The sequence below is a fragment of the Conger conger genome, chromosome 8 (assembly GCF_963514075.1).
Source record: "Conger conger chromosome 8, fConCon1.1, whole genome shotgun sequence".
NCBI classification, from domain to species: Eukaryota; Metazoa; Chordata; class Actinopteri; order Anguilliformes; family Congridae; genus Conger; species Conger conger.
The window spans coordinates 60,826,326-60,898,414 of record NC_083767.1 but is presented as its reverse complement, the minus strand read 5'-3'; the positions used below and the strand labels follow the sequence as shown (position 1 = coordinate 60,898,414).

At 43.6% G+C, this 72,089-nt stretch overlaps 3 protein-coding genes across 3 annotated transcripts; 2 read left to right on the top strand and 1 right to left on the bottom strand.

Annotated features, from left to right (window-relative positions):
* The first annotated feature begins 11,620 nt into the window (after positions 1-11,620).
* On the top strand, positions 11,621-14,802 carry LOC133134549 (zinc-binding protein A33-like). Its single transcript, XM_061250749.1, has 6 exons — positions 11,621-12,028; positions 12,575-12,670; positions 12,810-13,040; positions 13,235-13,257; positions 13,343-13,461; positions 14,246-14,802. Exons 1-6 carry the CDS (start codon positions 11,621-11,623, stop codon positions 14,800-14,802), a joined length of 1,434 nt encoding a protein of 477 aa, XP_061106733.1.
* Positions 14,803-16,763: 1,961 nt separating this feature from the next.
* Positions 16,764-20,282, bottom strand: LOC133134548 (GTPase IMAP family member 3-like). The gene is made up of 3 exons (XM_061250748.1): positions 19,988-20,282; positions 18,417-19,061; positions 16,764-16,768 (listed from the first exon to the last, which is right to left on the bottom strand). The coding sequence occupies exons 1-3, from the start codon at positions 20,280-20,282 to the stop codon at positions 16,764-16,766; spliced, it is 945 nt and encodes a 314-aa protein (XP_061106732.1).
* Positions 20,283-29,358: 9,076 nt separating this feature from the next.
* On the top strand, positions 29,359-58,480 carry LOC133134547 (E3 ubiquitin-protein ligase TRIM39-like; the record flags this gene model as incomplete). The annotated part of the gene is made up of 9 exons (XM_061250747.1): positions 29,359-29,766; positions 38,542-38,637; positions 38,777-39,007; positions 54,259-54,690; positions 55,774-55,869; positions 56,008-56,238; positions 56,432-56,454; positions 56,540-56,658; positions 57,936-58,480. Coding segments are annotated over exons 1-9 (2,181 nt in total), but the record flags the coding sequence as incomplete, so codon positions are not given.
* Positions 58,481-72,089: the final 13,609 nt, after the last annotated feature.

Here is a 72,089-nt window from a genome sequence, read left to right as displayed (position 1 = left end):
TTTCACCCCTAAACCTCCATCTCGGCCCCCCATACAGACGGATTTCACATCTCAACCTCAGTCCTTGTGTCCCATAAATGGGAAAGTTGTTTCATGGAACATGTGAGCCATCAACTCTCCGGCAAAAAGAAGAAAGGTTCTTCACTCTGAGCGTATATAGGTATAAAATGACGACAGGAGACACACCACACAGAGGCAGAGCATCACAAACTTTAATCAAAATGGATTACCCAGGCTTTACGTACGTTTTCATCTTGTCACTCAGAGGAAAGTGGGGTGGCCTTTATTATAAATAAGAGTGCTCCCTGTAAAGAGAAAACGCTCAGATCCAGGTTTAGAGTGAGCATATCTCAGTAGGTTTCCTCCGGGTACTCCGGTTTCCTCCCACAGTCCAAAGACATGCAGGTTAGGCTGATTGGAGAGTCTAAATTGCCCGTAGGTATGAGTGTGTGTGTGAGTGAATGGTGTGTGTGCCCTGCGATGGACTGGTGACCTGTCCAGGGTGTATTCCTGCCTTTCGCCCAATGTATGCTGGGATAGGCTCCAGCCCCCCTGCGACCCTGTTCAGGATAAGCGGGTTCAGATAATGGATGTATGGATGGATGGATATCTCAGTAGGAGCTGAGGCGATCCAGATTGTGAATTTGCACCGATTCTCCCTCTTTTTGTATTCCTCGCTGTAATAAATAGATTCCTCGGCTTCTCTATAATTATTGATGGCGACGTCAACGCAGTGTTGAAGTCCTACCTCGATTGGTCACACACGTGCAAAAAAAACAAGGTCAACATTTTCTTCCATGGCCATAATGCAATCCATTAATAATTTTGGGAGTAATTGATGTTTGGCGCACGCATAATCTCGACATTATTGAACACTCCTGCGTATGACACCCCTCACCACAAACCTTTCCCCTCCTTCGACTTCATTTTCACCAAATTCGGCCCAGAATATCGGAACACAGTACAAACTCAACTCAATTTATTCTCTCTTCTTTCTAATTTCAGCCCCTTCTCCCTAACCTCTTAGAGATTTTTACTTTATAAGCATGCCTGCATTCATTCATTTTAAGCTGTTTTCATTTCATGGAGAAACACTCTCACACACACACACGCGCGCGCACACACAGTCACATACATTTATACACACACACACACACACACACGCACAGTCACACACATACATACAGTTAGAGGTACTACAAGATCACTGTTAGCCTGGTAGAGCAGGCATCAGTCACAATTATGGCTAACATAAGTGCAGGCATAGCGATAACAGTGGCATTAAATGTCAAATATTATTTAATGATAGTGCGGGGTGCATAAATCTGCTCAAAGAAATGCCAATGAAGCCGGACGGTGAGAACGCGGCTCTAACTAGGCCTGCTTGTCTTAATTCCCCCTCCTGGCCCCTTCTGGCAGGGCGGCACAGAGGTGTGACTCACCGTGCACAGGAGAGGAGCTGGGCGTGCACAGGAGGGTGGAGGGGAGCTGGGCGTGCACAGGAGGGTGGAGGGGAGGTGGGCGTGCACAGGAGGGTGGAGGGGAGCTAGGCGTGCACAGGAGGGTGGAGGGGAGGTGGGCGTGCACAGGAGGGTGGAGGGGAGCTGGGCGTGCACAGGAGGGTGGAGGGGAGCTGGGCGTGCACAGGAGGGTGGAGGGGAGGTGGGCGTGCACAGGAGGGTGGAGGGGAGCTAGGCGTGCACAGGAGGGTGGAGGGGAGGTGGGCGTGCACAGGAGGGTGGAGAGGAGCTGGGCGTGCACAGGAGGGTGGAGGGGAGCTGGGCGTGCACAGGAGGGTGGAGGGGAGCTGGGCATGCACAGGAGGGTGGAGGGGAGCTGGGCGTGCACAGGAGGGTGGAGGGGAGCTAGGCGTGCACAGGAGGGGAGCTGGGCGTGCACAGGAGGGTGGAGGGGAGCTGGGCGTGCACAGGAGGGTGGAGGGGAGCTGGGCGTGCACAGGAGGGTGGAGGGGAGCTGGGCGTGCACAGGAGGGGAGCTGGGCGTGCACAGGAGGGTGGAGGGGAGCTGGGCGTGCACAGGAGGGTGGAGGGGAGCTGGGCGTGCACAGGAGGGTTGAGGGGAGCTGGGCGTGCACAGGAGGGTGGAGGGGAGCTGGGCGTGCACAGGAGGGGAGCTGGGAGTGCACAGGAGGGTGGAGGGGAGCTGGGCGTGCACAGGAGGGTGGAGGGGAGCTGGGCGTGCACAGGAGGGTGGAGGGGAGCTGGGCGTGCACAGGAGGGTGGAGGGGAGCTGGGCGTGCACAGGAGGGTGGAGGGGAGCTGGGCGTGCACAGGAGGGGAGCTGGGCTGGCTTTGCACTCATCTGGGCAGTGCCCAGGCCAAAGCTACCTGATGTCTGTTGTGTAAGTAAATAAATGGATTGTTTGTAAAAAGGTTTGTACATTACTCTGGGTAAGAGTGTTTGGTAAATGAAAATGAAAATGAATAATTAAAATGTAAACGATGTAGGTGCTGACACATCATTTTTGCGCCAGGACGTTTGATGACACTGCCATTTCAGTTTGTCGTATAAACGATTATCGATGTGTGTATGGCGGGCAGGTCTGTAACAACATAATCTGCAATTCATGGACTATTTTAAAACACATTATCATACAGATGAGAGATTTATCCATTAGCCTTGTTCTACATTTGTGTATTTGGCCTGTGTGCATACACTTCTCTCAAGAAAAAAAGCTTTCATCTTTATTGCTGATTGAAATCTCTGAATAAACAAAAGAAAATCTCTTAGTGAATGAAGATCTAAGGTTAATGATAGCTAGCCAACAACGTATTTACAGAATTTCCTTAATTTTCAGCAATGGGCCACTTGAAAATGGATGGCTGACATGAAATGAAATGAAATAAGGTTTGGTGCGTCTTGAGATGTGGAATGTTGGTGGGTCGATCCCCGGTGTGGCCACAATGAGATCCGCACAGCCGTCGGGCCCTTGAGCAAGGCCCTCAACCCTGCTTAGTCTAATCAACTGTCAGCCGCTTTGGATGAAAGTGTCAGCTAAAAGGCGTGTAATGTACTAGCCATGCTGCAGCTGTGTGCATACGGAGCTGAGGGCAGGTTGGAGGGAGTTTCTCCAGCCCTCTGCTCTAGGTATAATATATATGCTGTTCATTTAACTGTAATTTTCTCAAACCTGGACCACTTTACACCAAAGTAACGGAATGGCAGCGTTCATGAATTGTATACTGATGTCTAGCACTGGAATGTGTGAGGTTAAACCCACATACCAGGAGTTTGAGCCGTCAGGACATATTGTTTGGGGTAACGCCTGTCTTCTCTTTGAATGTCTATGCAAATATAAACGCAGTAGTGATGTATTCAGATGGTTCGGTTTAAAGTCCATTCAGTTCCCTGACAGGATACACTTTCAAAACTGTTTCGGTACTACACCTCCACGGCTAGTTAAGGGCAATGCATTTTCTCTCACTTTCAATAAAGTGTGTGCAAACAAACAGCTCCACAGAGTTTAGTATGATGTCATCAGTTGAAATTAATTGAAGACACGTCACACTCCTAAAGAGAATGCTGTACGTAATGTCTGCATTTCCTGTTCATGTGTTACAAATGCTAGTACTCCAGTGACTTTATTAGGCTGGTCATTTTTATTATGGGAGGGGGGATTTTATTGACTATATTTATTAACAGGTTGTCATACATTTCATTGTGCATCGCAACATCATCTTTTATTGCAAATAACTCATAATTATGTCTTTTCATGTTCCATTTGCAGCAAACAAAATGAGCAGTTCTACTAATGCATTTACCCTCCAGTGATCTCCAAGGCCATCTCCTGCACACCAGCCATGTGTCTATGAAATCATAAAATACAGTAATGGATGCAATAATGGTGGTTTGTTGATTCACAGGTAACTCAATCAAGAGCGAAAAAGCTTTTTTTTTCTTTTTTAATTGCTGTATTTTCCCTACAGGAAATTGCAGGTGACTCATCAAAAGTATTTTAAAAAAACATATCTAAAAATAGTGTCGATAGTAGTGTTGGCTGTTTCTATTTCTTTCAAAAAAAGAAAAATCAAAAAATAGTTTAACCCATTGTGTTTGCGGGAACACCGCATAAGATAAGCGATTTCAAAAACATTTATGCTTGTGCATTTGGACTTATGTTGGGGGTTATGTGATCATACGTGTATTCAGGTTTACCGAGTTTAAATGAGTCTTTCACTTTCCCCTTAACTACAACAAATGACAAACGTAGAGGGCCAAGCAGAAGTGTGACCACGCCGTCTCTCCTGTGGTGGGAGAGTGGTCAGTCCACACATCAGCTCATCCCTGTCATTACTAGTCTGATTGTTTGAAGTAGCTATAGGAAAAGGTGACAGTCGAGTCGTCCAATAACACATGACCTGGAGGCCCACAGTCGTGTACGTTTCCTATAGTGGAATGACGGACGTTAAAGTACACTCGCTGCAGTGCATGCTGGTCTGTGCAGCCATTGTGTGGAGGACCCAGTGTGTCTGGTCGGGCAGGCAGTCTTGGGCCTGTGTAGCTCTGTGTTGCTGTGTTGTTGTGTTGGATTCTTTTTGTCATCAAAGCGTTCTCCAGAAGAAGACAGAAGTTTCCGGGTCTTACTGTTTGTTTGCCCATTATTTTTAATAACCCGCTTGTTTTTCTGATTTATTCCTTAAATCACACGGCCATCAGTATGTTTGTGTGAGCGTGTTTGTTTATTCCCGTATTTATTATTCAGAGATCTGAGCTGATTCTCCGTGGCATGCTTCAGTTTGCTCATAAAGATGGGGAAGAGAGGTCTGCATATCAGGATTAACAACCTGTTATCATTTCAGAAACGCATGCTAGAACGTTCAATTCATACATAAAGAACAAATGCACCAGCAGCTTAAATACTTCTCATTGCTTGTTCGCGTACTGTCCAACAATTACAGTTGGAAAAGTTTAAAGGAGTACACCGACATATACCTATTTTCCGACTTACCCAGACTCATTTTTGTGCATTCACTGGCTCGGTTTCCATGGTAGCATAACGTGTTAGCTTAGCATAAAATCTTGCAGCCCATAGGAGTCAGTAGCCAACCGCCTTCAAAGTGAAGAAATACACCTTACCGCAACTCCGAAGCTGTCTTATTCACAGGAGGTATCATGGTCTGAACACACATGTAGCCTATCCTTCCATCTTCTGCTGGTTGAGCTAGGGTTGCCACCTCAGTCCTGTAAAAATCCTGGACACATGCGAAGCTGGCAAACTGAGTAAGCAGGACTGTCAATCGCTCTCGAGGGTGCGTGAGCCTGAAGGAATATGGTGCGCAACTACCTTGTGCTTGGCGCCAATTCCTCTTTCATTACAAAAATAAAGAGTATAATTTGTGAAGGTTAATAAAGTCTCTGTACCATTTGTTACATTACATTTATGAACTAACACTGGATACACTGTCTACATTTCATTAAGCAATACTAATGTATGCAACACTCGAAAATGCTTAGATTCTGGGACATTTCGTTTCATTATTTTTTCCAGGACAAAAATCCGGGACAGTCCCGGAGAATCCAGGACGGGTGGCAATCCTAGGTTGAGCGCAGTGAAAAAGGCAGTAGCTCCTGGATCACTCCCACATGATACCTACTCCACAGACAGATCCAGACATGAAACTAACATTGTGACAAAGCATTTCAACTTGTTAAGTTGTTAAGTTGTTAAGAGTGAATGTAGCACTGTGACACTCGAAGGGGCTCTGATAAATGAGGATGTTTGTCTGCATGTTTGAGAACGAAATGTCTTATCAAAAACATTAATTATTGTTTTACATGTTGTTTTCATAAATTCATTATTGTTTTACACGTTGTTTTCATAAATTCATTATTGTTTTACATGTTGTTTTCATACATTCATTATTGTTTTACATGTTGTTTTCATACATTCATTATTGTTTTACATGTTGTTTTCATGAATTCATTATTGGTTTACATGTCATTTTCATAAATTCTTTATTGTTTTACACGTTGTTTTCATAAATTCATTATTGTTTTACATGTTGTTTTCATACATTCATTATTGGTTTACATGTTGTTTTCATGAATTCATTATTGGTTTACATGTTGTTTTCATGAATTCATTATTGTTTTACATGTCGTTTTCATAAATTATTTATTGTTTTACATGTTGTTTTCATAAAAGCTGACCACCCTCAATCTTTACCATCTGTCATTTCCCCTCAAAATAGGTTTTGTTTGAAACATTTTACATCTGATCTGTGGGATACTTCTTATGTTGACTTCTGTCATTTCAGTGATGCTGCCGTATTGTACAGAGGACATCGAGAGTGTATTGAGTGCCTTGCTTTTTACAAACCACACAACAGTTGTTTATATTAGTTCTATTAATATTACAGATTCACAAAGCCAGAGAGGGCCTACACACCTTGGTAGAGTTTTTGTTTTGCAGGTGCAGCTTTTTTTGAGGTTAAACTTTTGAAAAAGTAAGGGAAAAGCGCAACACTGCTACTTTACAGAGTCACCACTTTATTGGCAGATGTTTCGGCACTAGGCCTTCATCAGAGTGATATCACAGATTCAACTGCTGTGCTTTTCAGTCTTCCATGAAATGCTGTACTTGAGTCTATTTGAACAAAGAATCTCACTGGAACAGCAATACAATCAGGTAAAACACCGGTAAATAGAATGCAAAATTACTTCTTTAGTTTCATTTCAAAGATGTGAATACATTCATATTGCTGATGCACTCAACATCCTTGCCACAAGAGGGCAATGTTTTTAGAAAAGTTGGTGACTAACAAGGATCATTTGAGTGCTAGGTGGCACCAAGACAAAATGGGAAAAAAAACAACTATATTTAGTGAGGTGTACAAGGTTTAACAGGCATTACAATAATTTAAGCTTTAATAAATAAATTAAAGGTACAATAGGTAAGATGGGTGTGTTAAAACATTGTTAAAAGACCATTGTAAATCTCTTCCTATCACTGCAAAAAGGCTCGCTGTCATGGTGACTCACCCTCTGCCTGTGTTTATAGTCCTTAAATCCAGGTTTGAAAATATAAGGTTGATGGACCGACACTAAAAAAGTACTGTGCTTTGATCAACAAATTCTTCTTGTTCTTCTTCAAAACTTATTTCATGCTCCACCTGAATACTTTTAAGAGCACATTCATATCCATTTTAAGTGCTATACATACAGTATGGAGGGCAGGATACAGTAGAGATTGAGATACATAAAAATGCTGGATGCTGGATATCACAATATTGTATTTCACTAACATAACATGCAGCCCAGGGAGAGGATTCTGGGTCATAGCGCTGAGGAATGGTGATGAGTACAGAGCAGCAGGAGTAGATGACCTCACACTGAAGAGGAAACCCCAGAGCATCAGGGTGCAGCTGGACTATGACAGGGGGGAGGTGTCCTTCTTCAACTCCAGTGACATGTCACTCATTTACACTTTTAAACACACATTTACTGAGAGGGTGTTCCCATTCTTCTCTCCCTGTGTGAGAGATGATGGTAAGAACGATGAGCCCCTGACAATCTGAAAGTCTCAGTAACAGTGACGTCATCCCAGTGAAGGTGTTTGTGTAAAAATGAAACTAGAAATGCTGTCAGAGATTTAGGATGTGCCTGATCTGCCTCAGCATGCCTGGCTGTTGACTTGAGCTTTGGGACACATGCTGGAGATGATCGGGGTGGGGGGGTTGATGGTGTACCAGTACCCAATGGAAGATAAACACACAGAGGTACACTGTCTCAGTGTCTAGGGACACACATCTAGCACAAAGGGGGGTGTCTGTCACAAGGGAGTAATGACTATTAGTGTGTGGTTATTTGCTTTTACCTGGTGCATTTTATGCTGTAAAGGAGACTATTGTTCCCTGTTAATGTAATTTTTTATTTATCTGAACTTTGGAAACTGCACATGTTGCTTTTCAGAGGACCAAGTGCTTTAACACTAATAGGATACTATAGATGAAATCCATTTCAATAATTTCAATTCTTTCATTTTCTTTTCATCACCAATTATTTTGTTGAGTTACTCAACTGTACATGCATTTTTGGTCATGTGCAAGCGGGCTGTATCTTTTGGGTTCTGTTTTGAAGCATTTGAACTTTATTTTATGAAGTGTTTATACACAAAACAGATGCGCTCTTGTGGGTAAATCAAATGCTTTCATACCTGATCGATGTCATTCCTGTTGAACTGGATTCATGAGAGCGTGTACAAGCTTTAATTAGAGTCTGGGCTCTTTTCAGATTGTACTTTGCAGATGCAGTGAAGAATAAATTCACCCTGTCAGTACCATGCTGTAGGATTTACATCTGAGCCTTCAGTAGCTTTACCTGCACACCTGCCATTGGTCTCAAACTCTTTTCATATATGCATGATATGTTTTTATTGAACGTAGGATGTAATGAAGATGTATGGGAAACAAGTCCACTATAGACACTAGATATTCAGTGTAAAACTATAAAAACATAAGGCTTTATGTAATTTCTTTATATTTTCATGTATATTTTGTGTACACTGTATGTACATGCTCTGACATCAATTGATTCTGTCTCAAATGGTTTGGAATGGTACAAGCCTCTTCTTTCATTTAAGTCTTCAGCCATGTGTGCAGTAAATATTTTTCGAGATGTTGACACTTTCATAGGACTAGTACAAAATATGTTGAAACTGCTACAGAGAAGTGCATTGTGCAAGCTAGCAACCACAGAACTTCTCAAGTCCTTTGAACAGACCTGATTGGCCAAAAGGGACAGTTTGTTGTCTATAATGGTGTCCAGATACTTAAACTCCTCGACTCTTTCTGTTGTTGTGGCTCTGCAGTTGGTGACCAGAGAGTAAGCATGGTGTTAATGAACACATACTGCACACCCAAAGTTTCATACCTATTATCCATTCATAACTTATTTCATGCTCCTCCTGAATACTTTTAAGAGCATATTCATATCCATTTTAAGTGGTATACATACAGTATGGAGGGCTGGATACAGTAGAGATTAAGATACATAAAAATGCTGGATGCTGGATATCACAATATTGTATTTCACTATACAGTGGGGGTATATTGTTAGTGCTTCTATATTAGTGTGAGTGCTACCATAAAGGTATAGGGGAAAGCTGGAGAACATTCAACCTACTACACCACTTTGTCCCAGGCCAAGCAGCCACTGAATGCTTCAGTATGAAACGCTCCAAAGGGAATACATCAGAGGACTTTCATTCTGAAGCATAACCATCACCCTGCACATATATTGATAGATTACATTTCTTACATTGTTGGATATGACGAGGATGTTCCCATGTGTAAATCCAGGTGCAGTCAATGTCAGCCGTGCTTCAGACATGTGACCATCTGCAGAATCTGTTCCAGTGGGGGTGCAGAGATGTCTCAGTCTCAGTGTTTTCACAGATTGAAAGTTGAGGTAACTTCGCCCGCACATCCAGCAGAGGGTGCTGTTGTGACGTGTTGAACAGGAAATGGGCACCTTTAGCGTATTCATTAAGGAGCGTGTCCATACCAGAATGCCACTCTGAATAGTGTGCCTGGCTCAAATGACAGAAACACGGTTATTCCAAAGTCCTCCCAGGGTATCAGCCCAACCACGGTGCCTCCGGCTTTCTGCATCTCGTACAGTATTTCTGCAGCGCTTGACACCAGAGCACCAGACATTTCACATCGTACAGAGAGTGTCTGTCTGAAGAGTGTAATAATCCTATGATATACATCTTCCACAAATCTGGTGTAGATTATAACAATTTAAACAATTTCCGTCCGATTTCCAACCTCTAATTTGTGTCAAAAGTACTTGAACGTGTCGTGGCAGCCCAACTTCAAACTCACTTGGATTCAAATAACCTCCTTGAACCCTTCCAATCTGGCTTCCAACCAAAACATAGTGTTTCTGTGTGTGTCTGTGTGTGTCTGTATCTGTATGTGTCTGTCTGTGTCTGTCTTTCCGTGTGTCTGTGTTTCTGTGTGTGCCTGTGTGTGTCTGTGTGTGTTTGTGTTTCTGCGCCTGTCAGTGTGTGTCTGTGTGTGTATGTGTCTGTCTGTGTCTTTCTGTGTGTGTCTGTGTGTGTATGTGTCTGTCTGTGTTCCTGTGTTTCTGTGTGTGTCTGTGTGTGTCTGTGAGTGCCTGCGTCTGTGTGTGTTTGTGTTTCTGCTTCTGTCAGTGTGTGTCTGTGTGTATGTGTCTGTCTGTGTCTTTCGGTGTCTTTCTGTGTGTGTCCGTCTGTCTGTGTGTGTCTGTGTGTGTCTGTGTCTCTGTTCCTCCGTGTGGTTACTGTGGGGCAGGGGTGCACAACTCCGGTCCTGCACGGCCAATCAGTGCACAGCGTTTTGTTCCAACCGATGGCCTTGATTTTAGTTTCCGGACATTTCTATAAACTATGCTTGCAGTCTGTGTCTGTTGCTGGTGCATATACAAATGTCAGATCAACACATGATTGGGCTACAATAGGTAAGATTCTTGTTAAAACATTGTTACGAGAGCATTGTACAAAAAGTATTGGAACATGTGACTGACAGGTGTTTCTTGTTGCCCAGATGTGTCCGGTTACATTGACTAAATAGTTCTGTATGTGTACTCTTGGTTTAAGCCTAGGCTTTTGCCTGTGAAGAAATATAAATAAACGCGTACTGAGCAACAGATATGAAACAGGTCGACCACGGAAAACAACAGCAGTTGACGACAGAGACATTGTCAGAGCTATGAAGAAAAACCCCAAAACATCAGTCAGTGACAGGAAGTGTCATGTGTTGTACCCCTGAATAGGGGGATGAAATAATAATTGTGACTCAACACAGTGTTTCTCCACTGATGACTTCATCACAAGTTCTCCTCCTACTGCACAAAGGCAGGCATGAGTAATCAATATCAGGTTTGGAGAATAAGATTGTTTTGCACACCACTGATTTTTAACTTTATCACATTACAGACAGTGAATTCAGTCTTTTTAAACTTTGCTAATGATTAGTGTATTACTGCTTTTCACTTGTCACAGCTGCAGTAAAAGCCTGGAAAGGCATCACAAAAAGATTAATACAACAGTTTGATGATGTCCATGGGTCACAGGCTTGATGCAGTTATTGCAAGCAAGGGATGTGCTACAAAATATCAAGTATTATTTACTTAAATACTCTCTGTACCAATACTTTTGCTCACCTAGAAATTGGGTGGTCTGACACCAAAGGTGCTATGTTTTAAGTAGTTTAGCACATCTAGGCGTAAATACGAGGAAATAAAAGAAGAAATTATGAGCTCTTGTCTCGTGTTCATCTTTTTATCTCAACCCCAAATGTATTCAGTGTAATAGAAAGGAATTGGCCTCGCTGTTCCAAATTATCTCATTTAATTAATTTTCATACATGATACATGAATGGATCCAGTGGTACATTACTGCATCCTGTAAATCCAATCCAGTTCAGGCACGTGACCATCTCCGTAAGAGAGAGAGAACAAACCCAGTCAAGAATCTCCCGCTGACTGAGAACTACAAGCCTGATCTGCAGTTGCTGTTCCTGCTTTTTCCTGTTTTGAAGCTTGTTGGGTGTGTTCTGTCCCAGGTTCAGCAGAAGTGAAAGTATCAGACCGAGAGACCGAGAGATGTAACATGGAGGCTAAAGCAATGATTCCTGAGAGCGATCTCTGTTGCTCTGTATGTTGTGACATTTTTAAAGAGCCTGTTGTTCTGAAATGCAGCCACAGCTTCTGTAGAGTGTGTCTGCAGCAGTGCTGGGAAGAGAAGGGCTCTCGAGAGTGTCCCATCTGCAGGAGAAAGGCCTCTATGGATGATCTTCCTCTAAACCTGACCTTAAAAAACATTGTGGAGTCTTACTTAAAGCAGAAGACTGAGAGAGAAACTACAGACAAGACTGAGGCTCGCTGTAGTCTTCATGGAGAGAAACTTGTTTTATTCTGTGAACATGACAAAGAGCTTCTCTGTTTCATCTGTCATACTTCAAGAAAACACAGAAACCACCCGGTCTGTCCAGTGGAAGAGGCCGCTCTGGAGCTGAAGGTATTCTTTTTTCAATCAAAATTAAAAATTCAAGTCAGCATTGAATCTGAAAGTCTTGTTTTAAAGCATCAAAACAGCCAGTATTTTAGAGACTACTGCCATATAAACTGTTATCTGCCTGAGGGGAGAACTGTGCAAAAACCAGGAAGTGCAGAAATCACCAGTGAATCACCAGTGGAGACAGAGCTGTATATACTCTCTCAAAATGGATGTGTTAATATCGAACACAATAAATCAAGCTGGTTCTATGAACGCTTCAACATTCCTTACAGTTGGCTGTAAATTATATGTATGTACAGCCCAGTATTATTATCCTATTTTGCTGAAATATTTTATTGGTTTAATTGTGCTGAAAATGCACAATAACATATTGTGTTATGACGCTCTATAAGAATATTTCAATGATCTTTCCTCGAGTGTAGTATTTTCCATACTACATTTCCCACGTACTTACAGTTACAAAATTATACGGACCATCACTAGTGTAGCAGGGGTAATACTGTGCTATTTGTGAGAATAAGTCTTAATTGATTCATATCACTCCAGGAGGAACTCAAGCCTGCACTTAATCTTGTAAAAGAAAAACTGAAGAAGTTTACTGAGGTTGAACACGGACGTAAGAAGACAGCAGAACACATCAGGGTGAGTAACACAATTAGTAAATATGTCATATTTTGGATGAATGTTGTGTGTGACATGGATAACAAACACACCAACTGCCATACATAAATAACAAAGCGTAATTACACTATTCAGGTTTAAAATGGTGGTTTAATCGCAGAGTCAAGCCCAGCACACTGAGAGGCAGATAAAGGTGGAGTTTGAGAAGCTCCACCAGTTCCTGCATGAGGAAGAGGAGGCCAGACTAGCTGCACTGAAAGAGGAAGAGGAGCAGAAGAGTCGGATAATGGAGGAGAAGCTAGAACACATCAGTGGAGACATCTCCACCCTTACAGACAAAATCACAGCTCTAGAGATGGCCATGGAGACCGAACACGCCTCCTTTTTAAAGGTAGGAGCTTCATTTACTCACCGAGTTTATACCGATTAACCTCAGTAAAGTAATGCCATGTGTGTGACTGTTATCATCCTCTTCACTTTCATTAACATGGCTCCTGCTGTTTCTCACCTATTGTTTCTCATAATGGAATGGACTGAATACATTTATACACTCACAATGATGCTCTTATTGTGTGTTTTTTTCAGAGCTACAACAACATCAAGGAAAGGTATGTGGACTCTCAGCTCATTTCATCTTGTGTGTTTAAGTCTCTTCAGTTCCCGATGCTGACTGACTCCTGCCTGTCGTTACAGAGCCCAGTGCACACTGCAGGACCCAGAGCTGCTCTCAGGGGCGCTGATAGACGTGGCCAAACACCTGGGCAACCTGACGTTCAGAGTCTGGGAGAAGATGCTGGGGATGGTGCAGTACAGTGAGTATCTGGGCCAGATGCTGAAATCAGGTTTTTCAAGATATAATAAAAAACAAGCTTCAATTCAAGTGCCACAGAAATAGTTCAGTGCACGGCAATCAAGGCAATACAGGCAAGGCAGTTTTGTGGTAGATTCCAAAGGGTCAAAGTCCTAACAACCAGAGCAGTGTGGAGAGGGCAGGATTGGGTGTGGGGTGTGGGGGGAGTGGACAGGTAACCAGATCAGTGTGGAGAAGGCAGGGTAGGGGTGTGGTTGGTGTGGGGGGGAGTGGACAGGTATCCAGAGCAGTGTGGAGAGGGCAGGGTGGGGGTGTGGGGGGTGTGGACAGGTAATCGGGAATAATAATAATAATAATAATCATAATAATAATACTAATAATAATAACAATAAGCTTAATTTGTAAAGCATACAGAAAATGTAGCTCAAAGGGCTTTGCATTTAGCCGGTTACAAATAATTGTAAAAACAACACATTGTAGATAAAATATTCAAATAATAAATACTGTGATTGTGGAAATTCCTTCACTCACCAAACAAGTAACAAGACAAGACAAACACTAACACGACTGCCTTAAAGGAGCGACGGTCTTAAAAGAAAGCTCCCTCAGTCTCTTTTGGTGGTGTAGTTGGCCAGGGCCCCGGCCGGGATATTTCATGCTGCCAGTTACACCTCCCCTGACAGCAACGGTAGGAGGCGCAACGCCCACTCCTCCACCAGGTGTGTGTGTTCTCTCCTGTACCTCTTCTTCCCATCGTTTAAAAATCTCTCTTCTTCATATTTCAGCTCCTGTGATGATGGACCCCAACACTGCAAAGGCCACTCTCTCTCTCTCTGATGATCTGACCACTGTGAGACACACAGATACAGCACAGAACTATCCTGACAACCCAGAGAGATTTAACCGCTTTGTAATTGTGCTGGGATCTGAGGGGTTCACCTCAGGGAAACACAGCTGGGAGGTGAAGGTTGGGAATAAACGTGAGTGGATTATAGGAGTGGTGAAAGAGTCCATCAACAGGAAGGGAGATATAATATACAGCCCAGAGGATGGATGCTGGGTCATAATGCTAAGGAATGGTGATAAGTACAGAGCAGCAGGAGTTACTGACCTCACACTGGAGAGGAAACCCCAGAGCATCAGGGTGCAGCTGGACTATGACAGGGGGGAGGTGTCCTTCTTCAACTCCAGTGACATGTCACTCATTTACACTTTTAAACACACATTTACTGAGAGGGTGTTCCCATTCTTCTCTCCCTGTTTGAGAGATGATGGCAGGAACGATGAGCCCCTGACAATCTGCCCAGTGAAAGTCTCAGTAACAGTGACGTCATCCCAGTGAAGGTGTTTGTGTAAAAATGAAACTAGAAATGCTGTCAGAGATTTAGGATGTGTCTGATCTGCCTCAGCATGCCTGGCTGTTGACTTGAGCTTTGGGACACATGCTGGAGATGATCGGGGGGGGTTGATGGTGTACCAGTACCCAATGGAAGATAAACACACAGAGGTACACTCTCAGTGTCTAGACAGGAACACACATCTAGCACAAAGGGGGGTGTCTGTCACAAGGGAGTAATGACAATGTGCTTATTTGCTTTTACCTGGTGCGTTTTATGCTGTAAAGGAGACTATTGTTCCCTGTTAATGTAATTTCTTATTCATCTAAACTTTGGAAACTGCAAAGGACCAAGTGCTTTCACACTTATAGGGTACTGTAGGTGAAATCCATTTCAATAATTTAAATTCATTCATTTTCTTTTCATCACCAATTATTTTGTTGAGTTACTCAACTGTACATGCATTTTTGGTCATGTGTGTGCAGGCTGTATGTTTTGGGTTCTGTTTTGAAGCATTAGAACTGTATTTTATGAAGTGTTTATACATAAAACAGATGCGCTCTTGTGGGTAAATCAAATGCTTTTATACCTGATCGATGTCATTCCTGTTGAACTGGATTCATGAGAGCGTGTACAAGCTTTAATTAGAGTCTGGGCTCTTTTCAGATTGTACTTTGCAGATGCAGTGAAGAATAAATTCACCCTGTCAGTACCATGCTGTAGGATTTACATCTGAGCCTTCAGTAGCTTTACCTGCACACCTGCCATTGGTCACAAACTCTTTTCATATGTGCATGATATGTTTATATTGAACGTAGGATGTAATGATGATGTATGGGAAACAAGTCCACTATAGACACTAGATATTCAGTGTAAAACTATAAAAACATAAGGCTTGATCTAATTTTTATTTTTGTTTTGTAATTTCTTCGTATTTGGGCACACTGTATGTACATGCATAAACATAAATTGATTCTGTCTCAAATCGTATGGAATGGTACAAGCCTCTTCTTTCATTTAAGTCTTCAACCGTGTGTGTGCAGTAAATAGCTTTAGAGATTGTTTGGACCAACTGCTCAACTTTCATCCTCCCAGTGATCAGACTACAAGCACTCTGCTAGGCTAGGACTGTGCACTCTATCCACTGCTATTTCTCTCAGGAATGTGTAAAACTGGCAGTTGAAACTTACATGGATAGTCAAGATATTTTTTTATCCCACTCACTGCAAAGCAATTTGAGATTGCTGAAAAGTACTCTTAAATAAGAATAAAATGCATTATTATTATGATTATTATTATTATGATTATGATTATGATTATGATTATGATTATGATTATTATTTTTATTATTATTATTATTATTATTTGTCGTATAGGAGTTGTCCTCGTATTATCCTAATTATTATTATTATTATTATTATTATTATTATTGTTGTTGTTGTTGTTATTATAAGCAACTAATATAAGAGATACACACTGAAGGTCTAATTAATTTAGTACAATAATGCTTACATCAATAGATTTACATCTGCATGTATTAAGATTTTGTTCGATACCATACTTTCATAATTCAGGCAATTTAGGCAGCGCTCCTGATATGTCTAGCTGAATTTCATCTGAAAAACTTGGGCCCATATTAAATGACAAAATTCATGTTTGATAAAGAACTATTACATTTCCATATCAAGGATAGGATAGACTTCACTTTGCCCCAAGTGAAGGAGTTCAAGTATCTCAGGGTCTTGTTCAGGAGTGAGGGTACAAGGGAGCGTGAGATCGACAGGCGGATCGGTGCAGCATCAGCAGTAATGCGGGCGTTGCACCGGACCGTTGTGGTGAAGAGGGAGCTGAGCCGATTTACTGGTCGATCTACGTCCCAACCCTCACCTATGGTCACAAGCTTTGGGTAGTGACCGAAAGAACGAGATCGCGTATACAAGCGGCTTCCTCCCTAGGGTGGCCGGGCTCAGCCTTAGAGATAGGGTGAGGAGCTCGGACATCCGGAGGGAGCTCGGATTAGAGCCGCTGCTCCTTTGGTCCAAAGGAGCCAATTGAGGTGGTTCGGGCATCTGATCAGGATGCCTCCCGGGCGCCTCCCTTTGGTCGTACAGTCCTGGGACGACGAAGAATGAAAAAAAGAGATCCAAATGCATAATAATAATAATAATAATAATAATAATAATAATAATAATAACAATAACAATAAAAATAATGATAATCATAATAATAATCACTATATCGGTTGGAATTAGCTGATATTATTATTATTATTATTATTATTATTATTATTGTTGTTATTATTATTATGAGGCATATTATTAATTAGCCTATCATCATCATCGAGTACTGACTTATCAATGCTGCATGGAACTGCAAAGATGAACACAGATGTGCATGTATAGGGCTGATCATGCATAGAAAAAATAGAAAAACTACTTTTAATGTCTCTTATATGCAAATAAAAGAACAGCAACACATTTTTTATGTTATCTCTATGCAACAATAAAGTTTTCAGCAGTTGGATTCAAGATGAGATTGTTTTACTTCATTCATGATTTACATGTTGTGGCAAACAAATTGAACATCCTTGTTGTGCTGCACCTGAGACAGACAGACTAAACATATTATTGATTTCCTTCTGTTATCTGTGCAAAATAAGTCATTTTGAGTCAAGAAGAAGGTGGAGAGAACTTGTTCACAACATTATCCAAAATATGCCATTTGGATAGATTTTGGATAAGTAAAAGGACACTTGTGCCTCATCTTGGAAAAACACTTGCAGAATGTCACTGCTTTCAGATAGCAGGGGGCCTGTAGCATAGTGGTTAAGGTAAATGACTGGGACAGGCAAGGTCAGTGGTTCAAATCCTGGTGTAGCCACAATAAGATCTGCATTGCTGTTGGGCCCTTAGCCCTGCATTGCTCCAGGGGACGATTGTCTCCTGCTGAGTCTAATGAACTGTGCATCACTCTGGATAAGAGCATCTGCCAAATGCCAATAATGTAATGTAATGTAGCCACACAAACTTTTTTCGAGTGGTGAACATTGTGGATGAACTGTATACAATAATTGTTGTCCCAAGCAGATTCTGATTTGGTGCAATGAATATTAGAGCATGTAAATGTATGTATCTTTTAGCTTTTAGCTTTTTGTGTTTACCAGACATACTTTCTCATGTATTTCTTAGGCTCTCATGCTTTGGTCTTGATGGTACACATGTGCCCGTCAAATTCAGCCAACCATGCAATGTGTTGCCACACAGTGGAACAGCTTTATTAAATAGTACTGAAAACAGGTCTGGGAAAAAGAGGTTGAAGTCAGCTGAGATCCTTTTAACTTTTAACACATTGCATGTGTCAATAACAGTTCATTATAAAGAGCAGTGTGGTCTCTGGTTCCTCACTTGTGTTTGGTTCTCCACAATCTTCCTGCATTCGTTTGTTTCTTCCTCATCTTTGTTTTTCTTTTCTCCCCCTATTCTCCTGCTCTATTCCTTCCTCTCTCTCCAGCCTGCCTCTGTGCACTTCTCTCTCTCAGCTCGTCCTTCGGCCTCCTCATCCTCCTCCTCTTCCCCCTCTTCCTCCTCTTCCTCCTCTTCCCCGCAGCTGTAGAACCTGCCCTGGTTTGACGCCACCATCTCCTCCACCTTCTCCAGCAGCTGGGAGACGTGACGGGCATTCCTCCGGCTGTGTAGGGCGTGGTACCTGTTCCCGCACCTGTGCACCAGCCTGCGGAGGCCCTGGCTCCTCAGAATGTGCCGCTCGACGCTCTCCCCCAAAGCCTCCGCCCAGGTGAAGAGCACCAGCGTGTGCCTCCACACCCGCGTGCCGAAGGCGGCCATGTTGAGCCTTACCGCCCGGCCGTAGCCGGCTGTGAAAGAGAGATACGCGGGGACGACCAGGAGGAAGGCGTGGGGCCCTGGGGGGCACAGAGCTGCCCTCTGCAGGGCGTGACCTGCGGCCCCGTCCCCAAGGTACCACTTGGGCCCTGTCACTTCCACCAGAGCGACCCGCCGCCCGGCTGCCTGCCCTCGCCTCACTGTGCCTCTCTCTGTCTGGGCCTCCTGTCCACCCAAGATGCTGTTTCCAGCCGAGCTGTTGGAGGCCCAGCTCTCTCCCAGCAGGACGAGCCTGAGCTCAGATGGACCGGGACACTCTGGGAATGGTGGGAATGCGGTACGGATTTGACTGGGAGACTGAGGAGACAGCGGGAATGTTGGGGAAACTGTACTGGGAGGCTGTGCAGGGCTCCCTTCAGCGATCACTGAAACAACAAGAAAAGGCAAATTGTGAGGTTGTGTACTTGATATAATGAGCAGCTGTCATTATTGTTGTTCCTCCTCATGGAGGGGCTTTAACTGTAACAGATGGGGCAAAATATAAACCAGAGGCTTACACAACTCAGCAACCTCAAACTAATTAATTTCATTATAGAGTTGCGCAATATCTAAACATTATACAAGCCCTGTCTGGGTTCTTTTTTACGTATTATTCTTGTTTTCACAGGTGGGTTTCTAACTGTTGAACGGAGTGCACAGGAAGCAGACTATGCCCTGTGCCCGTGCCATTGGCACAAGCGGTTCAGAGAGGGACGAGTCTCGTGGTCCTCGTCAAGCAACTTGGGCACCTCCTTTGCGAACGCCTTTCCCCATGGCCAGATTTCCCCCAAGGTGGTCCTCACAGACTCTTTAATCTTAATCCCGGTTCCTCGGCGATCGCTCCGATTGTCAGCGTGTGAAGCGTCCGCGCCAGGTCCTTGGCCCTCTGGAGGTCGGCGTCAGATCTGAGCGTCGTGCGGGTTTTCGGATCATCCTACGCGTCATCCCGCCCCTCTCTGCACCGCCCGTTCCCCTCAGAAAGGGGCACGGTGCTCCCCAGACCTTTCTTTCAGCGTGAGGGTCTCCGTTGGATTTTTCCCCAGATGAGCTTCGCAACCAGATTCATAGCGCTACAGAGTACACTTCACAAGAGTTAGAAACCCACCTGTAAAAACAAGAATGATGAAGCAAAAAGAACCAAGGCTGGGCTTATATAGGGTTCAAATGTTGTGCAACTGTACAACGTAATTCATTAGTTTGAGGCTGCTGAGACGTGTAATCAATCTCATTATAGCCACACCTCGTATTAACAATAGTTATTCACATCTGAAGCTAAAAAGTACCATACGAGCAGTGTATGAGAGAGACTAACCTGCAGCTGGTTTATGGGAGTCCAGTCTTTGACATGGTTTAGGCACATTCAGTTCCCCTCTCCCTCTCATCTCCTTCACCCGGTTCTGGAAGCTTCTGTCCATAAACTCAGGCAAAAGGTCATTGAGGCTCTCACTGTTGCTGCAAAGTTTGAGATTCTTCCTTTCTGACCATTCCCTCGCTCCGTGTCTCTCTTTCTTCTGTTTGGGCTTGTGGAGCTCTTCCTCCTGCCCTCCATTCGCCTCTTTCAGGGCATAACCTCGTCCTTCACTCACAATGGGATCATCTTCCCTCATCCCCTGCTTCTCTTTTTGCACCCCTGCTGCCCCTTCCACGCGTGTTTCTTTCCTGTCTTTTTCTCTCTCTCTGTTGTCCACCCCGTTTTCCGGATCCACTGTACAGAATTCCACTGGTCCCTTTTTTGCCTTTTTGTACATTTTTTCCAAGTCTAACAGTTTCCTTTCTTTTTCTGTGTACCTCAGTTGTAGCTCTTTGAGCTGATCCTCGGTCCCTTTGAGCTGTTTAACTCCATTTCATGGGTTTTTACCAGCTCCTTAATCTCCTGCTCTTTCTTTTCAAAAGTCCTTTTAAATTCCTGAATCACAGCCTCCCTCTCTGAAACAGTCACCATCAGCTTTTGCTCTCTGTTTCTTGTTTCTCCTTTAGAAAGTAGTTCCTTCTCTCTGGATTCTTTTTCCTTTGGCTGGGGAATGAGTTTACTCTCCATTTGCCTCTCTCTTGTTCCTTCCTCTAGAAGTTGTCTATCTCTCCCTGCCCCGTTATCGTCTTCACCCTCTGTCCATGGTATTATCCCTTCCTTGTTCTTCAACTCCTCTGGACAATTCAGATTTTTCCTGTCAACTTCCCTCTCTTTTTCAGAAATGGCCTCTTGCAGCTCTTCTAGTTCCTTCTTGTATTCCTTACAGCTCTTTCTGATCTCCTCTAACTCAGCCTCTCTTTGAGAGATCAGTCCCTTCAGTTCCTCTACTTGCTCCTGACTGTCTTCATACTTCTCTGTGATGGAAACCAATCGTTTCTCACTGCAATCGTGCTTCTTTTTCAGTTCATTAACGCATCTCTCTTTTACCTCCATCTCTGTCTCTATCGCCTTCAATTTCTCCTCATGAATCTGTTTCTTGTCCTTCGTCTCTCTCTCCATTTTTTCATATTTTTCTTTCCACGTGTCTTCGCTCAGTTTTTGTATCTCTTCATCTCTTTCCTCGATTGTCCCTCTAATTTCATCCCCCTCTCTCTTCCGTTCCCTCTTGATCTGTTCCATTGCTTTGTCTTTTTCTCTGAGCGCCCCTTCCAGCTCTCTAATCCCTGCTTCTCGCTCACTCTGTTTCCTCTCATATTCTGTCTGCATATTTCTCCTGATCTCCTCATAATGAATCCTCAGTTCTGCAATCTTTGTCTCATTCATCTCGGCCCTGGTTCTCAGTTCTTCATTTTCTTTCCTGTAGTCCTCACACTTTTCTTTTATCTCCTCAATCGCTCCATATCTCTCCATGCTCAGTGCCTCATAACTCTCTCTGAGGCAAACCAAGTTTCTCTCCAGCTCATCATACCTTTGTTTTAATTCAGAAATCACCTTTTCTTTCACCTCCAGGACTGACTCTACCTCTGCCTCTCTCATCTGCCTTTTCTCCTCATCCATCTGTTTTGTACCCTCCATCTCCTTCTGCATCTTCTCATATTTATCTCTCCATTCCTCTTCCCTCTGCTTTAGCTCTTCCTCATATTCCTGCAGAGAAGCTGATATTTTCTCTTCCCTTTCTTCAGCGTTGTCTCAGTTCATCCACTTCTCTCTCTTTCTCATATTGTTTCTTCTGTAATTCATTCAGTTCCATCTTCATGTCTTTTATCTCCTTGTCTTTTTCTCGGACCACTCCCTCCATCTCTTCCTCTCTCTGTAGTTCTTTCTCTCCACGTTGCTGTATAATCTCATCCCTCTCCTTCACAATAATGTGAATTCTCTCCACCAGTTCTGCGGTATCAGTCCTTAGCTGCTTAATCATGACCTCTAGTTTTGCTGTTTGCCTTTCACTGTGTTCATACCTCTCTCTTATCTCTTCTACCTCCTTCTCCTTCTCCCTGATTTTCTCTTCTGCCTGCTCCACTCTCTTCCTCTGTTCATCCTTCAGTCTCTTTTCTGTTGCCCCTGCATTTTCTTGTGCTTGATGCATCAGCTCTGAAATCCTTCTGTCCTTCAGCTCAAGTTGTGCTTCTCTTTCGGACAAAGCCTGTGTGTTTCTCTCTGCCTCCCTCTCTCTCTCTGCATCCTTTAGTTTCATCTCCATCTGTATCCTCCTCAGTTCCTCTTCATATTGCTCTTTCTTATATTCCATCTCTTTGTCTTTCTTCTCATTTATTTCATCTATTTCTTCAGCACCTCTCTTCTGCATGTTGTTTCTCTGCTCCATTTCTCTGATCTCCATTTCTCTTGTCTCAGCCCTCTTTCTGTGCTCTTCATTTTCTTTCCTGTAGTCCTCACACTTTTCTTTTATCTCATCTCTCTCCAGGCTCAGTGTCTCATAACTCTCTCTGAGGCAAACCAAATTTCTCTCCAGCTCATCATACCTTTGTTTTAATTCAGAAATCACCTTTTCTTTCACCTCCAGGACTGACTCTACCTCTGCCTCTCTCATCTGCCTTTTCTCCTCATCCATATATTTTGTACCCTCCATCTCCTTCTGCATCTTCTCGTGTTTATCTCTCCATTCCTCTTCCCTCTGCTTTAGCTCTTCCTCATATTCTTGCAGAGAAGCTGTTATTTCTTCCTCTTTTTCCTTGATGATGCATCTCAGTTCTCTCTCTTTCTCATCATTTTTCTTCTGTAATTCATTCAGTTCCATCTTCATGTCTTTTATCTCCTTGTCTTTTTCTCTGACCACTCCCTCCATCTCTTCCTCTCTCTGTAGTTCTTTCTCTCCATGTTGCTGTTTAATCTCGTCCCTCTCTTCCACAGCAATGTGAAATTTCTCCATCAGTTCTGCGGTATCAGTCCTTAGCTCCTTAATCATGACCTCTAGTTTTGCTCTTTGCCTTTCACTGTGTTCATACCTCTCTCTCATCTCTTCTACCTCCTTCTCCTTCTCCCTGATTTTCTCTTCTGCCTGCTCCACTCTCTTCCTCTGTTCATCCTTCAGTCTCTTTTCTGTTGCCCCTGCATTTTCTTGTGCTTGATGCATCAGCTTTGGAATCCTTCTGTCCTTCAGCTTAAGTTGTGCTTCTCTTTCTGCCAAAGCCTGTGTGCTTCTCTCTGCCTCCCTCTCTCTCTGCATCCTTTAGTTTCATCTCCATCTGTATCCTCCTCAGTTCCTCTTCATATTGCTGTTTTACGTTTTCCATCTCTCTATCTTTTTTCCTGAATGCTAACTCCATCTTTCTGATCTCTTTTTCCTGCTCTCTTAGTTTCCCCTCATTTTCTGTGTGAACGCTTTTTAATTTCTCATAGTATTCCCTCTGCTCTCCAATCTCTTTCTCTTGTCCATTTCTATTCTTCTCTATCTCTTTTATCTCCTCTATCTGCTTTTTCATCTTCTCAGTTTCCACTCTCCACACCTCTTCTCTCTGTCGCTGTTTCTTCTCAAAATCCTGCTTCAGAACTTCAGTGGTTTGCTCTGCCACCTGAATTGTGTGCTGTAGTTCTTCCACCTCCCTCTCTTTGTCCTCATACATTTGATCCAAGTCACACAATTCTGTCTTTTTTTCCAGATTCCTGCGTTTTAATTCCCCTATTTCCAGGTCACACTTCTGCATGTTTGCTTTGATCTCAGCTTCTCTTTTCATCCTCTGCTCTTCATAAAACTCTTTCATTTTATCCAACATTAAGTCTCTCTCTTTCTTCTTCTCCTCCAGGTTCTCCATCTCCTCTCCACGTTTGTGGAATTCCATCGCCAGGTCGTTGAGCTCTGTCTTTTTCTCTTCATTCAGTCGATTCAGCTCCTCCATTTCTGTAGTTTTATTTTGAATGATCTTTCTCAATTCTTCCTCTGTTTTAACAAGACTCTGGCATAACCTTCTCGACTCGTCTGCTTCTTTTTCCATCGGCGCTGTTCTTTCCATCAGCTCACTGTTCTTCTTCTTTTCTTCCTCAGCACTTTTCTCCAGCTCCTCCCTTTCTTTTGCGCTCTGTTGGTGCATCTTTTCCCACATCCTCCTGTCAAGGTGCATCTCTCTCTCTGCGGTCAGTATTCTAATTTCTCTTTCTTCATTCTTCTCCATCAGGGCTTTGATCTCCCGCTCTTTGTCTTGCATCTTTAGCTTCATATCCCCCTCTCTAAGCTTGTACTCCTGGTCAAGAATTGCTGTGATTCTGTCGTTTTTCTCTTTCATTTCCTTTACTCTTTTGTCTAGGAGCTTCCTCATCTCTGTCTGCCTTCTGTCCTCCTGTTCCTGCCTCCCCGCCTCCGGCTTCCCCTCCATTCTTTCCCTTTCCTTGGGTTTCCTCTCAAAACTCATCCTGCTTCTCTCCTTCTTTGCTTTCGTTTCCGTCTCACTCTTCCCTCTCTCCTCCTTCTGTCCCATCAGCTCTCTTATTTCCTGCGTCAGCGGCGTGAACGGCTGCCCGCCGTTTCCCGCCACGAGGTCCTCCACCTTCTCCAGCAGCTCTGTGACCTGCGTGTTCACCGGCTCCGCGCCGCTGATGACGTGGTACCTGCCCTCGCACCTCTCCACGAGCTGGTGGGCTTTGGCCGAACTGTGGACGTGCTGCTGGATGGTGGCGCCACGCCTCAGCTTGTCTCCGCCCGTAAACAGGATGAGGGCGTACCTCCAGGCCTCCTCACCCAGCACCCCCATGTGCTCCACCGCGGCCTGCACAGTGACGTCCGAGTCCACGCCCACCACCAGCAGCAGGGCGTGGGGCCCTGGCGGGCACAGTGTCACGCTCCTCCCAATCTCGTGCCGGACCCTCTCGGGGGTCCGCTTGCTCTCCCAGCCGGGCGTGTCCACCACGGTGACCCGTCTGCCCCCACCTACCCCTGCGAGCTGGTGCACTCCTCCGTAACCCTGCCGGCCAGGAACGGAGCCCCTCCCAAGATGGCGTTTCCCGCCAAGCTTTTCCCGGTCTCCCGCTCCCCCAGCAGCACCAGCCGTAGGTCCGGGAGGCCACGACCACGCCCTGTGGGCCAGCGCGCCTGTACCTCCTCTCTCCAGGTGACATGGCTCCCATCGCCTGTGAGAAAGAGACATAACCAGCGTGAATTCAGTCTATTTGGACCCATGCAAATGTGTCCCTCCAGCTCCCCAAAAGTATTATACAAATCATACGGCAGAACACACATGGATGCTGCACATATGTATGAACCCCCCCTCGCTGATGCCCAGGATGGCATTTCCCGCAGAGCTTTTCCCCGCCCCCTTCCTCCCCAGCAGCACCAATCGGAGCTCTGAGGGACACGGGGCTCCAGGAAGAGGGGTCTGCCCCTCCTCTGCCCCTGATGCTGGTCTCACGCCACCTGCAGGAGAGAGGGGGACAGCTGGTTCCCATTCTGTGATGGAGCTTCAGCGCCAGTCTGAGCTCCAAGTCATTTACCCACATGGAACACTTTAAAAAAAAAAGCTTATATTTCTATTATATTGCTATTGTATTTAAACATGAACGTGTGTGCATGTACGTATGGAGCCTTATGTTCTGTATTCATTTTTTAACTCTGCTTTCGATGCCACTTTCACAATGTAGCCCACTGACTCCAGCCCACCACCTGTATATAGCAGGTTGAATAGATATCAGTTGTACAATAACAGTATATATATCACTATTCACAAGGAAATGTCCAGAATATGCACCCAAATATGGAGTCTCACCAGGAGATGGCGCTGGTGTTGGCACACTCGTTTTCTTCTCTCGCTCCATCTCTTTTTCCCGCTCTCCCTCTCCAGTCTTTTTCCTGCTGAACATCGCTGCTGTTGTAGACTCTTCCACACAAAGCTACAGATGCTTCCTCACTTCTAATCCATGAAATAAAATAAAAAAACACATTTCACCTCATTCCTCCCAAACAATTGTCAGCCTGCATCACAGGCACAGCTGAGTCATGACACGACCACCTGTTTTACACTCATCAAACTACCAACATCAAGAAAACCTTAACCATAGTTTTTAAGACATTTGAAGGTTCTTACAGTTCAGAGGTTCTGATACTGGCTTCTATAGAAACGTTTATCTTTTGACCTTTCATTTTAAATCTCTGAAATGTTACCTATTCCAAAACACATGCCAACTGAAATCCTCTGAACAAATTGAGCATTACATTACATTACAAGGCATTTAGCAGACGCTCTTATCCAGAGCGACGTACAACAAAGAGCAGATCGAACAGCAGACAATATTATTCAGCTTGCATTTCCTCCATTTCCTTTTTCTGCAGACACCAGTGCCATTGTGAAATGCTCACGCCCATGTTGTGGACAGGTAACCAGAGCAGTGTGGAGAAGGCAGGGTGGGGTGGGGGGGTGTGGACAGGTAACCAGAGCAGTGTGGAGAAGGCAGGGTGGGGTGTGGGGTGTTGGGGGGTGTGGACAGGTAACCAGAGCAGTGTGGAGAAGGCAGGGTGGGGTGTGGGGTGTGGGGGGAGTGGACAGGTAACCAGAGCAGTGTGGAGAAGGCAGGGTGGGGTGTGGGGTGTGGGGGGAGTGGACAGGTAACCAGAGCAGTGTGAAGAAGGCAGGGTGGGGTGGGGGGGGTGTGGACAGGTAACCAGAGCAGTGTGGAGAAGGCAGGGTGGAGATATTTAAAATATATATATATATAAATATATAAAATATAAATAAAAATGCTGGATGCTGGATATCACAATATTGTATTTCACTATACAGTGGGGGTATATTTTTAGTGCTTCTATATTAGTGTGAGTGCTACCATAAAGGTATAGGGGAAAGCTGGAGAACATTCACCCTACTACAGCACTTTGTCCCAGGCCAAGCAGCCACTGAATGCTACAGTATGAAACGCTCCAAAGGGAATACATCAGAGCACTTTTATTCTGAAGCATAACCATCACCATGCACATATATTGATAGATTACATTTCTTACATTGTTGGATATGACGAGGATGTTCCCATGTGTAAATCCAGGTGCAGTCAATGTCAGCCGTGCTTCAGACATGTGACCATCTGCAGAATCTGTTCCAGTGGGGGTGCAGAGATGTCTCAGTCTCAGTGTTTTCACAGATTGAAAGTTGAGGTAACTTCGCCCGCACATCCAGCAGAGGGTGCTGTTGTGACGTGTTGAACAGGAAATGGGCACCTTTAGTGTATTCATTGAGGAGCGTGTCGATACCAGAATGCCAGTCTGAATAGCGTGCCTGACTCAAAAGACAGAAACACGGTTATTCCAAAGTCCCAGGGTATCAGCCCAACCACGGTGCCTCCGGCTTTCTGCATCTCGTACAGTATTTCTGCAGCGCTTGACACCAGAGCACCAGACATTTCACATCGTACAGAGAGTGTCCGTCTGAAGAGTGTAATAATCCTATGATATACATCTTCCACAAATCTGGTGTAGATTATAACAATTTAAACAATTTCCGTCTAATTTCCAACCTCCCATTTGTCTCAAAAGTACTTGAACGTGTGGTGGCAGCCCAACTTCAAACTCACCTGGATTCAAATAACCTCCTTGAACCCTTCCAATCTGGCTTCCGACCAAAACATAGTGTTTCTGTGTGTGTCTGTATCTGTACGTGTCTGTCTGTCTGTGTCTGTCTGTCCGAGTGTCTGTGTTTCTGTGTGTGCCTGTGTGTGTCTGTGTGTGTCTGCGTCATTCTGTGTCAGTCTGTGTGTCTGTATTTGTCTGTGTGTGTCTGTGAGTGTCTGTGTGTGTCCGTCTCTGTGTGTCTGTCTGTGTGTGTCAGTGTGTGTCTGTGTGTGTATGTGTGTGTCTGTCTGTGTGTGTCTGTGTGTGTCTGTGTCTCTGTTCCTCCGTGTAGTTACTGTGGGGCAGGGGTGCGCAACTCCGGTCCTGCACGGCCAATCAGTGCACAACGTTTCGTTCCAAATGATGGCCTTGATTTTAGTTTTCAGACATCTCTATGAACTATGCTCAGTCTGTGTCTGTAGCCGCTGCATAGACAAATATCAGATCAATATATGATTGGGCTACAATCGCTAAGATTCTTGTTAAAACATTGTTACAAGAGCATTGTACAAAAAGTATTGGAACAGCACGGTCAATTCCTGTGGTTTTGCTATACACTGAAGACAATAGAGTTTGAGGTCAAAAGATGTACATGATGATAGCACCAGTATGAATTAAGTCTACAAAGTCGACAAAAACATGCTACCGAGAAATGCATCCAAACTAATTAGGAGGAACGTCATCATGCAGCAAGACAATGACCCAAAACGCATTGAGAACACAACTTCATTCGGGGCAGGAAGTGGAAGGTTTTAGACTGGCCAAGTCAATCACCAGACCTTAACTTAATTGAGCACGCATTTCACATCCTGAAGAGGAGATTGAAAGGAAAAAACCCTCAAACAAACAGCAACTGAAAGAGGCCGTGTTGTACCCCTGAATAGGGGGATGAAATAATAATTGTGACTCAACACAGGGTTTCTCCACTGATGGCTTCATCACAAGTTCTCCCCCTACTGCACAAAGGCAGGCATGAGTAATCAATATCAGGTTAGCAGAATAAGATTGTTTTGCAGATCACTGATTTGTAACTTTATCACATTACAGACCGTTAATTCAATCTTTTTAAACGTCGCAAATTATGAGGGTATTACTGCTTTTGACTTGTCACAGCTGCAGTAAAAGCCTGGAAAGGCATCACAAAAAGATTAATACAACAGTTTGATGATGTCCATGGGTCACAGGCTTGATGTGGTTATTGCAAGCAAGGGATGTGCTACAAAATATGAAGTATTATTTACTTAAATACTCTCTGTACCAATACTTTTGCTCACCTAGAAATTGGGTGGTCTGATACCAAAGGTGCTATGTTTTAAATAGTTTAGCGCATCTAGGCGTAAAAACGAGGAAATAAAAGATGAAATTATGAGCTCTTGTCTCGTGTTCATCTTTTTATCTCAACCCCAAATGTATTCAGTGTAATAGAAAGGAATTGGCCTCGCTGTTCCAAATTATCTCATTTAATTAATTTTCATACATGGTACATGAATGGATCCAGTGGTAAATTACTGCATCCTGTAAATCCAATCCAGTTCAGGCACGTGACCATCTCCGTAAGAGAGAGAGAACAAACCCAGTCAAGAATCTCCCACTGACTGAGAACTACAAACCTGATCTGCAGTTCCTGTTCCTGCTTATTCCTGTTTTGAAGCACATCGGGTGTGTTCTGTCCCAGGTTCAGCAGAAGTGAAAGTGAAAGTATCAGCCCGAGAGACGGAGAGACTGTAACATGGAGGCTAAAGCTATGATTCCTGAGGACGATCTCTGTTGCTCCGTATGTTGTGACATTTTTAAAGATCCTGTTATTCTGAAATGCAGCCACAGCTTCTGTAGAGTGTGTCTAGAGCAGTTCTGGGAAGAGAAGAGCTCTCGAGAGTGTCCCATCTGCAGGAGAAAGGCCTCTATGGATGATCTTCCTCCAAACCTGGCCTTAAGAAGCATTGTGGAGTCTTACTTAAAGCAGAAGACTGAGAGAGAAACTGCAGACAAGACTGAGGCTCGCTGTAGTCTTCACGGAAAGAAACTTGTTTTATTCTGTGAACATGACAAAGAGCCTCTCTGTTTCATCTGTCAGACTTCAAGAAAACACAGAAACCACCCTGTCTGTCCAGTGGAAGAGGCCGCACAGGAGCTGAAGGTATTCTTTTTTTAATCATAATTTAAAATTGAAGTCAGCATTGCATCTAGAAGTCTTGATTTATAAACAAAAAAAAAACATCCAGTATTTTAGATTTCAGAACAATGTACTAGATTAGATGCTGACAGCACAAATATAACACAATACTTTTACTCTAACAAAATAAAGGTCTAGATCTGATAAAAGTACTGTCATATAAACTGTTATCTGCTTGAGGAGAGAACTGTGCAAAAACCAGGAAGTGCAGAAATCTACACTGAGTGAATAACCAGTGGAGACAGAGCTGTAAATACTCTCTCAAAATGGATGTGTTAATATCGAACACAATAAATTAAGCCGGTTCTATGAATGCTTCAACATTCCTTACAGTTGGCTGTAAATTATATGTATGTACAGCCCAATATTATTATCCTATTTTGCTGAAATATTTTATTGGTTTAATTGTGCTGTAAATGCACAATAACATATTGTGTTATGACGCCCTATAAGAATATTTCACTGATCTTTACTCGAGTGTTGTATTTTCCCTACTACATTTCCCATGTGCTTACAGTGACAAAATTACACTGACCGTCACTAGTGTAGCAGGGGTAATACTGTGCTATTTGTGAGAATAAGTCTTAACTGGTTCATATCACTCTAGGAGGAACTCAAGCCTGCAATTAATCTTGTCAAAGAAAAACTGAAGAAGTTTACTGAGGTTGAACAAGGATGTAAGAAGACAGCAGAACACATCAGGGTGAGTAACACAATTAGTAAATTAGTAGTATTTTTGATGAATGTTGTGTGTGACATGGAAAACAAACCCACTAACTGCCATACATGAATAACAAAGCGTAGTTACATTATTCAGGTTTAAAATGGTGTTTGAATCGCAGAGTCAAGCCCAGCACACAGAGAGGCAGATAAAGGCAGAGTTTGAGAAGCTCCACCAGTTCCTGCGTGAGGACGAGGAGGCCAGACTAGCTGCACTGAAAGAGGAAGAGGAGCAGAAGAGTCGGATAATGGAGGAGAAGCTAGAACACATCAGTGGAGACATCTCCACCCTTACAGACAAAATCACAGCAATAGAGACGGCCATGGAGACCGAAGACACCTCCTTTTTAAAGGTAGGAGCTTCATTTACTGACCGAGTTTATGGCGATTAACCTCAGTAAAGTAACGCCATGTGTACTGACTGTTATCATCCTCTTCACTTTCATTAGCATGGCTCCTGCTGTTTCTCACCTATTGTTTCTCATAATGGAATGGACTGAATACATTTATACACTCACAATGATGCTCTTATTGTGTGTTTTTTTCAGAGCTACAACAACATCAAGGAAAGGTATGTGGACTCTCAGCTCATTTCATCTTGTGTGTTTAAGTCTCTTCAGTTCCCGATGCTGACTGACTCCTGCCTGTCGTTACAGAGCCCAGTGCACACTGCAGGACCCAGAGCTGCTCTCAGGGGCGCTGATAGACGTGGCCAAACACCTGGGCAACCTGACGTTCAGAGTCTGGGAGAAGATGCTGGGGATGGTGCAGTACAGTGAGTATCTGGGCCAGATGCTGAAATCAGGTTTTTTTTACAAACATTTAATGAACACATGAAAGAGGAGGAACAGGCTGCATGTTGACATGGTGCTGAAGATGAACAGCACAGAGTCATCCAGTCTCAGAGCAGGGAGATCCTGAGGGCTGCACTGCACTGCTCGCAGTTTAATATCAGAACTGACGCAGACACAGAATTAACACACAATGTAAAACCTCATCAATAATATGCTTTATTAGCTGCGAGAATTGATTCTATTGAATTTGCAATGATGTGTTCATTGATTCATGACATTTCATAATGCAAATAGGTTTTATATTTAAAATATGAATCACTATAACTACGGTATATTATTATCCATAACTAGTATATGTCATTTCCTGTGTATGGGACCTAATCTGAATAGAGTATGTGAAATGGTCCTGCCACACGCCATGGGCGGACACAAGAGATGGACACAGGGAGGTCGTTATGATCGGAACCATTCGCAGACTCCAAGATGTAATAAATAACACGCTTCAAACAAAGTGCCACAGAAATAGTTCAGTGCACGGCAATCAGGGCAATACAGGCAAGGCAGTTTGAGTCCAAAGGGTCAGAGTCCAAACAACCAGAGCAGTGTGGAGAAGGCATGGTGGGGTGTGGGGGGGTGTGGACAGGTAACCAGAGCAGTGTGGAGAAGGCAGGGTGGGGGTGTGGGGGGGTGTGGACAGGTAACCAGAGCAGTGTGGAGAAGGCAGGGTGGGGTGTGGGGGGGGGGGGGGCAGGTAATCGGGACAAAGGGAAAACATGGAATGGAACATTGACATAAACCACATAGAACAGGATAAACTAGGAAATGAACTACGACAGAGGCACGGAACATGACAGGAAAACATGAAACTAAACATTTAACAACAGAAATATGAAGAATGGGGTGAGTACAGAGAATCAAACTGACACAGGAACACGAGATGTGAGGCAGCACTGGCATTTTCATTAAAAAAAAATATATATATAACAAAAAAAAATTATAATAATGAAAAAAAAAAATTATAATCATAATAATAATAATTATTATTATTATAAGCTTTATTTGTAAAGCATACATAAAATGTAGCTCAAAGGGCTTTGCATTCAGCCAGTTACAAATAATTATAAAAACAACACATTGTAAATAAAATATTATAATAATAAATACAAGACAAACACTAACACGACTGCCTTAAAGGAGCGACGGTCTTAAAAGAAAGCTCCCTCAGTCTCTTTTGGTGGTGTAGTTGGCCAGGGCCCCGGCCGGGATATTTCATGCTGCCAGTTGCACCTCCCCTGACAGCAGCGGTAGGAGGCGCAATGCCCACTCCTCCACCAGGTGTGTGTGTTCTCTCCTGTACCTCTTCTTCCCACCGTTTAAATATCTCTCTTCTTCATATTTCAGCTCCTGTGATGATGGACCCCAACACTGCACATGCCAATCTCTCTCTCTCTGATGATCTGACCACTGTGAGACACACAGGTACAGCACAGAACTGTCCTGACAACCCAGAGAGATTTTACCCTTGTATAAATGTGCTGGGATCTGAGGGGTTTACCTCAGGGAAACACAGCTGGGAGGTGAAGGTTGGGAATAAACGTCAGTGGGATGTAGGAGTGGTGAAAGAGTCCATCAACAGGAAGGGAGATATAGCAGCCAGCCCAGGGAAAGGATTCTGGGTCATAGTGCTGAGGAATGGTGATACGTACAGAGCAGCAGGAGGTACTGACCTCACACTGAAGAGGAAACCCCAGAGCATCAGGGTGCAGCTGGACTATGACAGGGGGGAGGTGTCCTTCTTCAACTCCAGTGACATGTCACTCATTTACACTTTTAAACACACATTTACTGAGAGGGTGTTCCCATACTTCTCTCCCTGTTTGAGAGATGATGGTAGGAACGATGAGCCCCTGACAATCTGCCCAGTGAAAGTCTCAGTAACAGTGATGTCATCCCAGTGAAGGTGTTTGTGTAAAAATGAAACTAGAAATGCTGTCAGAGATTTAGGATGTGTCTGATCTGCCTCAGCATGCGTGGCTGTTGACTTGAGCTTTGGGACACATGCTGGAGATGATCGGGGGGGGGGGGGTTGATGGTGTACCAGTACCCAATGGAAGATAAACAGACAGAGGTACACTCTCAGTATCTAGGGACACACATCTAGCACAAAGGGGGGTGTCTGTCACAAGGGAGTAATGACTATGTGGCTATTTGCTTTTACCTGGTGCGTTTTATGCTGTAAAGGAGACTGTTGTTTCTTGTTAATGTAATTTCTTATTCATCTGAACTTTGGAAAATGCAAATGTTACTTTTCAGAGGACCACGTGCTTTCACACTGATAGGATACAAAAGGTGAAATCCATTTCAATAATTTCAATGAATTCATTTTATTTTCATCACCAATTATTTTGTTGAGTTACTCAACTGTACATGCATTTTTGGTCATGTGCAAGCAGGCTGTATTTTTTGGGTTCTGTTTTAAGGCATTTGAACTTTATTTTATGAAGTGTTTATGCATAAAACAGATGTGCTCTTGTGGGTAAATCAAATGCTTTCATACCTGATTGATGTCGTTCCTGTTGAACTGGATTCATGAGAGCGTGTACAAGCTTTAATTATACTATAGACACTACATATTCAGTGTAAAACTATAAAAACATAAGGCTTCATGTAATTTCTGTGTAATTTGTGTACACTGTATGTACATGCTCTGACATGAATTGATTGTGTCTCAAATGGTTTGGAATGGTACAAGCCTCTTCTTTCATTTAAGTTTTCCGCCATATGTGCAGTAAATACTTTTCGAGATATTGACACTTTTATAGGACTAGTACAAAATACATTGAAACTGCTACAGAGAAGTACATTGTGCAAGCTAGCAACCACAGAACTTCCCAAGTCCTTTGAACAGGCCTGATTGGCCAAAAGGGACAGTTTGTAGTCTATAATGGTGTCCAGATACTTAAACTCCTCGACTCTTTCTGTTGTTGTGGCTCTGCAGTTGGTGTCCAGAGAGTAAGCATTGCGTTAATGAACACATACTGCACACCCAAAGTTTCATACCTATTATCCATTCATAACTTATTTCATGCTCCAACTGAATACTTTTAAGAGCATATTCATATACATTTTAAGTGCTATACATACAGTATGGAGGGATGGATACAGTAGAGATTAAGATATATAAAAATGCTGGATATCACAATATTGTATTTCACTATACAGTGGGGGTATATTTTTAGGGCTTCTATATTAGTGTGAGTGCTACCATAAAGGTAAAGGGGAAAGCTGGAGAACATTCACCCTACTACACCACTTTGTCCCAGGCCAAGCAGCCACTGAATGCTACAGTATGAAACGCTCCAAAGGGAATACATCAGAGTACTTTTATTCTGAAGCATAACCATCACCCTGCACATATATTGATAGATTACATTTCTTACATTGTTGGATATGACGAGGATGTTCCCATGTGTAAATCCAGGTGCAGTCAATGTCAGCCGTGCTTCAGACATGTGACCATCTGCAGAATCTGTTCCAGTGGGGGTGCAGAGATGTCTCAGTCTCAGTTTTTTCACAGATTGAAAATTGATGTAACTTTGCCCGCACATCCAGCAGAGGGTGCTGTTGTGACGTGTTGAACAGGAAATGGGCACCTTTAGCGTATTCATTAAGGAGCGTGTCCATACCAGAATGCCACTCTGAATAGCGTGCCTGGCTCAAATGGACAGAAACACGGTTATTCCAAAGTCCTCCCAGGGTATCAGCCCAACCACGGTGCCTCCGGCTTTCTGCATCTCGTACAGTATTTCTGCAGCACTTGACACCAGAGCACCAGACATTTCACATCGTACAGAGAGTGTCCGTCTGAAGAGTGTAATAATCCTATGATATACATCTTCCACAAATCTGGTGCAGATTATAGCAATTGAAACAATTTCCGTCCCATTTCCAACCTCCCATTTGTGTCAAAAGTACGTGAACGTGTTGTGGCAGCCCAACTTCAAACTCACCTGGATTCAAATTACCTCCTTGAACCCTTCCAATCTGGCTTCCGACCAAAACATAGTGTTTCTGTGTGTGCCTGTGTGTGTCTGTGTGTCTGTGTCTGTCTGTGTGTCTGTATTTGTCTGTGTGTGTCTGTGAGTGTCTGCGTCTGTGTGTTTTTGTGTTTCTGCGTTTGTCAGTGTGTGTCTGTATGTGTCTGTGTGTGTCTGTGTTTGTCTGTCTTTCTGTGTGTGTCTGTGTGTGTCTGTATCTGTATGTGTGTGTCTGTCTCTGTGTGTCTGTGTGTGTCTGTCTGTATGTGTCTGTGTGTGTCTGTGTCTCTGTTCCTCTGTGTAGTTACTGTGGGGCAGGGGTGCACAACTCCGCTCCTGCACGGCCAATCTGTGCACAGCGTTTTGTTCCAACCGATGGCCTTGATTTTAGTTTTCAGACATCTCTATAAACTATGCTTGCAGTCTGTGTCTGTAGCCGGTGCATATACAAATATCAGATCAAGATATGATTGGGCTACAATCGCTAAGATTCTTGTTAAAACATTGTTACAAGAGCATTGTACAAAAAGTATTGGAACAGCACCGTCCTGTTCCTGTTCCTGTTCCTGTTCCTGTTCGGATTCCTGTGTTTTTGCTATACACTGAAGACAATAGAGTTTGAGATCAAAAGATGTACATGATGACAGCACCAGTATGAATTAAGTCTACAAAGTCTACAAAAACATTCTGTCTGAAAAGCTACCGAGAAATGCATCCAAACTAATTAGGAGGACCTTGATCATGCAGCAAGACAATGACCCAAAACACACTTACAACACAACTTCATTCGGGGCAGGAAGTGGAAGGTTTTAGACTGGCCAAGTTTTACTTTAATACTCTCTGTACCAATACTTTTTGCTCACCTAGCAATTGGGTGGTTTGATACCAAAGGTGCTATGTTTTAAGTAGTTTAGCACATCTAGGCTTAAATACGAGGAAATAAAAGATGAAATTATGAATGTATTCAGTGTTTTGCAATAACAAAGGAATGGCCTCGCTGTTCCAAATTATCTCATTTAATTTATTTTCATACATGGCACATAAATGGATCCAGTGGTACATTACTGCATTCTGTGAATCCAATCCAGTTCAGGCACGTGACCATCTCCGTAAGAGAGAGAGGACAAACCCAGCCAAGAATCTCCCGTTGAAGAATCTCCTGCTACAAACCTGATCAGTAGGTTTGTTCCTGTTTTGACGCACATTGGGTGTGTTCTGTCCAAGGTTCAGCAGCGGTGAAAGTATCAGACCGAGAGACGGAGAGACTGTAACATGGAGGCTAAAGCTTTGATTCCAGAGGACGATCTCTGTTGCTCTGTATGTTGTGACATTTTTAAAGAGCCTGTTGTTCTGAAATGCAGCCACAGCTTCTGTAGAGTGTGTCTGCAGCAGTGCTGGGAAGAGAAGGGCTCTCGAGAGTGTCCCATCTGCAGGAGAAAGGCCTCTATGGATGATCCTCCTCTAAACCTGGCCTTAAGAAACATTGTGGAGTCTTATTTAAAGCAGAAGACTGAGAGAGAAACTAAAGACAAGACTGAGTCTCGCTGTAGTCTTCATGGAAAGAAATTTGTTTTATTCTGTGAACATGACAAAGAGCCTCTCTGTCTCATCTGTCAGACTTAAAAAAAACACAGAAACCATCCGGTCTGTCCAGTGGAAGAGGCCGCTCTGGAGCTGAAGGTATTCTTTTTTAAATCATAATTTAAAATTAAAGTCAGCATTGTATCTGAAAGTGTTGTTTTAAAGCCTCAAAACATCCAGTATTTTAGATTTCAGTTCAATGCACTAGGAGTAAAATGTGGGCATGGTTAAGTCCGGATTCACAGTTGTGATAGTGAGCCTTTTATAGTGAATACAGCTTGTGGCACCCCTGCTCCTGCATGTTGTGCCATGTGGGTGGAGAACCCTGGAGGGACCAGGGGACGTCACGCATTAGGAGAGGTCTGAGAAGGAGTATATCTTCCTAGAGAGGTGATGGGAAGATCAGCACCTTGGAGAGAGATCCCTCTACCTGCAGTCCAGGACCCCGGACAGCACACATGAGTGAGCAGAATGGAAAGGTACTGACTCAGCTGCAGCCTGTTTCCTAACGAGCAGGGAATGGTATTTAAGGCGCGGTCGAGGCTGCAAACAGGTTCATTCGGCACCCTTCCTGAGCATGTGAGAGGGAGAAAGGCCCTTCTATGCCCTGCTGTGCTGACCCTGAAGGAGACCCCACCTTACGAACGGCAACCCCAAAGACCCGGAACGGACGCCGGACACGTGAGCCAAACAAAAACCCGTCCTACTTACCCTATATCTTTGTGTTTCCCCCACCCAGCCCGGACGTGGCTGAAGAGGGAAGGAGGGAGGAGGCCCTGGAGCATACCCCAGTCTGGGAAGAACCTTAGTTTATTTTTGCCTGAACGGCCCCTTTTATTTCTCCAGTTTTCCCCTACCCTTGCCCTGAGGGGGGGGGCGCTATCCCCAATACCCAAAAAAAAAACCACAGAAAAAATAAAAAGAATAGTTTTTTCTGATATCTGCTATCTCCTGTGTCTGGTTTCCAGCTGCGCCCGCCCACTGCACCTCAGGATCCACCCCGAGGCACCACAAGCTCCATAAGTGTAACATTGAAATACAGTGTGATTTCATAAATATATAGCAATGATGTGTGAGATTAGATACGGACAGCACAAATATAGCACAAGACTTTTACTCTAACAAAATAAAGGTCTAGATCTGATAAAACTACTGCCATATAAACTGTTATCTGCTTGAGGAGAGAACTGTGCAACAACCAGGAAGTGCAGAAATCTACACCGAGTGAATAACCAGTGGAGACAGAGTTGTATATACTCTCTCAAAAATGGATGTGTTAATATCGAACACAATAAATCAAGCCGGTTCTATGAATGCTTCAACATTCCTTACAGTTGGCTGTAAATTATATGCTTGTACAGCCCAGTATTATTATCCTATTTTGCTGAAATATTTTATTGGTTTAATTGTGCTGAAAATGCACAATAACATATTGTGTTATGACGCTCTATAAGAATATTTCACTGATCTTTCCTCGAGTGTAGTATTTTCCATACTACATTTCCCACAGGCTTACACTTACAAAATCACACTGACCGTCACTATTGTAGCAGGGTAATACTGTGCTATTTGTGAGAATAAGTCTTAACTGGTTCATATCACTCCAGGAGGAACTCAAGCCTGCACTTAATCTTGTCAAAGAAAAACTGAAGAAGTTTACTAAGGTTGAACAAGGATGTAAGAAGACAGCAGAACACATCAGGGTGAGTAACACAATGCGTAAATATGTAGTATGTTTGATGAATGTTGTGTGTGACATGGATAACAAACACACCAACTGCCATACATGAATAACAAAGCGTAGTTACACTATTCAGGTTTAAAATGGTGTTTGAATCGCAGAGTCAAGCCCAGCACACAGAGAGGCAGATAAAGGCAGAGTTTGAGAAGCTCCACCAGTTCCTGCGTGAGGAAGAGGAGGCCAGACTAGCTGCACTGAAAGAGGAAGAGGAGCAGAAGAGTCAGATAATGGAGGAGAAGCTAGAACACGTCAGTGGAGACATCTCCACCCTTACAGACAAAATCACAGCTATAGAGACGGCCATGGAGACCGAAGACACCTCCCTTTTAAAGGTAGGAGCTTCATTTACTGACCGAGTTTATACCGATTAACCTCAGTAAAGTAACGTCACGTGTGCTGACTGTTATCATCCTCTTCACTTTCATTAACATGGCTCCTGCTGTTTCTCACCTATTGTTTCTCATAATGGAATGGACTGAATACATTTATACACTCACAATGATGCTCTTATTGTGTGTTTTTTTCAGAGCTACAACAACATCAAGGAAAGGTATGTGGACTCTCAACTCATTTAATCTTGTGTGTTTAAGTCTCTTCAGTTCCCGATGCTGACTGACTCCTGCCTGTCGTTACAGAGCCCAGTGCACACTGCAGGACCCAGATCTGCTCTCAGGGGCGCTGATAGACGTGGCCAAACACCTGGGCAACCTGACGTTCAGAGTCTGGGAGAAGATGCTGGGGATGGTGCAGTACAGTGAGTATCTGGGCCAGATGCTGAAATCAGGTTTTTCAAGATATAATAAATAACAAGCTTCAATTCAAGTGCCACAGAAATAGTTCAGTGCACGGCAATCAAGGCAATACAGGCAAGGCAGTTTTGTGGTAGATTCCAAAGGGTCAGAGTCCTAACAACCAGAGCAGTGTGGAGAAGGCAGGGTGGGGGGTGTGGGGTGTGGGGGGTGTGGACAGGTAACCAGAGCAGTGTGGAGAAGGCAGGGTGGGGGGGGGAGTGGACAGGTAACCAGAGCAGTGTGGAGAGGGCACGGTGGGGTGTGGGGGGGTGTGGGGGGGAGTGGACAGGTATCCAGAGCAGTGTGGAGAGGGCAGGGTGGGGGTGTGGGGGGTGTGGGGGGTGTGGACAGGTAATCGGGAGAAAGGGAAAACATAGAATGGAACATTGACATAAAACACATAGAACAGGGGAAACAGGGAAACACGGAACATGACAGGAAAACATGAAACTAAATATTTAACTACACAAATCGAAGAACAAGCTATGATACAAAAACACAAGACGTGAGGCAGGACTAATGTCGGTTTTCACTGGTGTTATAATAATAATAATAATAATAATAATAATAATAATAATAATAATAATAATAATAAGCTTCATTTGTATTGCATACATAAAATGTAGCTCAAAGGGCTTTGCATTCAGCCGGTTACAAATAATTATAAAAACAACACATTGTAGATAAAATATAATAATAATAATAAATACTGTGATTGTGGAAATTCCTTCACTCACCAAACAAATAACAAGACAAGAAAAACACGAACACGACTGCCTTAAAGGAGCGACGGTCTTAAAAGAAAGCTCCCTCAGTCTCTTTTGGTGGTGTAGTTGGCCAGGGCCCCGGCCGGGATATTTCATGCTGCCAGTTGCACCTCCCCTGACAGCAGCGGTAGGAGGCGCAACGCCCACTCCTCCACCAGGTGTGTGTGTTCTCTCCTGTACCTCTTCTTCCCACCGTTTAAATATCTCTCTTCTTCATATTTCAGCTCCTGTGATGATGGACCCCAACACTGCAAAGGCCACTCTCTCTCTCTCTCTGATGATCTGGCCACTGTGAGAGACACAGATACAGCGCAGAACTGTCCTGACAACCCAGAGAGATTTAACCGCTGTGTAAATGTGCTGGGATCTGAGGGGTTCACCTCAGGGAAACACAGCTGGGAGGTGAAGGTTGGGAATAAACGTGAGTGGATTGTAGGAGTGGTGAAAGAGTCCATCGACAGGAAGGGAGATATAACAGCCAGCCCAGGGAGAGGATACTGGCTCATAGTGCTGAGGAATGGTGATCAGTACAGTGCAGCAGGAGCTGCTGACCTCACACTGGAGAGGAAACCCCAGAGCATCAGGGTGCAGCTGGACTATGACGGGGGGGAGGTGTCCTTCTTCAACTCCAGTGACATGTCACTCATTTACACTTTTAAACACACATTTACTGAGAGGGTGTTCCCATACTTCTCTCCCTGTTTGAGAGATGATGGTAGGAACGATGAACCCCTGACAATCTGCCCAGTGAAAGTCTCAGTAACAGTGACGTCATCCCAGTGAAGGTGTTTGTGTAAAAATGAAACTAGAAATGCTGTCAGGGATTTAGGATGTGTCTGATCTGCCTCAGCATGCCTGGATGTTGACTTGAGCTTTGGGACACATGCTGGAGATGATCGGGGGGGGGAGGGGGGGGTTGATGGTGTACCAGTACCCAATGGAAGATTAACAGACAGAGGTACACTGTCTCAGTGTCTAGGGACACACATCTAGAACAAAGGGGGGTGTCTGTCACAAGGGAGTAATGACTATGTGGTTATTTGCTTTTACCTGGTCCATTTTATGCTGTAAAGGAGACTATTGTTTCCTGTTAATGTAATTTCTTCATCTGAACTTTGGAAACTGCAAAGGACCAAGTGCTTTCACACTTATAGGGTACTGTAGGTGAAATCCATTTCAATAATTTAAATTCATTCATTTTATTTTCATCACCAATTATTTTGTTGAGTTACTCAACTGTACATGCATTTTTGGTCATGTGCAAGCAGGCTGTATCTTTTGGGTTCTGTTTTGAAGCATTTGAACTTTATTTTATGAAGTGTTTATACATAAAACAGATGTGCTCTTGTGGGTAAATCAAATGCTTTCATACCTGATGGATGTCATTCCTGTTGAACTGGATTCATGAGAGCGTGTACAAGCTTTAATTAGAGTCTGGGCTCTTTTCAGATTGTACTTTGCAGATGCAGTGAAGAATAAATTCACCCTGTCAGTACCATGCTGTAGGATTTACATCTGAGCCTTCAGTAGCCTTACCCGCACACCTGACATTGGTCTCAAACTCTTTTCATATGTGCATGATATGTTTTTATTGAATGTAGGATGTAATGAAGATGTATGGGAAACAAGTCCACTATAGACACTACATATTCAGTGTAAAACTATAAAAACATAAGGCTTCATGTAATTTCTGTGTAATTTGTGTACACTGTATGTACATGCTCTGACATGAATTGATTGTGTCTCAAATGGTTTGGAATGGTACAAGCCTCTTCTTTCATTTAAGTTTTCCGCCATATGTGCAGTAAATACTTTTCGAGATATTGACACTTTTATAGGACTAGTACAAAATACATTGAAACTGCTACAGAGAAGTACATTGTGCAAGCTAGCAACCACAGAACTTCCCAAGTCCTTTGAACAGGCCTGATTGGCCAAAAGGGACAGTTTGTAGTCTATAATGGGGTCCAGATATTTAAACTCCTCGACTCTTTCTGTTGTTGTGGCTCTGTAGTTGGTGTCCAGAGAGTAAGCTATGCGTTAATGAACACATACTGCACACCCAAAGTTTCATACCTATTATCCATTCATAACTTATTTCATGCTCCAACTGAATACTTTTAAGAGCATATTCATATACATTTTAAGTGCTATACATACAGTATGGAGGGATGGATACAGTAGAGATTAAGATATATAAAAATGCTGGATGCTGGATATCACAATATTGTATTTGACTATACAGTGTGGGTATATTTTTAGTTCTTCTACATTACTGTGAGTGCTACCATAAAGGTAAAGGGGAAAGCTGGAGAACATTCACCCTACTACACCACTTTGTCCCAGGCCAAGCAGCCACTGAATGCTACAGTATGAAACGCTCCAAAGGGAATACATCAGAGGACTTTTATTCTGAAGCATAACCATCACCCTGCACATATATTGATAGATTACATTTCTTACATTGTTGGATATTACGAGGATGTTCCCATGTGTAAATCCAGGTGCAGTCAATGTCAGGCATGCTTCAGACATGTGACCATCTGCAGAATCTGTTCCAGTGGGGGTGCAGAGATGTCTCAGTCTCAGTGTTTTCACAGATTGAAAGTTGAGGTAACTTCGCCCGCACATCCAGCAGAGGGTGCTGTTGTGACGTGTTGAACAGGAAATGGGCACCTTTAGCGTATTCATTAAGGAGCGTGTCCATACCAGAATGCCACTCTGAATAGCGTGCCTGGCTCAAATGACAGAAACACGGTTATTCCAAAGTCCTCCCACGGTATCAGCCCAACCACGGTGCCTCCGGCTTTCTGCATCTCGTACAATATTTCTGCAGCGCTTGACACCAGAGCACCAGACATTTCACATCGTACAGAGAGTGTCCGTCTGAAGAGTGTAATAATCCTAGGATATACATCATCCACACAATGAAATGACAACAGTATAACAGCAGCTACAGGTAATGCCTTTCTGTGTAACTGAGAAATAAACAATTACTGCAGCGTGAAATGACACATTGCTCGTAGAAAGTAACCCTGATTCTTATTTGTTGTAATTCTTCTTGTTTGGGGGGGCAAGGCTCAGGCAGTAAGAGCAGTTGTCTGGCAGTCGGAGGGTTGCCGGTTTGATCCCCCACCCAGGCTGTGTTGAAGTGTCCCTGAGCAAGACACCTAACCCCTAAATGCTCCTGATGAGCTGGTCGGTTGTCAACTGTAAAACACTTTGGATAAAGGCGCTATATAAATGCCAAACATTTAAATGCTTTCCCTAGGTTTTCAATTAATTTTTTTTACAGAAAACATTCCAGGCTCAAATTAGTTGCAAGTGCTGTGTTGTATCTGAATCGTAAAGAACTGCTGTTTCTTCAGAGTCAGGCTGGCTGCCCTTTACACATTAGGACTGTTTGTGTCAAAAATCAAAATGGCTACTGAACACCTTCAAAACACTGACAACTATGCACACCATCCAGCCCCAGCAATGTAATGTAATGTCATATAGAGTCACTAGTACATATACATGAAATTAATTGTTTGTGAAGCCATTCATTTGGAGGCCAGGACCTCCATGCAAGGAATCCCCTCAAACACACATTAGGTGCGTGACAGACTGATGACCTTTGATCATGACTCCCCCCGGGACTCAGGAACAGGTCATCCGGACGCTGTATGTCCGTGGCCGCTGTCGACAGAACAGGTGACACCCTTCCCCACGCGACAGGTGAGAACATACCTGTCACCTTTCACCTTGGGGTTAGTGATGGAGCAGCCAGTCTGGAACAGCATGAGTTTCAGCGAGCCGTGTCAAGCCTTATCAACACTAAGTCATGTCCATTTCCATAACGCGGAGCTGCAAACACTCATGGAGAAGTGTGCCAAAGGAAACTGAGGCTTTTATAGTTAAAGGGTATCACTGCTGACAATTATACTTCCAATTTCATGCTTCTAACCATACCTTTCATTAAATATTCTTTTCTGAGAATATTGTTTCACAGCAAAGAAAATCAATGGTCTTCAACAATGTTATTGCATGACTGAGGTGTCCTCCTACCTAACATCTCTTTGTTGGTTGATGCCAGCCCTCCCAGAATGTGGGAGATTCAAATGGGTTCTATTCTAACATTCTGTGTCTTATTTTGGGCCACAGTTTTGAAAGTTTCTATGCCCTGCTCCCCTTACTTATGAATGCAAGCCCCACCTTAATGAAACATGCGCCATGGTATTGATCAAATGGAATCCGGACCTGCTTTGTAAACTTCAAAATAAAAGTCTCATATTCAGAATCACAAAGCCAGGAGAGATAAATGATTGTGCATACTGGGGGGTCAAACGCTGGTGTTTAGAGTTTACTATATTGCATGTGTCAGCTTCATTCAATTCAGTACACATACTGCAATGCCCCTTTGATGGTTGATTAGTAATGCCTTTGCCCACAAGTCTAAAGCAGGATCGCAAAGTAGGAACACTCAGTTAGCTGGATAACTGTGCCTAGATCAGTTCTTTTGACTTCAGTCCATGTTCCAGATTTAGGAGGCGGTTCCAGGCTGTACTGAGTGCAGCCATCCAGCTGACTGAGTAACTCATCCTGCTTGGTGAAACAGGCCCCAGGGGTCACTTGTGGAAACATCTGAGAAGGTCAGCGTGCACCACGTTTGTCTTACGGTCCCCTGCTGATGAAAAGACTCCCAGTCTCCCAGTCCTCTTCCCTATCCCTGCAAGGTGAGTGGGGAACGGGTGAAACCTGCAGGAATACCCATCATACCTTTGGAGGAGGTAGGTAGACGGAGGAGGTAGAGAGGTCCTTCTTCAGCCACGGAAAAAGGGCCGTGGAATCAGAGACGACTTTAGACTTTAGAAGGAGAAACGTTGGTGTGTTCTGGTCAATTACTACATGGGAAATCTACAGTAGCCAGTAAGTTGCATTAAAACCCAGCATAAACATATGGAAAATCTTTTCTCCCCAATGGAAACTGACAGTTCATATTCATTCATTCATCAAGTTTATTCAAATCCCTGTGATTTTAGAAAAATACCACTAAAATATCTTTCAGAAAGATCTTTCCACTATCTGCGAAAATGTTGTTTCAATACAGAGGTGTTTCAAAAGGTGCAACATGTGTATATTCGTTTGTTTATTTCATGAAATTAAATCAACACAATAATTTAATTCCTATGTGTGCCTTCTTGTACACTTTGCATTGTGGAAACTGAATTTGAAAATGTGCACTCTCCCTCGTAAAGAAAATAAAATAAACTGCTTAATCTCATAAATGCATATCTTTTAGGAAATATTTAGCTCACCTACTTATTCATGTGATTATCTAACCAGCCAATTGTGTAGAAGCAGTGCAATGCATACAGTCATGTAGATATGGGTCAGGAGCTTCAGTTAATGTTCATGTAAAACATCAGAATGGGGAAAAAATGTCATATAAGTGACGTGGAATGATTGTTGGTGGCAGAGAGGGTGGGTTTGAATATCTCAGAAACTGCTGATCTCCTGCGATTTCCACGCACACTTGTGTGTGTCTGTCTTTCTGTGTGTGTCTGTGTGTGTCTGTGTGTGTCTGTGTGTGCCTGTGTGTGTCTGTGTGTGTCCGTCTTTCTGTGTGTGCCTGTGTGTGTCCGTCTTTCTGAGTGTGTCTGTGTGTGTCCGTCTTTGTGTGTGTGTCTGTGTGTGTCCGTCTTTCTGAGTGTGTCTGTGTGTGTCTGTGTGTGTCTGTGTCTCTGTTCCTCTGTGTAGTTACTGTGGGGCAGGGGTGCACAACTCCGGTCCTCCAGGGCCAATCTGTGCACAGCGTTTTGTTCCAACCGATGGCCTTGATTTTAGTTTCCGGACATTTCTATAAACTATGCTTGCAGTCTGTGTCTGTAGCCGGTGTATATACAAATGTCAGATTGTAAGGTGGAAATGATTAACATCTGGCATTATCACTCAGGGCTGGTCAGCTTGCTGGCTTCCTCTGTTATTGTGGCAAAATGTGGCTGTAAAGTAATTTAACCCAGGAGCATGCACCATTAACCCCCACTATCTCCGCACCCATATGGGCAGGAGCCTGTGGGGGAAGACTCAGGCCACCAGCCGTAAAACTCGTTACGACGGGGCAACATCCTTTACGGCACAGGAAGGTTTCAGAGGGCACGGCCTGTTGGGCCCTTTATTCCCTTCGACCCCCCTTTCTTTCTCCCTCCCTCTCAGATCTCCCTCTTCCTCAGTCACTAAATGATGTGTACAGCACTGGATGTTTCATAACAAAGTTAGTTTAGATAATATTCATGTTTGGTATTATTCTGATTGTTTCAGTGCGACTGGTGCAATGGTTTCATTTCTGCAACAGCAAACCCTGGACATCATAACCAACCAGGAACCAGGGAGAAACTGTGTGGAGCTCTGCCCCAGTGAAAGCCAAGTGCCTCAACCCCCCTGCGTTTCCTGGGGAGGCGTGGCTCCAAATTACAGATCGGTGACCCATTTTTAGGGTTAACATCAAAGGCCAGATTTTGGATTTAAGGACAGCAAACTAAGCAATCTGGGAGGATGCAATCCGTCTCTCCCGTGCACACCATGCACGTAATTTCTACATACAGGGTGTCTGTAGCCAGACTCCCATAGGTAGCTTTTATTACCAGGTATGACTTTTAAGACTCCGTGATTTGGTTTACGTTGTAATGTTTTTTTATTGGAACTAGTGTGTAATTGCGTATGTAACCTGCCTGGTAAAATAAATTGTTAAAACTTGATCTGTGTGGTTTCGCTGACTGACACTCAATGTTATACAGGGAATGAGTGGTTTACCCCCTCGAACTGGGGAGGATGATTATTTCCACTGACTGTATCACGGCGTATAGCACCCGTAGACCTATGTTGGTAAATCCCTCGCCTCCGCATGGTAGTTCATTCATGTCGAGCACAGCCGTAGCTATGTTGGTCTGCTTGGGTCCCTAGGCTGTAAACAGATATACCCGAGAGTAGCTATTCCTGCGACCTCTGTAATGACTACAGATAGCTAGACAGTTTGTGAGACGTGCAGATAACGCGCGATGTGACATGCGGTGGTACCAGCAGAGGATTGTTCAGCGAGTTCTTCTCAGTACAGGACTCCTATAGCGATCAAGTCAAAATTATAAATAAGGCATCCACCAAATGTGGACAACTAATCTAAATTATTATTCTAAAATGGAGTCAGATAAACGAAGGTGAAGGTATTGTGGAGATTCTTGGTCAGCCCGGACCAGTAAAGAGCGGAAGGCAGAGTGGTACTCCTATCTTTGTATCATGGTTTATTTATTGGCTGATCTAGACTGTCCGCATAGGGGCCACTAATTTTTAACCCTATTAGTATTCTTTCTTGTGTGTTTCTTGTTGCCCAAATGTGTCCTGTTACATTGACTAAATAGTTCTGTGTGTGAACTCTTGGTTTAAGCCTTGGGTTTTGCCTGTGAAGATATATAAATAAACCGCCGGCATACTGAGCAACAGATATGAAACAGGTCGACCACGGAAAACAACAGCAGTTGATGACAGAGACATTGTCAGAGCTATGAAGAAAAACTCCAAAACATCAGTCAGTGAGAGGAAGTGTCATGGCTTAGGCTTGTATGGAGTGGGTTCACTAATCAGTATTGATGATGTAACTTATGATGATAGCACCAGTATGAATTCAGTCTCCAAAAGTCTACAAAAACATTCTGTCTGAAAAGTTATCGAGAAATGCATCCAAACTAATTAGGAGGAACTTCATCATGCAGCAAGACAATGACCCAAAACACACTTACAACGCAACTTCCTTTGGGGCAGGAAGTAGAAGGTTTTAGACTGGCCAAGTCAATCACCAGACCTTAACTTAATTGAGCACGCATTTCACGGACTGAAGAGGAAATTGAAGGGAAAAAACCCTCAAAACAAACAACAACTGAAAGAGGCTGTGTTGTACCCCTGAATAATAATTGCGACTCAACACAGTGTTTCTCCACTGATGGCTTCATCACAAGTTCTCCCCCTACTGCACAAAGGCAGGCATGAGTAATCAATATCAGGTTAGCAGAATAAGATGGTTTTGCACATCACTGATTTTTCACATTACAGACCATGAATTCAGACTTTTTAAACGTCGCAAATTATGAGTGTATTCTTGCTTTTCACTTGTCACAGCTTCATTAAAAGCCTGGAAAGGCATCACAAAAAGATTAATACAACAGTTTGATGATGTCCATGGGTCACAGGCTTGATGCAGATATTGCAAGCAAGGGATATGCTACAAAATATTACGAATTATTTACTTTAATACTCTCTGTACCAATACTTTTGCTCACCTAGAAATTGGGTGGTTTGATACCAAAGGTGCTATGTTTTAAGTAGTTTAGCACATCTAGGCTTAAATACGAGGAAATAAAAGATGAAATTATGAATGTATTCAGTGTTTTGCAATAACAAAGGAATTGGCCTCGCTGTTCCAAATTATCTCATTTAATTAATTTTCATACATGGCACATAAATGGTTCCAGTGGTACATTACTGCATTCTGTGAATCCAATCCAGTTCAGGCACATGACCATCTCCATAAGAGAGAGAGACAAACCCAGCCAAGAATCTCCCGTTGAAGAATCTCCGGCTACAAACCTGATCAGTAGGTTTGTTCCTGTTTTGAAGCACATTGGGTGTGTTCTGTCCAAGGTTCAGCAGCGGTGAAAGTATCAGACCGAGAGACGGAGAGACTGTAACATGGAGGCTAAAGCTTTGATTCCAGAGGACGATCTCTGTTGCTCTGTATGTTGTGACATTTTTAAAGAGCCTGTTGTTCTGAAATGCAGCCACAGCTTCTGTAGAGTGTGTCTGCAGCAGTGCTGGGAAGAGAAGGGCTCTCGAGAGTGTTCCATCTGCAGGAGAAAGGCCTCTATGGATGATCCTCCTCTAAACCTGGCCTTAAGAAGCATTGTGGAGTCTTACTTAAAGCAGAAGACTGAGAGAGAAACGACAGACAAGACTGAGGCTCGCTGTAGTCTTCATGGAGAGAAACTTGTTTTATTCTGTGAACATGACAAAGAGCCTGTCTGTTTCATCTGTCAGACTGCAAGAAAACACAGAAACCACCCGGTCTGTCCAGTGGAAGAGGCCGCACAGGAGTTGAAGGTATTCTTCTTTAAATCACAATTTTAAATTCAAGTCAGTATTGTATCTGAAAGTCTTGTTTTAAAGCCTCAAAACATCCAGTATTGTGTGTGGGCATGGTTAAGTCCTGATTCACAGTTGTGATTATGGGCCTTTTATAGTGAACACAGTTCCATAAATGTAACATTGAGATGCTGTGTGATCTCATAAATATATAACAATAATGTGTGAGATTAGATACTGACAGTACAAATATAACACAAAATAAAGGTCTAGATCTGATAAAACTACTACCATACAAACTGTTATCTGCTTGAGGAGAGAACTGTGCAACAACCAGGAAGTGCAGAAATCTACACTGAGTGAATAAGCAGTGCAGACAGAGTTGTAAATACTCTCTCAAAATGGATGTGTTAATATCGAACACAAGAAATCAAGCCGGTTCTGTGAATGGCAGCTGGATAGTGCAGTGGGTAGCACTGCCGCCTCACAGCATGGAGGTCCTGGGTTCGAATCCCCGTCGGCCGGGGCCTCTCTGTGCGGAGTTTGCATGTTCTCCCCGTGTCTGTGTGGGTTTCCTCCAGCTACTCCGGTTTCCTCCCACAGTCCACAGACATGCAGGTTAGGCTGATTGGAGAGTGTAAATTTCCCATAGGTCTGAGTAAGTGGTGTGTGTGCCCTGGGATGGACTGGCGACCTGTCCAGGTTGTATTCCTGCCTTTCACCAATGGGCTCCAGTCCCCCCGCGACCCTGTTCAGGATAAGCGGGTTAAGATAATGGATGGCTGGACGGTTCTGTGAATGCTTCAACATTCCTTACAGTTGGCTGTAAATTGTATGCATGTACAGCCCAGTGGTGGTGGTTTTCTAATCCTAATATGCTGAAATATTTGACTGGTTTAATTGTACTGAAAATGCATAATGCATAATGCTATGCCATAGAAGCATATTTCACTCATCTTTTCTCGAGTGGTTGCAGGTATAGTATATTCCATACTAAATTTCCCATGTTCTTACACTTACAAAATTACACTGACCGTCACTAGTGTAGCAGGGGTAATACTGTGCTATTTGTGAGAATAAGTCTGAACTGGTTCATATCACCCCAGGAGGAACTCAAGCATGCACTTAATCTTGACAAAGAAAAACTGAAGAAGTTTACTAAGGTTGAACAAGGATGTAAGAAGACAGCAAAACACATCAGGGTGAGTAACACAATTATTAAATATGTAGTATTTTTGATGAATGTTGTGTGTGACATGGATAACAAACACACCAACTGCCATACATAAATAACAAAGCGTAGTTACACTATCAGGTTTAAAATGGTGTTTGAATCGCAGAGTCAAGCCCAGCACACAGAGAGGCAGATAACATGGAGATTAAGCATGCACTTAATCTTGTCAAAGAAAAACTGAAGAAGTTTACTAAGGTTGAACAAGGATGTAAGAAGACAGCAAAACACATCAGGGTGAGTAACACAATTATTAAATATGTAGTATTTTTGATGATCTAGCACAAAGGGAGGTGTCTGTCACAAGGGACTAATGACTATGTGGTTATTTGCTTTTACCTGGTCCATTTTATGCTGTAAAGGAGACTATTGTTTCCTGTTAATGTAATTTCTTATTCATCTGAACTTTGGAAACTGTAATGGACCAAGTGCTTTCACACTTATAGGGTACTGTAGGTGAAATCCATTTCAATAATTTAAATTCATTCATTTTATTTTCATCACCAATTATTTTGTTGAGTTACTCAACTGTACATTCATTTTTGGTCATGTGCAAGCAGGCTGTATGTTTTGGGTTCTGTTTTAAGGCATTAGAACTGTATTTTATGAAGTGTTTATACATAAAACAGATGTGCTCTTGTGGGTAAATCAAATGCTTTCATACCTGATGGATGTCATTCCTGTTGAACTGGATTCATGAGAGCGTGTACAAGCTTTAATTAGAGTCTGGGCTCTTTTCAGATTGTACTTGCAGATGCAGTGAAGAATAAATTCACCCTGTCAGTACCATGCTGTAGGATTTACATCTGAGCCTTCAGTAGCCTTACCTGCACACCTGCCATTGGTCTATAACTCTTTTCATATGTGCATGATATGTTTATATTGAACGTAGGATGTAATGAAGATGTATGGGAAACAAGTCCACTATAGACACTACATATTCAGTGTAAAACTATAAAAACATAAGGCTTCATGTAATTTGTGTGTAATTTGTGTACACTGTATGTACATGCTCTGACATGAATTGATTGTGTCTCAAATGGTTTGGAATGGTACAAGCCTCTTCTTTCATTTAAGTTTTCCGCCATATGTGCAGTAAATACTTTTCGAGATATTGACACTTTTATAGGACTAGTACAAAATACATTGAAACTGCTACAGAGAAGTACATTGTGCAAGCTAGCAACCACAGAACTTCCCAAGTCCTTTGAACAGGCCTGATTGGCCAAAAGGGACAGTTTGTAGTCTATAATGGTGTCCAGATACTTAAACTCCTCGACTCTTTCTGTTGTTGTGGCTCTGCAGTTGGTATCCAGAGAGTAAGCATGGTGTTAATGAACACATACTGCACACCCAAAGTTTCATACCTATTATCCATTCCAAACTTATTTCATGCTCCACCTGAATACTTTTAAGAGCATATTCATATCCAGCTATACATACAGCATGGAGGGATGGATACAGTAGAGATTAAGATATATAAAAATGCTGGATGCTGGATATCACAATATTGTATTTGACTATACAGTGGGGGCATATTTTTAGTTCTTCTACATTACTGTGAGTGCTACCATAAAGGTATAGGGGAAAGCTGGAGAACATTCACCCTACTACACCACTTTGTCCCAGGCCAAGCAGCCACTGAATGCTACAGTATGAAACGCTCCAAAGGGAATACATCAGAGCACTTTTATTCTGAAGCATAACCATCACCCTGCAAATATATTGATAGATTACATTTCTTACATTCTTGGATATTACGAGGATGTTCCCATGTGTAAATCCAGGTGCAGTCAATGTCAGGCATGCTTCAGACATGTGACCATCTGCAGAATCTGTTCCAGTGGGGGTGCAGAGATGTCTCAGTCTCAGTGTTTTCACAGATTGAAAGTTGAGGTAACTTCGCCCGCACATCCAGCAGAGGGTGCTGTTGTGACGTGTTGAACAGGAAATGGGCACCTTTAGCGTATTCATTAAGGAGCGTGTCCATACCAGAATGCCACTCTGAATAGCGTGCCTGGCTCAAATGACAGAAACACGGTTATTCCAAAGTCCTCCCAGGGTATCAGCCCAACCACGGTGCCTCCGGCTTTCTGCATCTCGTACAGTATTTCTGCAGCGCTTGACACCAAAGCACCAGACATTTCACATCGTACAGAGAGTGTCCGTCTGAAGAGTGTAATAATCCTATGATATACATCTCCCACAAATCTGGTGCAGATTATAACAATTGAAACAATTTCCGTCCCATTTCCAACCTCCCATTTGTGTCAAAAGTACTTGAACGTGTTGTGGCAGCCCAACTTCAAACTCACCTGGATTCAAATTACCTCCTTGAACCCTTCCAATCTGGCTTCCGACCAAAACATAGTGTTTCTGTGTGTGCCTGTGTGTGTCTGTGTGTCTGTGTCTGTCTGTGTGTCTGTATTTGTCTGTGTGTGTCTGTGAGTGTCTGCGTCTGTGTGTGTTTGTGTTTCTGCGTTTGTCAGTGTGTGTCTGTGTGTGTCTGTGTGTGTCTGTGTTTGTCTGTCTTTCTGTGTGTGTCTGTGTGTGTCTGTATCTGTATGTGTGTGTCTGTTTCTGTGTGTCTGTGTGTGTCTGTCTGTGTGTGTCTGTGTGTGTCTGTGTTTGTCCGTCTGTCTGTGTGTGTATGTGTCCGTCTCTCTGTGTGTGTCTGTGTGTGTCTGTATCTGTATGTGTGTGTCTGTCTCTGTGTGTGTGTCTGTGTGTGTCCGTCTCTGTGTGTCTGTCTGTGTGTGTCTGTGTGTGTCTGTGTGTGTCTGTGTCTCTGTTCCTCCGTGTAGTTACTGTGGGGCAGGGGTGCACAACTCCGGTCCTGCACGGCCAATCTGTGCACAGCGTTTTGCTCCAAATGATGGCCTTGATTTTAGTTTTAGTTTAGACATTTCTATAAACTATGCTTACAGTCTGTGTCTGTAGCCAGGGCATATACAAATGTCAGATCAAGATATGATTGGGCTACAATCGCTAAGATTCTTGTTAAAACATTGTTACAAGAGCATTGTACAAGCATTGCTATACACTGAAGACAATAGAGTTTGAGGTCAAAAGATGTACATGACAGCACCAGTATGAATTAAGTCTACAAAGTCTACAAAAACATTCTGTCTGAAAAGCTACCGAGAAATGCATCCAAACTAATTAGGAGGAACTTCATCATGCAGCAAGACAATGACCCAAAACACGCCTACAACACAACTTCATTCGGGGCAGGAAGTGGAAGGTTTTAGACTGGCCAAATTTTACTTTAATACTCTCTGTACCAATACTTTTTGCTCACCTAGAAATTGGGTGGTTTGATACCAAAGGTGCTATGTTTTAAGTAGTTTAGCACATCTAGGCTTAAATACGAGGAAATAAAAGATGAAATTATGAATGTATTCAGTGTTTTGCAAGAACAACGGAATGGCCTCGCTGTTCCAAATTATCTCATTTAATTTATTTTCATACATGGCACATAAATGGATCCAGTGGTACATTACTGCATTCTGTGAATCCAATCCAGTTCAGGCACGTGACCATCTCCGTAAGAGAGAGAGGACAAACCCAGCCAAGAATCTCCCGTTGAAGAATCTCCCGCTACAAACCTGATCAGTAGGTTTGTTCCTGTTTTGACGCACATAGGGTGTGTTCTGTCCCAGGTTCAGCAGCGGTGAAAGTATCAGACCGAGAGACGGAGAGACTGTAACATGGAGGCTAAAGCTTTGCTTCCTGAGGACGATCTCTGTTGCTCTGTATGTTGTGACATTTTTAAAGAACCTGTTGTTCTGAAATGCAGCCACAGCTTCTGTAGAGTGTGTCTGCAGCAGTGCTGGGAAGAGAAGGGCTCTCGAGAGTGTCCCATCTGCAGGAGAAAGGCCTCTGTGGATCATCCTCCTCTAAACCTGGCCTTAAGAAGCATTGTGGAGTCTTACTTAAAGCAGAAGACTGAGAGAGAAACGACAGACAAGACTGAGTCTCGCTGTAGTCTTCATGGAGAGAAACTTGTTTTATTCTGTGAACATGACAGAGAGCCTCTCTGTTTCATCTGTCAGACTGCAAGAAAACACAGAAACCACCCGGTCTGTCCAGTGGAAGAGGCCGCACAGGAGCTGAAGGTATTCTTTTTTAAATCACAATTTAAAATTCAAGTCAGTATTGCATCTGAAAGTCTTGTTTTAAAGCCTCAAAACATCCAGTATTGTGTGTGGGCATGGTTAAGTCCTGATTCACAGTTGTGATTATGGGCCTTTTATAGTGAACACAGTTCCATAAATGTAACATTGAAATGCTGTGTGATCTCATAAATATGTAACAATAATGTGTGAGATTAGATACTGACAGTACAAATATAACACAAAATAACAAAATAAAACTACTGTCAAATAAATTGTTATCTGCTTGAGGAGAGAACTGTGCAACAACCAGGAAGTGCAGAAATCTACACTGAGTGAATAAGCAGTGGAGACAGAGCTGTATATACTCTCTCAAAATGGATGTGTTAATATCGAACACAAGAAATCAAGCCGGTTCTGTGAATGGCAGCTGGATGGTGCAGTGGGTAGCACTGCCGCCTCACAGCATGGAGGTCCTGGGTTCGAATCCCCATCGGCCGAGGCCTCTCTGTGCGGAGTTTGCATGTTCTCCCCGAGTCTGCGTGGGTTTCCTCCGGCTACTCCGGTTTCCTCCCACAGTCCACAGACATGCAGGTTAGGCTGATTGGAGAGTGTAAATTTCCCATAGGTCTGAGTAAGTGGTGTGTGTGCCCTGGGATGGACTGGCAACCTGTCCAGGGTGTATTCCTGCCTTTCACCAATGGGCTCCAGGCCCCCCCGTGACCCTGTTCAGGATAAGCGGGTTAAGATAATGGATGGCTGGACGGTTCTGTGAATGCTTCAACATTCCTTACAGTTGGCTGTAAATTGTATGCATGTACAGCCCAGTGGTGGTGGTTTTCTAATCCGAATATGCTGAAGTATTTGACTGGTTTAATTGCACTGAAAATGCATAATGCATAATGCTATGATGCCATAGAAGCATATTTCACTCATCTTTTCTCGAGTGGTTGCAGGTATAGTATATTCCATACTAAATTTCCCATGTTCTTACACTTACAAAATTACACTGACCGTCACTAGTGTAGCAGGGGTAATACTGTGCTATTTGTGAGAATAAGTCTTAACTGGTTCATATCACTCCAGGAGGAACTCAAGCCTGCACTTAATCTTGTTAAAGAAAAACTGAAGAAGTTTACTGAGGTTGAACAAGGATGTAAGAAGACAGCAAAACACATCAGGGTGAGTAACACAATTATTAAATATGTAGTATTTTTGATGAATGTTGTGTGTGACATGGATAACAAACACACCAACTGCCATACATAAATAACAAAGCGTAGTTACACTATCAGGTTTAAAATGGTGTTTGAATCGCAGAGTCAAGCCCAGCACACAGAGAGGCAGATAAAGGCAGAGTTTGAGAAGCTCCACCAGTTCCTGCGTGAGGAAGAGGAGGCCAGACTAGTTGCACTGAAAGAGGAAGAGGAGCAGAAGAGTCGGATAATGGAGGAGAAGCTAGAACACATCAGTGGAGACATCTCCATCCTTACAGACAAAATCACAGCTCTAGAGACGGCCATGGAGACCGAAGACACCTCCTTTTTAAAGGTAGGAGCTTCATTTACTGACCGAGTTTATACCGATTAACCTCAGTAAAGTAACGTCATGTGTGCTGACTGTTATCATCCTCTTCACTTTCATTAACATGGCTCCTGCTGTTTCTCACCTATTGTTTCTCATAATGGAATGGACTGAATACATTTATACACTCACAATGATGCTCTTATTGTGTTTTTTTCAGAGCTACAACAACATCAAAGAAAGGTATGTGGACTCTCAGCTCATTTCATCTTGTGTGTTTAAGTCTCTTCAGTTCCCGAAGCTGACTGACTCCTGCCTGTCGTTACAGAGCCCAGTGCACACTGCAGGACCCAGAGCTGCTCTCAGGGGCGCTGATAGACGTGGCCAAACACCTGGGCAACCTGACGTTCAGAGTCTGGGAGAAGATGCTGGGGATGGTGCAGTACAGTGAGTATCTGGGCCAGATGCTGAAATCAGGTTTTTTTTACAAACATTAAATGAACACATGAAAGAGGAGGAACAGGCTGCATGTTGACATGGTGCTGAAGATAAACAGCACAGAGTCATCCAGTCTCAGAGCAGGGAGATCCTGAGGGCTGCACTGCACTGCTCGTAGTTTAATATCAGAACTGACGCAGACAGAATTAACACACAATGTAAAACCTCATGAAAAATATGTTTTATTAGCTGTGAGAATTGTTTGCATTGAATTTGCAATGATGTGTTCATTGATTCATTAATTTTCATAATCCAAATAGGTTCTATATTTAAAATATGAATCACAAAACTACAGTATATTATTATCCATAAGTAGTATATGTCATTTCCTGTGTATGGGACCTAATCTGAATAGAGTATGTGAAATGGTCCTGCCACACGCCATGGGCGGACACAAGAGATGGACACAGGGAGATCGTTATGATCGGAGCCATTCGCAGACTCCAAGATGTAATAAATAACAAGCTTCAATCAAAGTGCCACAGAAATAGTTCAGTGCACGGCAATAAGGGCAATACAGGCAAGGCAGTTTGAGTCCAAAGGGTCAGAGTCCAAACAACCAGAGCAGTGTGGAGAAGGCAGGGTGGGGGGTGTGGGGGTGTGGACAGGTAACCAGAGCAGTGTGGAGAAGGCAGGGTGGGGTGGGGGGTGTGGACAGGTAACCAGAGCAGTGTGGAGAAGGCAGTGTGGGGGTGTGGGGTGGGGGGAGTGGACAGGTAATCGGGAGAAAGGGAAAACATGGAATGGAACATTGACATAAAACACATAGAAAGGGAAATTAACTACAACGGAGGCACAGAACGTGACAGGAAAACATGAAACTAAACATTTAACAACACAAATACGAAGAACAAGCTATGATACAATAACACGAGACGTGAGGCAGCATTTTCAGCCAGTTACAAATAATAATAAAAACAACACATGTAGATAAAATATAATAATAATAAATACTGTGATTGTGGAAATACATTCACACAACAAACAAATAACAAGACAAGACAAGCACTTACACGACTGCCTTAAAGGAGCGACGGTCTTAAAAGAAAGCTCCCTCAGTCTCTTTTGGTGGTGTAGTTGGCCAGGGCCCCGGCTGGTATATTTCATGCTGCCAGTTGCACCTCCCCTGACAGCAGCGGTAGGAGGCCCACCTCCACCAGGTGTGTGTGTTCTCTCCTGTACCTCTTCTTCCCACCGTTTAAATATCTCTCTTCTTCATATTTCAGCTCCTGTGATGATGGACCCCAACACTGCACATGCCTATCTCTCTCTCTCTGATGATCTGACCACTGTGAGACACACAGGTACAGCGCAGAACTGTCCTGACAACCCAGAGAGATTTTACTACTATGTGTTTGTGTTGGGATCTGAGGGGTTCACCTCAGGGAAACACAGCTGGGAGGTGAAGGTTGGGAATAAACGTCAGTGGGATGTAGGAGTGGTGAAAGAGTCCACCAACAGGAAGGGAGATATCACATACAGCCCAGAGGATGGACCCTGGCTCATAAGGCTGAGGAATGGTGATACGTACAGTGCAGTAGGAGGTACTGACCTCACACTGAAGAGGAAACCCCAGAGCATCAGGGTGCAGCTGGAATATGACAGGGGGGAGGTGTCCTTCTTCAACTCCAGTGACATGTCACTCATTTACACTTTTAAACACACATTTACTGAGAGGGTGTTCCCATTCTTCTCTCCCTGTTTGAGAGATGATGGTAAGAACGATGAGCCCCTGACAATCTGCCCAGTGAAAGTCTCAGTAACAGTGATGTCATCCCAGTGAAGGTGTTTGTGTAAAAATGAAACTAGAAATGCTGTCAGGGATTTAGGATGTGTCTGATCTGCCTCAACATGCCTGGCTGTTGACTTGAGCTTTGGGACACATGCTGGAGATGATCGGGGGGGGGGCGGCGGGGGGGGTTGATGGTGTACCAGTACCCAATGGAAGATAAACAGACAGAGGTACACTCTCAGTATCTAGGGACACACATCTAGAACAAAGGGGGGTGTCTGTCACAAGGGAGTAATGACTATGTGGTTATTTGCTTTTACCTGGTCCGTTTTATGCTGTAAAGGAGACTATTGTTTCCTGTTAATGTAATTTCTTATTCATCTGAACTTTGGAAACTGCAAAGGACCAAGTGCTTTCACACTTATAGGGTACTGTAGGTGAAATCCATTTCAATAATTTAAATTCATTCATTTTCTTTTCATCACCAATTATTTTGTTGAGTTACTCAACTGTACATTCATTTTTGGTCATGTGCATGCAGGCTGTATGTTTTGGGTTCTGTTTTACGATACGATACGATGAACTTTATTGTCCCGCTCAGGGAAATTTGTCTTGGACTCTGCGATGCGTCATGAATGCCTTGACAGTCACAATGACAACAAACAATACATCCTCAGCCATAACAGCATCAACAATTACATAACAGTATTGCACATATCCCATAACATAACACATACATACACCTCATAATAGTACATGCTAAAAGATCACCGTAATAAAGGCACTATAAAAATTTTGAAGCATTAGAACTGTATTTTATGAAGTGTTTATACACAAAACAGATGCGCTCTTGTGGGTAAATCAAATGCTTTTATACCTGATCGATGTCATTCCTGTTGAACTGGATTCATGAGAGCGTGTACAAGCTTTAATTAGAGTCTGGGCTCTTTTCAGATTGTGCTTTGCAGATGCAGTGAAGAATAAATTCACCCTGTCAGTACCATGCTGTAGGATTTACATCTGAGCCTTCAGTAGCCTTACCCGCACACCTGCCATTGGTCTCAAACTCTTTTCATATATGCATGATATGTTTTTATTGAATATAGGATGTAATGATGATGTATGGGAAACAAGTACCATATATATATACTAGACATACAGTATAAGACTATAAAAACATAAGGCTTTATGTAATTTTTATTTTTGTTTTGTAATTTCTTTGTATTTTGTGCACACTGTATGTACATGCATAAACATAAATTGATTCTTTCTCAAATCTTATGGAATGCTACAAGTCTCTTCCTTCATTTAAGTCTTGTGTACCGTGTGTGTGCAGTAAATAGCTTTAGAGATAGTTTGGACCAACTGCTCAACTTTGGTCAGACTACAAGCACTCTGCTAGGCTATGACTGTGCACTCTCTCCACTGCTATTTCTCACAGCTGAGGCAGGAATGTGTAAAACTGGCAGTTGAAAGTTACATAGATAGTCGAGATTGCTCTCTCCCTCTTTACTCAGTCACTAAATGATGTGTACAGCACTGGATGTTTCATGACAAAGTCAGTTTAGATAATATTCATGTTTGGTATTATTCTGATTGTTTCAGTGCGACTGGTGCAATGGTTTTATTTCTGCAACATCAAACCCTGGACATCATAACCAACCAGGAGCCAGGGAAAAACTGTGTGGAGCTCTGCCCCAGTGAAAGCCATGTGCCTCAACCCCCCTGCGTTTCCTGGGGAGGCGTGGCTCCAAATTACAGATGGGTGACCCATTTTTAGGGTTAACATCATAGGCCAGATTTTGGATTTAAGGACAGTAAACTAAGCAATCTGGGAGAATGCAATCAGCCTCCCGTGCACACAGTGCACGTAATTTCTACGTATAGGGTGTCTGTAGCCAGACTCCCCTATGTAGCTTTTATTACCAGGTATGACTTTTAAGACTCTGTAATTTGGTTTCTGTTGTAATGTTTTTTGATTTGGAACTAGTATGTAATTACGTGTATGTAACCTGCCTGGTAAAATTAATTGTTAAAACTTGATATGTGTGGTTTCGCTTACTGACACTCAAAGTTATACAGAGAATGCTTGGTTTACCCCCTCGAACTGGTCTAGGGAGGATGAATATTTACGCTTAATGTATCACGGCGTATAGCACCCATAGACCTATGATGGTAAATCCCTCGCCTCCGCATGGTAGTTCATTCATGTCGAGCACAGCCGTAGCTAGGTTGGTCTGCTTGGGTCCCTAGGCTGTGAACAGATATACCCAAGAGTAGCTATTCCTGTGACCTCTGTGATGACTACAGATAGCTAGTCAGTTCGTGAGACGTGCACATAACGCGCGATGTGACATGCGGCGGTACCAGTAGAGGATTGTTCAGCGAGTTCTTCTCAGTACAGGATTCCTGTAGCGATCAAGTCAAAATTATGAATGCGACATCCACCAAATGTGGACAACTAATCTAAATTATTATTCAAATGGAGTCAGATAAACGAAGGGGAATATATTGGCCCTATTGTGGAGATTCTTGGTCAGCCCGGACCAGTAAAGAGCAGAAGGCAGAGTGGTACTCCTGTCTTTGTATCATGGTTCATTTATTGGCTGATCTAGACTCTCCGCATAGGGGCCACTAATTTTTAACCCTATTAGTATTCTTTCAGCAACACCAGAAGGACGAGCACGCTGATACCTTCAGCCCTCGCTAAATTCCGTCGTTGGGTTAGCGTAGGGTTTTACAGTTTCATTTGGTTTGGCAACATTCACTACTCCTGACAATGGAATTCAAAGATTCAGATGTGTAAGCTAAACACCTCCAACGAATAGACACAAGTCATATCTTTGTGTATGATGATTACGCTACAACAATGGCACTTGGGCAGTCCCATGATGCAGTGCAGAACTCCCGATGGCCGTGGGGTGTCTCACCTGTTCTGCCATCTGTGTTCCGCTTAAAGATGAGTGTGTTTTGATCAATCTCCATGAGTATGAAGCTCAAATGCAGGCCTGCTTTGCACCTATCCGATTACGCACCTGACACGAGACGTTTCAAAGACCCTGTCCGTTCTGCTCATTCTGCGCGCCTTAATCTGCAGACCTGTCAGGCTACCGCATCGGAGCATGTTTAGATAGCCTACGTATGGAAAGGTGCTGGGATGGACTGTGCTGGAAAACTGCAGCAGTTAGTTTCCCAGGCCTGTATGCTATCATCTGGAGCTATGTGGTCATTTTAGCGCATGTATGATTACTGCTGATCCAGGGTGATGATCGGCCAACATGAGAGCTGAACGTCACTGTTATCTTCATAAACAACCCAGAATCCTCAGCGCAATGCCTGACGTAACATCGTACAGTAATAATATTAATAATAATAATAATAATAATAATAATAATAACAATAAGAATAAAAATAATGATAATAATAATAACTAGAAAAAATTCCAGGGAAATTTTAAGTGTGCTGCTGCTGGTGCCCATCCCTCACACAAACATAGATGTAACCCACAATTTGGTCCTCACAAAAATGGAGAACCTCATCTATACACTTGTGTGTGTGTGTGTGTGTGTGTGTGTGTGTGTGTGTGTATTTGCCCTTATGATAAGTTCATAGGCCACACACACACACACACACACAGATCTAAAACATAATTTGGTCCTCACAAAAATAGACATCCTCATCTATACACATGTTCTGGGCAGTTGCTAGGGTGTTCTGGGCGGTTGCTAAGGTGTTCTGGGCGGTTGCTAGGGTGTTCTGGGTGGTTGCTAGGGTGGTCTGGGCAGTATAAGGGTACAATTCCCAAGGTGGCGTTGTCTGGCTAAGTATGGGTTGCTCAACCACACCCACCCTCCTGTTACAGTTAGCACAACCATTAAGACATGGACATAGAAATAAAACAGTTAAAAACCTTGCTATTTTCATATAATGTGGACAGGATGGAGTCAGTCAGTTAGCTAGTTATTTAGTTAATTATTCTTATTAATGACTTAGTTAGACGTGTTAGGCAGAGGCAGAACATACATACAGTTCAACAGCATCACAAACTACAGATAACAAACAACCAAATCAACACCTCTCTAAAATAATAAAAACTTTATAGAATATTACACTGCATTAGTTTTGGTAAATATAAATTACAGTGACAGTTCACTAATCAGCTGAGCTTAGTTAGCCAGTCAGCTGACTAGTTAGCCAGTCAGCTAGCTAGCTAGTTAGTTAGTTAGTCAGTCAGCTAACTAGTTAGCTAGTTAGTTAGTTAGTCAGTCAGCTAGCTAGTTAGTCTGTCAGTAAGTCAGCTAACTAGCTAGTTAGCCAGTCAGCTAGTTAGTTAGTTAGCCAGTCAGCTAACTAGTTAGCCAGTCAGCTAACTAGTTAGCCAGTCAGCTAGCTAGTTAGTTAGTCAGTTAGTAACAGTCACTTAGTTAATCAGTTAGTCAGACCGTCAGTTAGTTAGTTAAGCTAGCTAGCGCCGAAGCTAATGTTAACTAGCGCGACGAAGCTAACGCAAGCTAGCGCCGAAGCTAACGCAAGCTAGCGCAACGAAGCTAGCAGTTGACGCTTCAGATAACATTGGAGTCAATGAGAGCTGGATTCGGCACTCTCTGCACTTTTGGGCGATTTATTAAAAAACCGTGAGTCCTATCTCAATGGAAGTAACATTGAATGAGAGAGGACAAGTTTCTCTACATTAAATTGTTGTTGTAGAATAGAAGCTGTGGGAGTAAGATGAGAATGTCTTGAATATTTTTGATAAATTTTAGAAGGGCTGAATGCTAGAGTGGGTGATGTCACCGCACTCTAAAGCCACGCAATACACACCCATTATAAAATCTGAAAATCTCAAAAATTTCATGAAACATAAACTGTGATTTTGTAAAAATTAGAAGATATCAAAAAGTGTCTTTAGAACAACACAGTTCAAAGTCTTGTGACCCGTTTAAACCTTTAATCACGTTTCTGCGACAAAGTATGACGAAGTGGTGTGGCTCCAAAGAGGGGTGGGTTTGATCAATTTGTGAGATTTTTTTTTACGAATTCTCATTCATTCCTATGGGCAAATATCGGTCGGTTTTTCGCATTTTCTAAGAAAACGAGATGTCTTTCCCATCGATTCCCATCTATTCCGGTCGTTTTGATATATATCTTGCCTGGGATTTCTCAAAGCTGTGGGAGGAGTAGCATGCCGAACTTTTGAAGGAAGAAAATTAAATAAATAAAATTATGAAGTATGGCTGAGAATATTAAGGTGTGTGCTTTGCTTTGTATTGCAATGCGCAGCACACAATAATCAGTATATTGGTTGGAATTAGCCGCTATTATTGTTATTATTATTATTATTATTATTATTATTATTATTGTTGTTATTATTATGAGGTATATTATTAATTAGCCTATCATCATCATCGAGTACTGACTTATCGATGCTGCATGGAACTGCAAAGATGAACACAGATGTGCAGGTATAGGGCTGATCATGCATAGAAACGGGAGAAAACTACTTTCAATGTCTCTTTTATGCAAATAAAAGAACAGCAAAACATTTTTTATGTTATCTCCATGCAATAATAAAGTTTTCAGCAGTTGGATTCAAGATGAGATTGTTTTACTTCAGTCATGATTAACATGTTGTGGCAAACAAATTGAACATCCTACAGAAGGTTGTGCTGCACCTGAGACAGACAGACTAAACATATTAGAATTGATTTCCTTCTGTTATCTGTGCAAAATAAGTCATTTTGAGTCAAGAAGAAGGTGGAGAGAACTTGTTCACAACATTATCCAAAATATGCCATTTGGATAGATTTTGGATAAGTAAAAGGACACTTGTGCCTCATCTTTGGAAAAACACTTGCAGGATGTCACTGCTTTCAGATAGCAGGGGGCCTGTAGCATAGTGGTTAAGGTAAATGACTGGGACAGGAAAGGTCAGTGGTTCAAATCCTGGTGTAGCCACAATAAGATCTGCATTGCCGTTGGGCATTGCTCCAGGGGACGATTGTCTCCTGCTTAGTCTAATAAACTGTGCATCACTCTGGATAAGAGCATCTGCCAAATGCCAATAATGTAATGTAATGTAGCCACACAAACTTTTTTCGAGTGGTGGACAACACATTGTGGATGAACTGTATACAATAATTGTTGTCCCTAGCAGATTTAGATTTGGTGCAATGAATATTAGAGCATGTAAATGTATGATCTTTTTGCTTTTTGTGTTTACCAGACATACATTTTCAAGTATTTCTTAGGCTCTCATGCTTTGATCTTGATGGTACACATGTGCCCGACAAATTCAGCCAACCATGCAATGTGTTGCCACACAGTGGAACAGCTTTATTAAATAGTACTGAAAACAGGTCTGGGAAAAAGAGTCAGCTGAGATCCTTTTAACTTTTAACACGTTGCACGTCACCATCTCCTCCACCTTCTCCAGCAGCTGGGAGACGTGACGGGCATTCCTCCGGCTGTGTAGGGCGTGATACCTGTTCCCGCACCTGTGCACCAGCCTGCGGAGGCCCTGGCTCCTCAGAATGTGCTGCTCGACACTCTCCCCCAAAGCCTCCGCCCAGGTGAAGAGCACCAGCGTGTGCCTCCACACCCGCGTGCCGAAGGCGGCCATGTTGAGCCTGACCGCCCGGCCGTAGCCGGCTGTGAAAGAGAGATACGCGGGGACGACCAGGAGGAAGGCGTGGGGCCCTGGGGGGCACAGAGCTGCCCTCTGCAGGGCGTGACCTGCGGCCCCGTCCCCAAGGTACCACTTGGGCCCTGTCACTTCCACCAGAGCGACCTGCCGCCCGGCTGCCTGCCCTCGCCTCACTGTGCCTCTCTCTGTCTGGGCCTCCTGTCCACCCAAGATGCTGTTTCCAGCCGAGCTGTTGGAGGCCCAGCTCTCTCCCAGCAGGACGAGCCTGAGCTCAGATGGACCGGGACACTCTGGGAATGGTGGGAATGCGGTACGGATTTGACTGGGAGACTGAGGAGACAGCGGGAATGTTGGGGAAACTGTACTGGGAGGCTGTGCAGGGCTCCCTTCAGCGATCACTGAAACAACAAGAAAAGGCAAACTGTGAGGTTGTGTGCTTGATATAATGAGCAGCTGTCATTATTGTTGTTCCTCCTCATGGAGGGGCTTTAACTGTAACAGATGGGGCAAAATATAAACCAGAGGCTTACACAATTCAGCAACCTCAAACTCATTAATTTCATTATAGAGTTGCGCAATATCTAAACATTATACAAGCCCTGTCTGGGTTCATTTTTACGTATTATTCTTGTTTTCACAGGTGGGTTTCTAACTGTTGAACGAAGTGCACAGGGAGCAGACTATGCCCTGTGCCCGTGCCATTGGCACAAGCGGTTCAGAGAGGGACGAGTCTCGTGGTCCTCGTCAAGCAACTTGGGCACCTCCTTTGCGAACGCCTTTCCCCATGGCCAGATTTCCCCCAAGGTGGTCCTCACAGACTCTTTAATCTTAATCCCGGTTCTTCGGCGATCGCTCCGATTGTCAGCGTGTGAAGCGTCCACGCCAGGTCCTTGGCCCTCTGGAGGTCGGCGTCAGATCTGAGCGTCGTGCGGGTTTTCGGATCATCCTACGCGTCATCCCGCCCCCCTCTGCACTGCCCGTTCCCCTCAGACAGGTGCATGGTGCTCCCCAGACCTTTCTTTCAGCGTGAGAAGGGTCTCCGTTGGATTTTTCCCCAGATGAGCTTCGCAACCAGATTCATAGCGCTACAGAGTACACTTCACAAGAGTTAGAAACCCACCTGTAAAAACAAGAATGATGAAGCAAAAAGAACCAAGGCTGGGCTTATATAGGGTTCAAATGTTGTGCAACTGCACAACGTAATTCATTAGTTTGAGGCTGCTGAGACGTGTAATCAATCTCATTATAGCCACACCTCGTATTAACAATAGTTATTCACATCTGAAGCTAAAAAGTACCATACGAGCAGTGTATGAGAGAGACTAACCTGCAGCTGGTTTATGGGAGTCCAGTCTTTGACATGGTTTAGGCACATTCAGTTCCCCTCTCCCTCTCATCTCCTTCACCCGGTTCTGGAAGCTTCTGTCCATAAACTCAGGCAAAAGGTCATTGAGGCTCTCACTGTTGCTGCAAAGTTTGAGATTCTTCCTTTCTGACCATTCCCTCGCTCCGTGTCTCTCTTTCTTCTGTTTGGGCTTGTGGAGCTCTTCCTCCTGCCCTCCATTCGCCTCTTTCAGGGCATAACCTCGTCCTTCGCTCACAATGGGATCAGGATCATCTTCCCTCATCCCCTGCTTCTCTTTTTGCACCCCTGCTGCCCCTTCCACGCGTGGTTCTTTCCTGTCTTTTTCTCTCTCTCTGTTGTCCACCCCATTTTCCGGATCCACTGTACAGAATTCCACTGGTCCCTTTTTTGCCTTTTTGTACATTTTTTCCATGTCTAACAGTTTCCTTTCTTTTTCTGTGTACCTCAGTTGTAGCTCTTTGAGCTGATCCTCGGTCCCTTTGAGCTTGTGGTAAAATTCAGACTCTTTCCTGTTTAACTCCATTTCATGGGTTTTTACCAGCTCCTTAATCTCCTGCTCTTTCTTTTCAAAAGTCCTTTTAAATTCCTGAATCACAGCCTCCCTCTCTGAAACAGTCACCATCAGCTTTTGCTCTCTGTTTCTTGTTTCTCCTTTAGAAAGTAGTTCCTTCTCTCTGGATTCTTTTTCCTTTGGCTGGGGAATGAGTTTACTCTCCATTTGCCTCTCTCTTGTTCCTTCCTCTAGAAGTTGTCTATCTCTCCCTGCCCCGTTATCGTCTTCACCCTCTGTCCATGGTATTATCCCTTCCTTGTTCTTTAACTCCTCTGGACAATTCAGATTTTTCCCGTCAACTTCCCTCTCTTTTTCAGAAATGGCCTCTTGCAGCTCTTCTAGTTCCTTCTTGTATTCCTTACAGCTCTTTCTGATCTCCTCTAACTCAGCCTCTCTTTGAGAGATCAGTCCCTTCAGTTCCTCTACTTGCTCCTGACTGTCTTCATACTTCTCTGTGATGGAAACCAATCGTTTCTCACTGCAATCGTGCTTCTTTTTCAGTTCATTAACGCATCTCTCTTTTACCTCCATCTCTGTCTCTATCGCCTTCAATTTCTCCTCATGAATCTGTTTCTTGTCCTTCGTCTCTCTCTCCATTTTTTCATATTTTTCTTTCCACGTGTCTTCGCTCAGTTTTTGTATCTCTTCATCTCTTTCCTCGATTGTCCCTCTAATTTCATCCCCCTCTCTCTTCCGTTCCCTCTTGATCTGTTCCATTGCTTTGTCTTTTTCTCTGAGCGCCCCTTCCAGCTCTCTAATCCCTGCTTCTCGCTCACTCTGTTTCCTCTCATATTCTGTCTGCATATTTCTCCTGATCTCCTCATAATGAATCCTCAGTTCTGCAATCTTTGTCTCATTCATCTCGACCCTTGTTCTCAGTTCTTCATTTTCTTTCCTGTAGTCCTCACACTTTTCTTTTATAGCCTCAATCGCTCCATATCTCTCCATGCTCAGTGACTCATACCTCTCTCTGAGGCAAACCAAGTTTCTCTCCAGCTCATCATACCTTTGTTTTAATTCAGAAATCACCTTTTCTTTCACCTCCAGGACTGACTCTACCTCTGCCTCTCTCATCTGCCTTTTCTCCTCATCCATCTGTTTTGTACCCTCCATCTCCTTCTGCATCTTCTCATATTTATCTCTCCATTCCTCTTCCCTCTGCTTTAGCTCTTCCTCATATTTCTGCAGAGAAGCTGATATTTTCTCCTCCCTTTCTTCAGCGTTGTGTCTCAGTTCATCCACTTCTCTCTCTTTCTCATATTGTTTCTTCTGTAATTCATTCAGTTCCATCTTCATGTCTTTTATCTCCTTGTCTTTTTCTCGGACCACTCCCTCCATCTCTTCCTCTCTCTGTAGTTCTTTCTTTCCACGTTGCTGTATAATCTCATCCCTCTCCTTCACAATAATGTGAATTCTCTCCACCAGTTCTGCGGTATCAGTCCTTAGCTGCTTAATCATGACCTCTAGTTTTGCTGTTTGCCTTTCACTGTGTTCATACCTCTCTCTTATCTCTTCTACCTCCTTCTCCTTCTCCCTGATTTTCTCTTCTGCCTCCTCCACTCTCTTCCTCTGTTCATCCTTCAGTCTCTTTTCTGTTGCCCCTGCATTTTCTTGTGCTTGATGCATCAGCTCTGAAATCCTTCTGTCCTTCAGCTCAAGTTGTGCTTCTCTTTCGGACAAAGCCTGTGTGTTTCTCTCTGCCTCCCTCTCTCTCTCTGCATCCTTTAGTTTCATCTCCATCTGTATCCTCCTCAGTTCCTCTTCATATTGCTCTTTCTTATATTCCATCTCTTTGTCTTTCTTCTCATTTATTTCATCTATTTCTTCAGCACCTCTCTTCTGCATGTTGTTTCTCTGCTCCATTTCTCTGATCTCCATCTCTCTTGTCTCAGCCCTCTTTCTGTGCTCTTCATTTTCTTTCCTGTAGTCCTCACACTTTTCTTTTATCTCATCTCTCTCCAGGCTCAGTGTCTCATAACTCTCTCTGAGGCAAACCAAGTTTCTCTCCAGCTCATCATACCTTTGTTTTAATTCAGAAATCACTTTTTCTTTCACCTCCAGGACTGACTCTACCTCTGCCTCTCTCGTCTGCCTTTTCTCCTCATCCATCTGTTTTGTACCCTCCATCTCCTTCTGCATCGTCTTGTGTTTATCTCTCCATTCCTCTTCCCTCTGCTTTAGCTCTTCCTCATATTTCTGCAGAGAAGCTGTTATTTCTTCCTCTTTTTCCTTGATGATGCATCTCAGTTCTTTCTCTTTCTTATCATTTTTCTTCTGTAATTCATTCAGTTCCATCTTCATGTCTTTTATCTCCTTGTCTTTTTCTCTGACCACTCCCTCCATCTCTTCCTCTCTCTGTAGTTCTTTCTCTCCACGTTGCTGTTTAATCTCGTCCCTCTCTTCCACAGCAATGTGAAATTTCTCCATCAGTTCTGCGGTATCAGTCCTTAGCTGCTTAATCATGACCTCTAGTTTTGCTCTTTGCCTTTCACTGTGTTCATACCTCTCTCTCATCTCTTCTACCTCCTTCTCCTTCTCCCTGATTTTCTTCTCCAGCTCCTCATCTTTTTTCCTCTGTTCATCCTTCAGTCTCTTTTCTGTTGCCCCTGCATTTTCTTGTGCTTGATGCATCAGCTCTGGAATCCTTCTGTCCTTCAGCTTAAGTTGTGCTTCTCTTTCTGCCAAAGCCTGTGTGTTTCTCTCTGCCTCCCTCTCTCTCTCTGCATCCTTTAGTTTCATCTCCATCTGTATCCTCCTCAGTTCCTCTTCATATTGCTGTTTTACGTTTTCCATCTCTCTATCTTTTTCCCTGACTGCTAACTCCATCTTTCTGATGTCTTTTTCTTGCTCTCTTAGTTTCCCCTCATTTTCTGTGTGAACGCTTTTTAATTTCTCATAGTATTCCCTCTGCTCTCCAATCTCTTTCTCTTGTCCATTTCTATTCTGCTCTATCTCTTTTATCTCCTCTATCTGCTTTTTCATCTTCTCAGTTTCCACTCTCCACACCTCTTCTCTCTGTCGCTGTTTCTTCTCAAAATCCTGCTTCAGAACTTCAGTGGTTTGCTCTGCCACCTGAATTGTGTGCTGTAGTTCTTCCACCTCCCTCTCTTTGTCCTCATACATTTGATGCAAGTCACACAATTCTGTCTTTTTTTCCAGATTCCTGCGTTTTAATTCCCCTATTTCCAGGTCACACTTCTGCATGTTTGCTTTGATCTCAGCTTCTCTTTTCATCCTCTGCTCTTCATAAAACTCTTTCATTTTATCCAACATTAAGTCTCTCTCTTTCTTCTTCTCCTCCAGGTTCTCCATCTCCTCTCCACGTTTGTGGAATTCCATCGCCAGGTCGTTGAGCTCTGTCTTTTTCTCTTCATTCAGTCGATTCAGCTCCTCCATTTCTGTAGTTTTATTTTGAATGATCTTTCTCAATTCTTCCTCTGTTTTAACAAGACTCTGGCATAACCTTCTCGACTCGTCTGCTTCTTTTTCCATCGCCGCTGTTCTTTCCATCAGCTCACTGTTCTTCTTCTTTTCTTCCTCAGCACTTTTCTCCAGCTCCTCCCTTTCTTTTGCGCTCTGTTGGTGCATCTTTTCCCACATCCTCCTGTCAAGGTGCATCTCTCTCTCTGCGGTCAGTATTCTAATTTCTCTTTCTTCATTCTTCTCCATCAGGGCTTTGATCTCCCGCTCTTTCTCTTGCATCTTTAGCTTCATATCCCCCTCTCTAAGCCTGTACTCCTGGTCAAGAATTGCTGTGATTCTGTCGTTTTTCTCTTTCATTTCCTTTACTCTTTTGTCTAGGAGCTTCCTCATCTCTGTCTGCCTTCTGTCCTCCTGTTCCTGCCTCCCCGCCTCCGGCTTCCCCTCCATTCTTTCCCTTTCCTTGGGTTTCCTCTCAAAACTCATCCTGCTTCTCTCCTTCTTTGCTTTCGTTTCCGTCTCACTGTTCCATCTCTCCTCCTTCTGTCCCATCAGCTCTCTTATTTCCTGCGTCAGCGGCGTGAACGGCTGCCCGCCGTTTCCCGCCACGAGGTCCTCCACCTTCTCCAGCAGCTCTGTGACCTGCGTGTTCACCGGCTCCGCGCCGCTGATGACGTGGTACCTGCCCTCGCACCTCTCCACGAGCTGGTGGGCTTTGGCCGAACTGTGGACGTGCTGCTGGATGGTGGCGCCACGCCTCAGCTTGTCTCCGCCCGTAAACAGGATGAGGGCGTACCTCCAGGCCTCCTCCCCCAGCACCCCCATGTGCTCCACCGCGGCCTGTACAGTGACGTCCGAGTCCACGCCCACCACCAGCAGCAGGGCATGGGGCCCTGGCGGGCACAGTGTCACGCTCCTCCCAATCTCGTGCCGGACCCTCTCGGGGGTCCGCTTGCTCTCCCAGCCGGGCGTGTCCACCACGGTGACCCGTCTGCCCGCCACCTCCCCCTGCGAGCTGGTGCACTCCTCCGTAACCCTGCCGGCCAGGAACGGAGCCCCTCCCAAGATGGCGTTTCCCGCCAAGCTTTTCCCGGTCTCCCGCTCCCCCAGCAGCACCAGCCGTAGGTCCGGGAGGCCACGACCACGCCCTGTGGGCCAGCGCGCCTGTACCTCCTCTCTCCAGGTGACATGGCTCCCATCGCCTGTGAGAAAGAGACATAACCAGCGTGAATTCAGTCTATTTGGACCCATGCAAATGTGTCCCTCCAGCTCCCCAAAAGTATTATACAAATCATACGGCCGAACACACATGGATGCTGCTGAGAGTGCCCAAAGATGAGCCACTACATTTGTATTCTTACATTTCACTTGTAATGAGGAAGGTCAACAGCTATTCATGTTATGTACGGCTCTGAAAACCCAAACGCAGACCACAGGATTATCCAAAATCGTTGTTTAATCGTCCGAAATCGTAGCCAGGAGATCCAATACAAAGACAAAAATGAAAGGCAAAAGAATAGTCGAAAAAACAGGTGAGGGGGTCAAAAACCAGAAAAGCAGAAAGGCAAACAGAACAAAAGGGCAAGGCAGGCTCGGAAATCAAAAGGCAAAGGGGTATCTATCAAGAATCTCAAGAGTTAGGCTTACGAGGTATTCGGCACTAAAA

Coding starts and splice junctions, on each gene's coding strand:
- LOC133134549 (XM_061250749.1), top strand. CDS start 11,621: ATGGAGGCTAAAGCAATGATTCCTGAGAGCGATCTCTGTTGCTCTGTA. Junction 13,258..13,342: donor TACAACAACATCAAGGAAAG/GTATGTGGACTC, acceptor CTGTCGTTACAG/AGCCCAGTGCACACTGCAGG. Junction 13,462..14,245: donor GCTGGGGATGGTGCAGTACA/GTGAGTATCTGG, acceptor TTCATATTTCAG/CTCCTGTGATGATGGACCCC.
- LOC133134548 (XM_061250748.1), bottom strand. CDS start 20,282: ATGAGGGAAGATGATCCCATTGTGAGTGAAGGACGAGGTTATGCCCTG. Junction 19,062..19,987: donor CTCCCATAAACCAGCTGCAG/GTTAGTCTCTCT, acceptor TTGTTGTTTCAG/TGATCGCTGAAGGGAGCCCT.